The following is a 72,089-nucleotide window of genomic DNA, read 5'->3' on the forward strand; positions in this document are numbered from 1 at the left end:
CATAACATAAGGGCGCACTTTATATTAAGCTCCTATTATAGAGTGGATCATATCAACATAACAGCACATATCAGGGTCTTGGAAATGTGCAGCAGAAACAGTTCACATGACACTTTAGATGGGGAGAAATCCTAGTTTCTTTTGCTTAAATTACCATTGCAAAACAGAAAAAGGGAAAGAGAGGGAAAATGGGCAAAAGCAAAACAAAAAAATCAGAATGAACGGAGTAAATTAATTACTGTTCTAAAATGGAAGATAAAAGAAAAGAGCTTGCCAAATATAAGATAGGGTAAAGCCTTGCTTTTTAGATCAAAGTAAATTAAAATTAATTCCAGTGTTTTTTGCAAATTCTTTTAAATTTGCACTAGTCTAGGTGACAGATGGAATTAGTCAGGCTTTACAGCAGTTGCAGTGAGAGCAGAATTTGTCTCCGTAACACTTCAAGAGGGAGGGCTGTCTTTCAGTGCAAAGAATCCTTCTATTGATCCTACATTTCCCCCCTTTTTTTGTACTTAGCTCTTCATATTCATTTTAAATTTCCTTTATTCACTCTCTTTCCTTTGCTTCCCCAGTCTGTGTAAAAGATTCTGAAACATGCTTTATTACCAGTTTCCACTCCCGCATTTTAGATTTATTTTTACAATCCTCCTACCTCTGCAGTAATTCTTCTCAACACTGTTCTCACAATACCAGTATCTGCTGCTTCCTATCCCTCAGACACTCACACTGTCGTACCAAACACTGTTTGGCCTTTTACTTGAACAGAAATCCTAGCACACCACAACAAACTGAGGTGCACAAGTTCTTATCTTACAGTGATTTTACTGACTTTTTGATTCAGCTATAATCTCAGTTAACTCAACAAATATTTCTCAGGTCTTTCCATCATGAGGATATCTGTGCTGTCCTTCCAGGAGCATATAAAGTCACCATACTGTCTTTCAGTCACATTTTCAACAAGAGGTAATAGAACTAAGTGAAGCACCATTTTCTGTCAGAAAGTTCTCTTTAGCCAGCTGAGATGTCACAATATAAATTTATAAACCTTCTTAAACTTTATTCCCTATCTTCCTATCAACCCTGTCTTATCTAAACCACACAACAACTTAGTCATTTGTGAAGCACCACTCCACATTTGCACATGAAAACATAACATTAGTTGTGAAGGGGTTTACACACAGCATGTGCAAACCCATTCAAACAGAGCAGAAGACTACAAAGATTCCAATTTCAGGAAAGTGTCATGGTCTACTGCTCCAATCTATGCAGGGATCTAACACAAGGCTGTTTGCAATTGCAAACATTTATAGCCCTCTTCATTCCCTAAGAATGATCATTATTTCTAATTGGAAAGTATGGTTTTGTGATTACAGAGTTGAACAGAAATTAAAAAGTTATTCCTCTTATCTCCCAAATGGACAGTGAACAAACCATCTCTCATTCCTGTGCTTCAGTTTCTTTTCCTGTACAGTGCACTCTGAATACATTCATGCTTAGTCATCCATATTTATGGCATGAATGGCTTATGTACAGAGCTTGCAGTAAGTTTTAACCAGGTGTATGCATTAGCACACACAGAAAAGCGTACTTGTTCACCTTGAGAAAAAAAATATATTTTCTTATGCAGAGTATATTACTTTATTCAAGACATAAGTAGACACTATTGCAGCAACTATTCTGTCATTTCCGTTGACCGAAGTTTCCAGTCTATATCCATTGCAATCACACCAAAAAATAGAGAAGAAATTGCTACAATCTGCTTCTGACCTGACTTTGACTAGCCATAAATTGTATTTGCATCATCTAAGCTACTGTAACTTTCCATCTGCATGTGGTTTTGGCTGGTTTTTAGACTTCATATATATTAGACTTCATATAGGACTTGAATTTTAAAAAATAACTAACATAACTACATTAAAGAAGAAAAGGAAGGAGATGATGTGTCCAGTAAGGCAGAATTCTTTCTCGTGGTAAGCCTTGTTCCCACTGTGTCTGAAGCAGTCCTTTGCACACAGCAAATTAAAAATGTGCCAGCATTTGGATGTAATAATAAGAGTGAAGGTGAGGTGCACATCCTTCAGCATATGTTAAGCAGGCAAACTTTGTCCCCTGCTCCATTAAGTGTTTGAATGCTGCCTGTAGCTTTTCCAGGAGTTCACATAACATGCTTCAAGTGTTATTTGCATAACAGAATGCTCTGCAGGAAGGCCTTCAGCAACAGTCAAATGCAGATCTGAAGGGATACAGGATGAACATAGGAACACACAGGGAGTTTAGCACTTTATTATGTAGTCTGTTTAAAGAGATTTTCAGAGAGGAGTTCCTGCTTCATCGAGTTTCACCTTTTAGGTAACTGGATATGTAAGCAGGATTCTCGTTCTTCCATCTGAGGTGTGTTTTCACAGCGTGAGATGCTGGCACAGTGCTGTGGCATCTTGTTAACAGACAAGGTTACTGCCTCAGCAAACAACTGAGTTCCAGGAGCATCTTAGTTCAATGAAATCACACAAACCCATTGCCTGGGTCTTGTAATGAATGCACAGACATAAATTAAATCCCATAAACTTTGAAGTAAAGTCTTTAGCAATGATTGGATGATAAGATTGTTTCTCAATAGTTTGAGGTTTTAACAGTTTTTCTGATATAGGTTTCTTGGGGGTTTGGGATTTTGGGTTGTGTTCAGAGTTGCTAGTTTTCTTCTTGTCACAGGGGGTTTGTGGCTTTTTGTTTAGAGGAGTATTTTTTGTGTTCGCTTTGTGGTATTTTGGTTGTTTGGAATGAGTTGAGTTTTTGGTTGGTTGGTTGGCTGATTGAATGGTTGATTGGTTGGTTGTTTGGTTGGTTGGTTGGTTGGATGGTTGGTTTTTTTTTTTGCTTGTTTGGTTAGGTCTGTATTTAGATTTGTCAGCAAAACAGATTATTCTCATAGTAGCTTTGTCCTGACTGACTGACTGTAAGGACCACTGGAAAGATAACAGGACCATTTATGTGAATTTTAAAATAAACTCTTAATCTGAAACAGATAACCCTGTTTTGAAAAGCTGTCTAATCCAAAGAAGCAAACTCAGGGGAGAATCTATCAACATGACTGAGAATATCTATAATTCCTGTAGGAGTCAAGACAGACATGCACACTTCTATCCAAGGAAAATCTCACTGTATTTAACCACTTCAGGAGATATTAATGTATTTGCAGCTAAAAGCATGGAGTTGTAGGAAGCTCTGTCCCCTAGGATTTGCCCTGGGCAAAAATTAATGTACATGGAAAAAGGTATTTACTGAGAAACAGGAAATCTCTTAGATATTTGATTAAGACAAATTTTCCACACAGTAAGCATTTAATAAGCATGTTCATAATAGAAAAGGCTGTGGAAGAAACTATGTAGCTTCTAAAAGCCCTCACCAATATATGGAAAACACAAGCAGGGCAGAGAAAATATGAGAAGCCCTGATAACAGTACTTTCTAGAAATACCTTGACTCTAAAGAACATGAGCAGCCAAAATTGCTTCAGATAACTGTATCAGTGAGTGAAGCTTCAGTGCATGCTAACACTCTCCGAGCTGGACAGTCAACCATCACAGCAGGAGCTTTCCAATTTTCCTGAAACACCTTTGTTACACACAGATCTGCTAGCACCTACCTTTTAATTCCCATTAAGAAACCCACAACATCTACAAGTTTTCTTGATGTCATTGTCAGAAGGGAGCCTTTTGCAAAGGATTCTTACCCTTCTATTCATTTCTTCATCTATATCCTATTAGCCATGTAGAAACAGAAAAGGCATTTAATTTTTCTCATATGCTTACTGGCCTTAATTCAGCTGAATCAATTAAAGCAGATTAGATCTTTGTAATAATTTTAAACATAAGGAAGGACACGTTATTTTTATTTTCTGTATGATATTATACAGATGCATATGACATAATACAGGTGTATCTATTGTTGCACTCCTATTTTAGTCAAAAACTCATCTACAACTCATAAGAACCATCTACGACTCAAAGCAGGTATGAATAACAAATTTTAGTAGCAGATAAAGAGCAATATCACCTCTGTTTTCTGGGACCACACAAACATTTGCTGTGTGTGTTCAACAGCAAGTAGAGAAATTCTCTCATAGATTGGTTCTGGGCCTCAGTTTTGATCTGGATCACATTGGATTATGATTTCTCTTACTATTCAGGAGGCAACCACACTTAATTATCTGCCTCCTTTTACAATAAGATGGAAGTTGCAGGACTGTCTGATTACCTCAATGACATTCCTATTTGAAGACCTGCACTTTTATGAAATTGAACCTCATTAAATCAAAGGTCCTTTTCTATGTTACACTGTTATATATCAACTCCCTTCACTGCAGGCACTTTCATTTGATGTTACTTTTATCCCATTTTAATGCACTGTGAGTGTCAGAGCAGTCCTGGCATCTGACATTATTTTTGACAATGTTCCATTTTATCATTTGCAAATTCTTGGCATGTTAAAAACTCCAGTTGATTGACTATCCCAAAGGGGAGGAGGCAGGTAAAAGTGAAAAGAGTGAGAAGATGAGATATGAAAATCCTGACACTCATGTTTATTTCACAGATTAATTATTGCAAGTAATTTGATTTCCAAGGATTTATGAGGTCAGCTATATTTACTGTAATTTATTTGGAACATAATTTCCAGATTTCAAATAGGCATCAGTCTTTCCAGTCTCATTTTTTTTCCATTTCACATGATAAATATTTTGATGGAAAATTCTCTAGCTAATTTAAAGTGATTGTTTTACAGAAGACATTGTAGCTTGTTTTATCTGGCACTATTGCCCAAACGCATCTTAAGGAGATGTCAAAATAATTAGGTTGAAAAGAATTAATTTTTTAAGTATCACTAAGTTGTTGTGAGGTACCTCAAGAGATTATCTAGTCTAAACTTAATGTTCAAACAGTGGATTGCTGAGGGCTATGTCCTGTTGGATTTTTCTAATCTCCAAGCATGTAGACTCCACATTCTCTAGACAAACTGTCTCACAAACAAGTCTTGCAGTGGGAAAAAAAGAAACATCCTACCCGTTCCCCCCAGACTCCCCCTAAAAAAACCAACCCACCTTTCCCTTATGTTTAAATGGAATTTCTTGGTTTTTTCCCTATATCCATTACCTTACTTCTGTCTTACTTCTGTCACTTTTTCATCTTTGAGGCTCTTTTCTGGACCTGCTTTGGTGTCTTACTTGTACTGGGGAGCCCAGCCTAGAGCCCAGTACTCCAGATGAGTACAGGGAGAGTATCAGCTCCCTCTACCTGCAAGCAGTGCTCTTAATGCTTTCGACCTTTTTGTTTTCCACAAAAGCACATTGCTGACTCATGGCAAGTTTGGTGTACACCAGTCAAGTAATTTTCTGCCATACTGATTTCCAGCTGATCAACCCCCAGCCTCTCCTGCTGAGTGAGATTAATCTTGTCCAAATGAAGAATTTTTCACTTACCTTTCCTGAGATTCATGAGGTTGCTGCTAGTCCATTTCTTCTCCAGGCACCTCCAAGTTGCAACACACCCATCTGCTCCATCAGCCACTCTTCTCACACTTTTTGAGGAAACACTCTGTCCCTTCATCCAAGTCACTAAAAAGGATTTAAAATATTATTTGCCCCAGTTTTGATCTCCAGCGTACTTCATTAGTGACTAGCCTCAATCAGAAACAATTCTGTCAAAACCATGAAAGACAGTTTTCAACCTACTTCAATGTCCATATATTTAGCCCACATTTCATCAGTTTATCAGGGAGAATGTTATAGGGAATGGAGTTGAAAACCCTACTAGAAGTAAGATGAACAGCATCCAATGCTTTCCCCTCATCCACCATGGCAGTCACCTCATCATAGATGTCTATGAAGTTGGTCAGGCATGACTTCCCCTTTATAAATCCCTGCTAATGACTTCAAATTACTTTCTTGTCCTTCATGTGTTGGGAAATGTTTTTGAAGAGGATGCAGTCCATTGCTTCCATCAAATAAAAAAGAGACTGACTGGCCTGTGTTGCACCGGATCCTCCTTCTTTTCTTTCAGGAAGGCAGAACTGGCAATTGCTTTCTTCCAGTACACAGGAAACTCCCTTACTTGCCACAGACTTTCAAAGCTGATCAAGATTGTTCTTGCACTGAAATGGATCAACTCCCTCAGCACTCAGAGGTGCATCAGATTCCAGGGGCTAATATATGTCCACTTTTGTTTGAATGTGCTTGAGTAGGTTCCTATTGCCCTGGAATTCCAGAAGACAGGTCTTACCAGTAAAGACCAAGGTGAGAGTAGCAAAGGCTCCTTCTGCCTTTTCAATGTTCTTTGGCATGAGATCCCCTTTCCCATTCAGCAACACTCCCATACTTTTTTTTCCACTTTCTTCTGCTGTTTATGCATCTGTAGAAGCTTTCTTTCTTGCACTTCACCCTTGTTTCATCAGGTTTAACTCCAGAAGGGCTTTGGCTTTGCTAATCAAACAGCTTCTTGTTAGTCCAGTGTTTATTTGTCCTTGGATACTTTTTTTCTGCTTCCACCTTTTACACTTTCCTATGTGTTTGAGTTCAGCCAGAAGCTCCTTGATCATCCATGAAGTCCTTCCATTTGTCAAAATGGACCTTTCTTGATCTTGAAGGAGGCAAACCTTGAAAATCTACCAGTTGTTCTGGGCACCTCTTCTCTCTAGGACTGCAACGCATAGGATTCTTCTAAGCAGATTTCTGAAGAATCTGAAGAACCTCTCCAAAAGTAGAAGCTGTGACCCTACCTGTTTTTTTTGTTTCCATCTTTCAGATTCCTTAACACCTCATGGACACTACAGCCCATTCCTGAGGTTTATATCCTGGCCAATTCTTCTTTGTTTGTTAGATGTCCAATGGAGCATCTTCTCTCATTGGCTCCCTGATCATCTCTGTCAAGAAGGCACCTTCAATGCTCTCCCAAAATGGCTTGGATTTCCCATGTACTGCTGCAGTCTCTTTGTGACATATATTGGCTTCAAATCTCTCATAAAACACAGGGCCTGTGAACATAGGGACTCTTCCAGTTGTGTAAAGAAACCTCATGTACATTTTCTTCCTAGTAAGGCAGTCTGTGGCACTCACCACATTGTTATCCATGTGTTTTGTCAACTAATCCTGGCCCATTGGCTCTCCCCAGCTCATTATTAATCTGCAGACAGGCATCTCATTGCAGTCTCATGTACAGGCTGGCCCCCTCATGCTGTCCCAGCCTGTCCTTCCTTTGTACCCTGTATCCACCCACCACAGTGATCCAGTTGTGTGAGCTATCCCAACATGTCTCCATGATTCCAGTGACATTATGACCCTGTAACAGCACACAGACCTTCAAGTCTTACAGTCTGTCCCCTTCAGAGAGGCAGTATATCATCTTGATTTCCCAAGAAGGTGAATAGGGAACCTTCCCTACAGTTCTTTCAGGTAGGCACTTCCTTATTTATGTGGATATAATTGGAGCTACTTTCTGCCCTGATCTGTTGATTATGACATCCCTTGTGTTTTTTATCAACCTAACACCCCATCACTTCCCATTGTTCATTGCTTCCTCATATTACTGCTTATCTTTTTCCCCTGTTTCTAATTCAAATGTTTCCTCACCAGGCTGGCCAGCCAGCTGGCAAAATGCTTTTTGTTCTGCCTGATCAGATGGATCTCAGCCCTCACAAGCAATCCTCAATCCTCACAGGGGGTCCTTCCTTGTATAAAGCAAAAGCGTGTTGTCATCAATGTTTAATAGCTGCAAAACCAATTTTTGACCCACATGTATATTTGCTGTAAAAATATATACTGGATGCTAAAGACTAAAGTTTTGCCAAAGCTCTCTGTTTTGTTCTCTATGAATGCAGGTTTCCAATGACAGCATGTCATTTGTTACTATTTATCATGAGATTGTGAGTCACATAAGACTGCTCTTGTTCTTTAGTTCCCTGCATGTTGCCCTGTGTAGCGTTTCACATTGCTTGCATTCACTTTCTAATCTGTGCATTGGGAAAAAAAAGGGTCCCTTCTGACACTGAGAATCAACCTAGTGAAACTACAGATACAAGTAATTGTAACTGAGAGAATAGTTTAATTTCAAGCTAATTTGAAGAACACAGAGACTTCACCAGTTTTAAGCAGCTGTGTATTACAGAAGGGATGCATATTCTCTTAGTGCATACTGCACAAAGTAAGCTATGGCACTAGAAAACTAGCCATGGAGAACCCATGAATTCAAAATGCTTCATATCACTACTATATGTGCAGTCAGAAAGCAAAATTGTAGTATTCCTTTGAGATATGATTCTAACCCATCATTCAGACTAAGTTATGGACGAGAGATTATATTCTATCTAGTTCTGTGAATATTTGATATTACATATAATAATTTAGATAGCATTTGAAAAATAATGGGCAAAGTCTGAGAAAGGAAGTCATAAAGTAAACAAGAAAGTCAGATTTGTAAAGAAAAATTGTGATTCCATTTAAAGTAAACCTTAAAAAAATGCTCTTTACCCTACCATGATCTAAACTTACTAACTTTTGGAGATTCTACACAGCTGCAGAACTCTGTATATCAAAAATATTTCTCTGCACCAGGCCAACACTTCCAGTTGACCATACAAAAGTTGTTTTCACCAAAGATATTCTTATTATTTTTCTCCCTAATTCAGCAAGCACTTTTAGAGCTCACAGAGGCCATTTTAAAGAGCAGTAGTAATGGGCCTTACAAAAGTTCTAGAAGATTGAAGGATATCCGTCAGAAAAGTCTCCCAGGAAGGTGCAATCTCTTGTCTAGGAGAATATATGCAGAACCAAGTGCAGCACCTTCCTCAAAGGACTGTGTGCCCCCTATGGCAGCTTTGGGTCCATGTGCTCTCCAGCACATGCAGAAGCAAGGCAGATGAGCTGCAGTGAGAGCTGGCATGTCTCAGCCATGCACTCTGCTCATACCAGTCCCACTGTCTCTCAGGTATGCAAAAGCTGTAAGTACCTAAACCCAGCTCTGCTGGCCTTGAATCCACATGCAGAGAGAGGTAGAGTAAGGTCAGATAGGGTTATTTTCTGAAGCCCTGGGGATCTGCTCATGTTTGCAGTTTCTGAGGAAGGAGGGGTGCAGCGAATTAAGCACATTGCCCCTATGGCACTTCATCACAGAGCAGGAAGGCTTTTCAGCCCTTAGCAGAAAAAGAGAAATAAGGAAATAAAAACCTAGGGATGGAATGAGAAGATGAGGGCAATGAAAGCAGCTGCCAAAATTGAGCCCAAAGGCAGAAGGTCTGCTAGTGACAGACGGTAGTGACCAAAACTCTGCTGGAAGCAGAGACCATATGCAATATTTATTTATTTGAGGTTTATCAGTTCCTATGTGTGCTCCTTACAAACTGCTTATAACCAAGGTTTCTTTGGCTAAGGTTTTAATGATACTTACCCATCTGCACAGTTTCACTAGTATATGATGTGTCTGTAAAAGAAAGTTTTCCTTTGTTAAAACCCTCAAAATGTATCTTGTGCGCATAGTATAAAGAATGGAAGCGAAATCATTGCTGCCAGGATCATCTTTAGCTCTGGAATAGAAATGTCCTAAGCTCTAATACTCTCATAAGTGGTCAATTAATAAACGGAATAATGTGAATGCAGCTTCTTTTCCTGGGCTGTTTAAATTATACCTCTGGCACAAATGCAAAAAATGATGCTTTTCTTGGTCAGTTTATAATATATTAAGTGCCATTTTTAATTTAAATCCACACAGACTCTTCTTGTTTCATAGATCCCTGAGGAGGATGGAGATATCACACAGGTTCTATTGAATACTTCATTTCAATTCAGACCCTGCAGTTATAGAGCTGTAACAAAAAAAAACCAAAACAACCTCTATAATTGTTAGATGGGATGATTTCAATACAGCTACATCATCTGTTTCATTGTTTCAATTTCTTAAAATTTTTAGTGAAAAAAACAACTCAAAACATGAAATTTCTTAGGCAGTATCCATCCTCCTTCAGAGACTGTGTGTTTTCAGAGACCAAGTACTGTAACCACTAACCTTTTCATTTAGCCTTAACAAGACTTCCTGCTTTTTTGAATCCATCTTTCAATTAGCTCTTTTCCTGTAAGGAGTCTAAAATCAACATCACTAAGAAAAAAAAATAAAAATTAACTGGTGGCTTGATGGAGTTTGAGAGAATAATTGCATTACCATATAGAAAATAAGGACGACATTCTGCCTTTAATTTATTCCTTTGCTTTGAATGTGTTTTGGAAGCAGACTTAGTCAGAGGTCCCAGAAATGCTGTGCCTAAGTAGTGGACCTGTCAGCCATTTAAAGTATTCAAAACTGAACAGGAGTTCTCTGTGGGATTTCACAATAGTTTTGCTGTTGAGATGACTGGTATATTTCATATTGGCAGAATGTGATTTTACTGTCTGGAATTTGACCAAGTTATCAGGCCTCTTATTCTTACAAAGAGAGTCTTGAGATTTTTAATGATCTCAAGCAGTTGGGAGCTTGGTTTTATTTCTGAATTAAATTTAAACACTTCTCTCAGGACCCTGAGACAATGCTGAAGCACCTGTTCAGTACAGGTTCAGGCAAAAAGGCATGTTGCGTGATTCTAATATTTACCCTCACTTGCTGAATTTTCATGCCTAGAGCCATTTACCATCCAAGAAATTTCCACGGTCTATATATGAGTTCTCATGACAACTGCCTAGCAGAGGAAGCACATGCTGGTGATGTTTTCTCTGCCTTCCACAAATAATTAAACCTTTTTTTCAGACTGAGAAATTGTTATTAGCAAGTGTCTCAAAAAAAACCTTCTTCGAATTTGACTAACCAGTATTAGCATAAACAAAGTAGTAGTGCAGCCAGGCACAGCAGAATCACGAAAGCACATGCTTTAGTGCTGACAAATAACACAAATGTTTTAGGGCAAAGACAAAATAAGGAAATATTTGTCAAATGAAGAGGATTCAGCTTACTGAACAGAAGCCCTTTTTGCAATATCTTGAGGAAAAGCCCTCTAGTAATCAGCACAATTTGCAGCTGTAAAAATGGAAACAGAAGGGTGGGTTGTACTGCTGGAGGAATACATTATCAATCAAAGCAAGGGCAAACCCAGGACACCTTCTGGGAAATGAAAAGTACAGAGAAAATGCTCCTCCCTCAAGTTTGCCATCTCCTTCACTCATGAAATCTTAAGTTAAAACTTTATTTTTGTTCGATCCATCCCATCTGGATGGAAGTTTGCAAGATTGAAGATCAGCTCATAGGTAACACTTAGCAGCATGAGAAATATGAATTTTGGGGTGTCCATTGATCAGCCTGCAAAGTATTGGGGAAGGGGGAGGAAAATGTTCAAAATTTAAAAATTTAAATTGAAATACAAATTTAAAAATCTATGGAATTAAACCAGTTTCAAAATCAGCCTACTTCCATGCCACATAGAAAAACTCTGAAGAATCTTGGAGTCTTGTGGGAGATGGAAAGAAAAGTGATTCCTGGTACTTTGTAACTTAGATATAGACCTACTTCAGTGATTGAAGAGCAGTCTGCCTTCATTTGCAGTACAGAACAGGAAACTCTTTGTTTGATTGTAACTTGAAGGAAATACAAATGCATGGGATGGGGGAATGGTTGAACAGATTTTTATCAGGAGCCAGGAGGTAATGATTTCACTTATTGAAGAAGGGCAAGAGAGAATAAATCAAATTGTCTTAGTAAGAATATTTTGCTTGATGTATCAGAAGAAGCTACCTCCTTGCTAGTACATGTTAGATTTCTAAAGGTGGGTGCCTGAATATTCAGCTCTCTGGAATCCCCTTATCCTCCTGACAGCTAGGAGGGCGAGGAGATGGATTAGTGAAGTTTGATTGCAAAGAGTATTGAAGAGTAAATATATGTATGCTGATGAGCTAAACCCATTAAGAAACTCCCACAAGGTAAAGAACAGGGTTGAACTGAGGAAAAGAGAAGAGTAACAACAAGAAAAAGAATATATTGTACAGTAATTTTAGAACCATGGCCTATGTCTCTGGCATCTAATACACTGCAGCCTGTCATATGGCATATGCTGTTTGGTTCAGTCTCAAAGACTGTTGGGCAAAACATGAAGCAAATAGCTAGACAGAAGGAAATTCATAGAGATTAAGGGCCAATAGATCTTTATTGCAGTGACCTTGTACTATAATTGGGTACAAAAAACATTTACAGAGTGATCTCTACTGTGTGTATAACATTACATCATACACATGCATTCAAAATTATCAAGGCTGGGAAAACTAATTACTGTTTCCAGAACTGTTTTTTCAAAACTCTTCTCTTCTGAAAAAAAACATCGAACTATTCTTGCATAATAACACCAAGATCCTCTACCCACTGGCTAAAATGACACTCATGGGAAGCTTGACCAGCTGTGGGTCACTCAATATATCTTACTATGCCAGTGATAGGATCACACAATTTTTTGGGTTCAAAAAAAGCTGAGGTATCATCTAGTCTATCTGCCCTATCAGTTGCAGAGACTGTCATAACTTTTGTAGCATGATGGAGGGTGGGTTGGCGCCTGTGACTATTCCAACCAACAAAACAAACTGTCCGTATTATCAGAGGTCTGTAAGTCCTAGCATTAATTTTTAATTAATTTTTAGATAATCAGTTAATGAGTTCCAAATAGTGGTACTGGCAATATTTGTATTTTCTGGTTCTACCAACATCTTTTTGGAAGTAATTTCTGGCAGTGATGATGAAAAGGTTAAGATTTCTGGCTTGCCTAAAGTGTACCTAATTTGCTTTAGATGAACAACCTCTGTTCCAAACAGATAAAGCCAAATAAATTGGATGATGGGTTTTCCAGTCCTAATCTGGGCTCTGGAGTGCTTGCAGAAGGGGTTGATGTTTGGGCAGTCCTCATGAGCCTGCAGTGGTCTGGGGATGGTTTCTGTCTACTGTAGTAGACAGAGTCACCATAGTGGCTTCCTTAGATTGTGTGTGCTCCTTCAACAGGACCTTCTCTGACAGCCAGAGAGCAAATGCAGTGCCAGGTCATGAAGGTATAGACCCTCACAGTGTGGGAGACCTTGCTTAGGAGATTAATCCCTACTTATTTCTTCAATTTTTAAACAGGTGTGCCAAATAGTATGACCTTGAACATCTGGAACTGCAATGTAATGGAGCTACTAGCTTTCACAGAATAAACAGTTTCAGCAGTTCTTTTCTGCAATGCTTAAGGGAATATAAGAAATATATTTCATTTTCTAATTTTGACCAACTTTCTTAAAAGGTCTTTAAATAGTTGTGAGTCCATACTACTAGTTAGTACAAGTGGTCAGTTACTGTAATATCAATTATCATGAAAAATTCACTTTATGTTACAACTTTGTATAAAATTCTCTAGGACATGCTCCTTTGTTTTCTTGATTGACATCACTGAAATTCTCAGTACCATGCATTTTCCATATGTTACGACTGTTCTGGATATAGACTTCTCTATCAGAAACAAAAACACCAATAGGCATATCCCACCCACACCCAAGCACAAAAAGAAACATGTGCACACACATGCGCACACACACACACGTGGAAGGAAAAAAGTAGGAATGATCATATTTCTTTTTTGTCATTTATACCATTGATTGTTTTGTGCTGTCAGATGCAATAATGGACTAAACTGCTGCCCATTTCTCCATAACCCTTCATGAATCAAAGGAAGTAAGCAGACGATACAAAAACACCACAGTCCATTGGCATCCTTTGGTACTTAGCAGCCTTTTTGTCAGAGAAAGACAGTTTGCCCAGGAATGTACTGATGAGCACCTTCACAAGCCTCTTTTTGAGCACCTTCACAAACCCTTTTCAATCTATAACATCAAACCTGAGTGATCTGTCTTCACTCTCAGTACTTCTCGTAGTTTAATACCACCCTATTGATGTGAGACATGCAGTTAGGTAGATCATATTTCATCCAGGTTGGTCCATTATGCATCCATACCTCATAGCTGCTACATTTTCCAATAAACATTTTCCTGCTTTTTCTCCATACTGCTCATTACATGAGGCCAAAACTTTCCATAAACCCTCATAATAGCACTTCCCTATCATCCTTAGTTTGTGCCCTGCATCACATATTTGAAATTTTGGGTTTTTTCCTACCCATTAGAAAAAATAAATCCACAAAACACAGTGCTGCAGATGCACTGCCACTGTTGCTGTTCATCCTTATTGTGTCATTGCTTTCTGGTATTCATTCATTCATCTGCCTATATCCATTCAGGGTATTTTAAGTCCTTTAAGGCAAGAATCAGCATTTTGCTGCCTGTTTGGAAAATGTCTGAAGCAGTAAATCGTCAGTCTCTAACAAGAGGGTAATATAAATAAGCAAATAAAAAATGACAATTTAAGAGATGTGAAGATTCCTTTTTCAAGTTGGCATACCTTTTGTATGGGTAAGACGTGAGTAATGACTGTAACAAAGAGAAAAATGTCAGCAAAATAATGTTTCTTTTTTCTTCTACCTTTTTCTTGCAGCAAACACTTTATATTTGGCTGGTCTGCTTTTCTGAGGTGTTCTTTGCAGCCCCAGGAGGGTGACTGTACAGTGGGAAGATGATTTGAAATACATGGAGACATCTGATATTTTTTCTTAGGAAAGTGCTGCTTTAACTTTTTAGAAGAGAACTGAAGTAGACAGAAAACACTATTTTTATATTTTGTCCTAATCACCTCCTTCAGGATATCAGAGATATACAAATAATTGCTGAGTGTGGAAGTAGGAAAGAGCAATTTCTGCTACCAGGATTATAAGGAGCTTTAAGAATTCATTTCCTTTCACAATTTTCTAACCATGAATTAATTAGCTATATATGGTAATTTCACTTTCTTAATCATTGTCAATATTTGGAAGCTTCTTTTATAGATTTGTGATTAACTTTAATTGTAAACTAATTACACTGTTCATAGTAATAGAGGATCTTGTGGGTTGACAGAGAATCTATAAATGATGCCCAGGAGACAGCAACAGATTGAATACATTCCAGTCTTGTCATCTCCATTTACTAACCAAGAAAGCCTCAGGACACCTAGTGCTCGATCTTGGGAGCTATTTTTGCTTCCATTAAAAAACTGAGAAAGAATTTCAGCTGCCAGCTGAAGTGACACAGGTGAACTTTCCGTTTTCTTCAAGTTTAAGCAAGGTGATAAGAAAGGAAAAATGGAACACAATGACAGACAGCAGTAGCTCAAATGAATTGCTTTTTTATGTGATGGAGAATGGATTCAGTGCAGCTGTCTGAAAAAAAGTCTTCATTCCTCATGACTATTTCTTAAGAAAATAAAGCTGAAGATTCAGTAGGACTGGGGGATAACAAAGCACCAAGCACCCACCCTAACAGAAGTAGAATTCAATCATACTTTCTGTATTATTTTCTATTTTTTTCTTTGTTTCATCACTTATTGTACCTGCTCATGCATTTCCTTTTTTTTTTCTTTTTTTTTGGCAAATATTTCCATCTACTGATGATCACTCTTCATTTCCCCAGAAAGTTTTGATATCACTAAAACTTATATTCTGCTTTGTGTTTCAATTATATTAACTGTAAGTATTGGAGTATTTTCCTGCTTTCATTGCATCAGAATACAAAATCACTGCTCTGCAGCAGAGTACAGCTTGCTATTTTTCCAAAATACCTGTGTGAGTACAGTTCCCCACAGGGTGAAACTAGTCAGTAGATAGTAGAAGAGCAGAGCAAGCAAGAGCAGTTCAATAAATCCTCATTGGTAGGGGATGATCCAAAATATGTCCAATATGCTGCTAAGAAGCTCACAGGAAGCCTTGTAGTGACTAGAGAACAGGAATGGAACAGGTATAAGAACAGCTTTGAAGGACTAGCATGAATTGACACTTGTGCACTGATAGAGAATGTAAGGAAACTGAAGAACTAGAAGTTATGTCCAGAATTCTGGGGAAAAAAAGAGGACAGAAAGTCAGAAAGAAACAAATGAGCAGTAACATGCAGATTTCTAATCTCCGGAGCCAGCTCTATAGATCACATGATTCCCACAAGACATACCGTCAATGTGCAGTGGCAGAGCTGGTAATTAAAATAAAAACAGCAAGTTAAAAGCACTTAGAGTGTTTCTGATACCGCTGACCTTTTCGGTCCAGAGACATAGCTGGATTCCATCCCTGTGCATCTTGCTTGCCCTGGTTAGATTAGGGCTGTGGCTTGGAAAACAAAGGGTACACCTATTGTGGAGCCTGGCACTTCATATACGAGATCTGAGAGAATCCCACTTGCCTAATGACTGATCACACTGAAACTTTGACACTTGGTTCATTGCTATGGTACAAAGAACAAATGTTTTTCTTTTACTTGAGAGGAAAAAAATTGTAAAGTCTTTTATTGGCTAATACATTGACAGTTCTGTTTACATTCGAGTCAGCACAGATACATCTGATTCACGTTATTCTTTTTTCTGTACTTTGGCCACAAACAAAACAGGTTTTGTGTCTGAAGTTTATTGTTATGACCTCTTGAAAAAAGCAAACAGATACTGCTTATTAGTTACATTTAATTCAGATTACCTCTTCTTTCTCTTCTCCAGATGTCAAGATGAGCAGATATATGTATTTTAAGGACAAGACAAAAAGTTGTAGTGTCAGAAGGCTGCAATTCAAGCATGGGGAAATTACTGAATGAGTCTGGGGGAAAGGGTAGACTTTAAACTATTTAAGTTCAAATTATTCAGTTCTTTTAGTGTGTCTAACAGTTATATTTGTTAAGACCGTGGAGTTGCACCCTCCCGGAAGATCACTGGACATCTTAGTCCAACTGATGTACTCCCTTCATCTCACTTCAGTGTTTCATCTGCTGAGGAGACAGACAACAAGATAGGGTCACTGTGAACTTCTCACCCATGTGTGGCCTAGGGCAGACTTGAACAGGAGACTCTCCCTTTACACTCTGCCAGGCAGATTTCTCTGTTGTAATTATATCCTATCAGTAGGTGTATCAGCAGGTGCTTTGGATTCCATAGCTATAAGTAGGCTATTATCACTATCATATCTGTCTGAAAGTAAAACCACTATTGACCACTCAGGAAAGTACTCAAATGTAACCAGAGTAGAAAGACCTGGATGAAAGGAAGCAGAGAAAAAAAGACAAGATTTATCTGAAAAAAGAACTCAATGTATATTTCCTTTGGCAAAAGAGAGAGTACAGTGGAAATAAAAAATAATTCTGAAGAGAGCACTCCTGGATTTTTTATCTGTCTCTTCAATGGCCTTCTGACGCCTAAAATAGATAACTTTTAAAAAGTTGTTATTGATACAGATATAACAGATTTTACCACAGAGGAACTGGGGCTAGAGAACCTGCAATGTCTCAGGGGCATAAAATCTAAAATTTAATCTCTTAGTGGAATTAGAATTTTTTATAATGTCCTATTGAGACACACAGACATGCATAGAGTCATAGAATAAATTGCAGTGGAGATTACCTCTAAGATCATCAACCCAGATATTATCCTAACACAACCAAGATTAACAAATCAGATCCCTAAGTACCCTATTCATGGGTCTCTTAGACACCCCTACAGAAGGTGACTCAATCACTTCCCTGCACAGACTGATTCAATGCCTAAACACCATTTTGGTGAAGAAATTTTTCCTAATATTCAATCTGAACCTCTCCTGATGCAACTTGAAGCCATTTCCTTTTTTTCTGAAGCTGGGTGCTTGGGAGGAAGCCAACTCAGTTTACTACAACCTCCTTTCAGGTGGCTGCACAGAATTAAAAAGTCCCTTATCAGTTTCCTTTGCCCTGGTCTGAACAAGCCCAGCTGCTCCTCTTGGGACTTGTCACCCAGACCCTTCAACAACTTTGTTGAATTTCTCAGGACTTGCTCCAGGACCCCAATATTTTTCCTTTAGTGAAAGTCCCAGTACTTATCACAGGATTCAAGGTATGGCCTAACCAGTTCCCAGTACAGTGGACAATCCCTGCTCCTGCTGCCCACACTATTGCTGGGACAGGCCAGGATGCCATTGGCCTTCTTGGCCTCCTGGGCACTGCTGGCTCATGTTCAGCTGCTCTCAGCAGCACCCCCAGGTCCTTTTCCTGTGGCAGCTTTGCAGCCACTCTGCCCCAGCCTGTGGCACTGCCTGGGGTTGCTGTGACCCAAGGGCACAAGCAAATATTTTCTTTTATCAGACCATTGTCCTCAACCTATTCCTCCATCCTGTCCAGGTCCCTCTACAGGGCAGGCTGTTCTGCCGCAGATCATCAGGCCTGTCCAATGTGGTGTCATCTGTGAATTGACTGAGGATGCACTTGATCCACACATCCAGATCATCAGTAGCAATATTAAACAGAACTGGCCCCAGTACTGAGCCCTGGGGAACACCACTGGTGCCTTGCTACCAGCTGGATGTAATTCCATGCACCACTAAACTCTGGGCCCAGCCATACAAACAGTTTTCTACCCTGTGAACAGCGTGCCTGTCTGAGCCAAGAGCAGTTTCTCCAGGGGGATGTTGTGGGAAAGTGTCAAAGGCTTTAATGAGTTAAAGGCACACAAAATCCACAACCTTTCTCTCATCCACTAAATGTGCCACCATACCATAGAAAGGGTTCAGGTTGATCAAGCAGGGCTTGCCTTTCACAAACGAGAGCCTGGTTGGCTCTGATACTCCTGGGCTGGCTCTGACACTCCTGGGTTGTCCTGCACTTGCTGTGTGATAGTACTCAGGATGATCTGCTTCACGACCTTCCTCAGCACAAAGAAACACATCTGCAGTTTCCCAATCCTCCTTCTGGCCCTTCTTGTAGATTGGTGTCACATTTGCCAACTTCCAGTCACCTGAAACCTCCCTGGTTAGCCAGGACTGCTTCTAAAATATGCAATTTGGTTCAGCAAGTACTTCCACCAGCTCCCTCCGTAACCTTAGATGAATCCCACTCAGCCCTGTAGACTTGTGTGTATCTAAGTGGTGTAACAGGCTGCTGACTGTTAATTTCCCCTTGCCTTCTGGGGGCTTCTTTCTGTTCCCCATTCCTGTCTTCCACCTTAGAGGGCCAGGTCCTCACAAAACAACTGGTCTGACCCAAAAGATTGAGACAACTGACTGAGGGAAAGAAGGCATTAAGTACCTCAACCCCTCAGCCTTCTCCTCACCTTTTGTTATTCTGTTTTCCCTCATATTCAGGAATGAAAATGTGCTTTATGTACTTATAGATGCATTTTTTAATTGTCTTTTTCTACATTAGCTGGATTAAGTTCTACTCTGGTTTAGGTGTTTCTAATTTTCTCCCTGTTTAACCTCCTGACATGCTTTAGTCCTCCTGAGTTTCTGTTTCCAAAGGTCAAAAGTGTTCATAGAATTTTAGAACCAGAAAATATCCTAATTTGGAAGGGGCTCACAAGGTTCATTGAGTCCAAATCCTGGCCCTGCACAGGACCATCCCCTGATGAACCAGAATCTCACCTTGTGCTTGAAAGTATTGTCCAAATGTTTCTTGCACTCAGTCAAGTTGGTGCTGTGACCATTTCCCTGGGGAGCCTGTTCTAATGTTCAAACACCTTCTGGGTGGAGAACCTCCTCCTGATATCCATCCTAAAACTCCTGTGACACTGCTTCAGGTCATTGCCTCGGGTCCTGTCACTGGCTACCAGGAAGAAAAGATCAGTGCCCGGCCCTATGCTTTCCCTCATGAAGAAGCTGTGGACTGTGATGTAATCTCCTCTCAGGCTCCTCTTCTCCAAAACAAGTGATGTCAGCCACTCCCCCACATGGCTTCCTCACCAGGCCCTTCACCATCTTCAGAGTCATCTTTTGGATGCTTTTTAATAAATCTGTTTTTTCTTATCTCATGGCACCCAGAGCTGCCCCCAGCACTGAAGGTGAGGCTGCCCCAGTGCAGAGCAGAGCAGGACAATCCCCTCCCTTGCCTGGCTGGTGATTCTGTGCCTGTTCCCCCCATAGACACAGGTGGCCCTCTTGGCTGATGCATATTCAAATTGCCATGGAGCAGGACTCCCAGATTTCTTCTTATATTCCTCACTTCCAGCCAAAGTTAACTGTCCAGTCAAGTTTGTTTACTGTCCCCGTTCATCTTTTAGCACATCTAGGATTTCCTTCTTTATGAATGGACCTTCATGGACTACTTTGCTCTCCATAACTCCCTCCCAAGGGAATCTCTCAGCCAGTCTCCTAAATAGGCCCGAGCTTGCCATCTGGAAGGCCAAAGTAGCACTTTTGCTGAATCTGCTCCCTATTTCTCTGAGAATAAAAAAAATATAATTTCATTTCAAAATGACCTTCATATCAATCGCATGTCCATTCTGTTCACAAATAATATGTCCCAGTTGGATCCCTCACCAGCTGTGCCAGGAAGTTACTTGCACACTCCAGAAACCTTTCATCTGTGTTGTATTTCCAGAGAATATCTGCTAATCTGAAGTCTCCCCTGGAAATAATGATCATGAGACTTCTTTCAGCTACTCATGAAATATTTTGCATGTGTCCTTCCTTTTTGGTTGGATGGTCCATAGCAGAATAAAAATACTACATAGGATGTCTGCTCTGTCCTCCTTCTCCCTGATTCCCTGACCTATGGGATCTTAAACCTACTGTCACTTTCATTAAGCTCTGGACTGTCAAAGCACTGCCTAGCACACAGGCCTACTCCACCTCCTCTCTTTACTTGCTTATCCCTTCTGTAGAGTTCATAGCCTCCTGTTGCAGCTCTTCAGTTGCCTGAATCATCCCACCATGATTCTGCGATGTTGACTATCATAGTATCCCTGCTGCACACTGGCTTCCAGCTCCTCCATTTCCTGGCCATGCTGTGTGCATTGGTGTAGAAGCAGTCATTTGGTATATTGACCTTGCTGCCTTTTCAGGGAGAGAAGCTTTACTGCTTGTCTCCATTCTCATGCACATCTGTGGTTTCTAATGCATCAATAGCCCTCATGTCTTTGCTGTTGCATGGTCTTCACCCTTGACCCTGAGATAGTCTCACAAGTGACCACCCTTCAGTGTCATGCTATCCCCAGGCTTGTTTCTACCAGGCTGGTTTTATCCCTTTCCCCTAGACTTTCTTAATAAGTCCTCTTGGCTCCTGTGCAAGTTCCTTCTCCTCCTTTGTTACAAGTGTACTCCATCTGCTAGGAGGCCTGGTGTCATGTAAACCAACCCATGATCAAAGAACCCACAATTTTGCAGTGACACTAGGAGCAGAGTCAGGTGGCTCTTCTTGGTTCTCTTGCATCATTCCACATTCTGTACAGAGCCTGTTCACAAGTAGTCATGACCAGCTCTAGGGACTTCAGGAAGTCAGGCCCTGCCCTCAATTGCAGAGTACTCCAAGCCCTGTCTGACAGACCAGGTTCCTCATGCTTCAGCCTTCTGAATGTTCAGACACACACAGATTTGTTACACTGAAGCAACACCGTCTTCACTTATTTTTTTCTTTCTAATTTAGATGTCTGTATGTGCCAGCACAGACCTCATTGTTACACCATCTCAGAAAACTCTCTTTGACTTTCTGCATTACTAAAGTGAAATAGTGGTTGCTGAATTTATTTTTGTCTTTCTTCAAATACGTCACCTGTTGCAGAAATATAAAGCTGTTAATATTCAGCTGCATTCTCCCCTTATCATACCTAACCATTGCAAAAGGGCAACTGTAGTCCAGAATTTTAGTACTTCCTTCCCCATAACAGTTGCCTGCACCTTGCTTTGTGTTCCCTGTACATACCAAAATCAGATAATGTTAGAACTGGGCAGATGCCATCAAAATATGACTTCTCTATACAAGACTTATATGTAGGCTTTGTCCTAGGGTCAGATATGTACAGCCTGTAAAAAACTCTCATCATGTCCATCTATAAATGTTTCATATTGCTGGCTTCTCATCCTCTGAGATTATTTCAGCATCTCTACAGTAATGCAAATTATTCAGTATTTAGAGGGGTGATGAACTAGCAGTAGGCACTTGCCCATAGAACATTGGCTCAGAGTCAGTTTGCCAAAGCCAAAAGAGACGAGATGGGATCGGATTCAAACTACAGACAATCAGTCAAGATTGAGTGCTGTACCTGTGACACAAGGTAATGTGTAAGGGCAAACCTGGAGAGTAATTAAAACATAAATCCATCTAAGAGGTGTCTCTAAAGCTAGACAGATTGCCAGTTTGAAATAACAAAGCACCGAAGAGATCAAGCGCTAGTTGGTGCAGTGCATGTATGCGCTGCAAGCGCCATTTCAACTCTCTGAATTATTATTATTTAAAAGTTTGAAAAAATATCTATACTGTTTCTATCAAAATGTTTAGTTTATCCCTACTGATCCTCCAAAGAAGCAGAACCTCAGTTTTCAGTCTCCACCAGTATTATGAGATTAGCTCAGTTAGTTACAGCATGGTGTTAGTAGTGCCAAGATTGTGGGTATGATCCCCAGGAGCCATTCACTTAGGAGTTAGACTTAAATGGTCCTTGTGGGTGTATTCCAGCTCACAATATTCTGTGTTTCTGTAAATTATATTTGAAGTATTGCTGCATGCTTCCTTAGGGACCAGCTTCCTAGGTCCTAAGGAATCTGGCATTATTCTCCATCCTTTCTTCTTTCTCTCTAGGCTGAGATACTATCATTTTAGAAATCCAACAGATAGGACTGTTCCCTGCGATCATGAAAGACACAAGAAGATATTTGCACACCTGATAACTTCCTTTCTTTGACTGTTTGCTCTTGTAATCGGATCTGCTTAGGAGGTTTCATTGCAATGTTTAAACACAGCTCTCACTGACAGCTATTTGAAGATCATTTATAAAAATGGATCATAATGCACTTGACAACATACAACCACTAGGGAAGAAGTGAAACTTAATTTTTGAATATTTGGCTCTGGGATCTGCTCATGCCAAGGATAAGATTAAGCCTCAGGCACATGGGATAGCTCTATTTTCTGATATATTACGTAGGGAAATAGACAGTCACAAGTCACTGAAGTGAAAAAAATCCCAGTACACAGTCATATTTTTCTTCTCTAATCACAAATGTATTCAAATTTGTTTCTCTTATTTATGTACTTCTAAACTGAAAAAGTTGGAAAATATTTCAGAGTCTGTTCAACAGCAGTCCATTTGCTTATGATGTGATTGTGCATGTGTTTACATTAAAATTAATACTAATATATTAGCTGCAAATCAATGGCATAAAAATGCCCACATTAACAAAATATACAAGTGGGATAATGAAGAAGAAATTTTACTGTGTGATGTGAGATCTTTATATCCTGTTTGGCTGTAAACAGTGGGAATACCATGTCTAAAAGTATAAATATACGGGCTCAATATCTCAGAGAACTTCAAAATAAAGAGATCTGCTTTAGAGATCTCTTAGACTGACAGGATGAGAAAAGACAACAATTTTTTTCTTCTGAGGAAATATGAAAGAAATTATAGAGTGGGAAAATCCATGCTCAGCAGATACAGTCTTGATTTACCAATTTGTCAATCATATATTTCCACTGGTTATTAAGAGTTCCTGAGACAAACTTAGCTAATATATAAATGTGTAAGTGTGCCCTGATTTATTTTCTGTTATATTTGAAAGTAAAGGAAGGCTTCAACCAATGGGAAGAATTTATAATTTCATTTCATCCACATGACTATGAAAATCAACTTTTAATTTCCCTTTTTCCATGTTGTATAGTATTTGTCCATGTAAATAGTGCTAATGAATGTGCTTAAACAGTCTTTCATTATTCAGTTCACATATATTCTATTTGAGGAATGCAAAATAGAATTCATTTCTGTATTACCATTATTAGCATCAATATGGAGTGGATATCTTAAAACTGGGCTAATCATCTCTGTTATGGCTTGCATTAGTTGTTTTCCAATGGACAAATTTAATCTGTTGATTTTAGAAACTGCTCCTTACACTGAGTAGATAAGCATGCATACAAATTCAGTACTCAATACAGCACAGTGAAATCCTTATCCTATTCCTGAATGGTCCAGTCAGATGTTACCACTAGATCACAGATAAGGTTCCTGTGGACATACAAAAGAATTCAAAACTGGGCACAGTAAAGCTGTGAGTCCCCAAGAAATTATCTGGAAAATAAAATAGGGTTATTCCTTTTAAATGGAAAGAATCTGTAACTTAGCAAAATTGCAGTGTATTTTTAATCATGAAATATCTCAACAAAAATTTTTCAAGTCATATTCCTTGAATGAAGAGTTCAAATTGGATTAAATAATGGTTCCATTGCTTAGATGATCTCCTCTTCAGCAACTTGAAAAATGCTACCAGAAAGAAGCTTTGGTGGGATAACCCTGTAAGATACCAAAGACATTTACATTTCACCAGCTTTAGGTCTTAGAACCAAGACCATGTAATACAAGTCTCAATTTAATTTTAATAAAATAGATTTTTTTATATTTTGAGAGAAAAATAATCACCTCTGTAATTTCAGACACTTATGATCCTGTTGTATGAATACTAGGGGGTGTTTGGGGGTGTTCTTGGTGATATCCAAATTCTAAAAAATAATTAATCTGGAGTTTATGCTGTGCTCTGGTTAAATTCCTTTGCATTCCATTCCCTTTGAAGCTTATTGTGGTTTTACAGGAAGTAAATGTGTGGAAAGTATTCAAATGGTATAGCAGTAAAACTTCTGCTCTGATACAAATATGCTTCCAATGCTATTGCTTGGCAGTGCACTGTTAAAAGCTAGAAAATCTACCCGGGGGAAGAGGAAGTTATAATTGAGATACTGAGGAAAAATATTTATTTCTTTAATCCTGTAAATGTGCATGCTTTAAAAAGCCTTTAAATTCAAGTTCTCTGGGCTGCGGCCTTCAAAAACCTTCAGGTTTGTTTCCCATTTTATGGCATGATGCTGGGCATTGATCCATCTCTAGCTATGACAACAAAACTCAGATGACATTGATGTAAATGACAGAATGTCATTGACATATGCCCAGACATAGCAAACGGATGGGAAAACAGCCTAACACCTCAGTGAGCAGCAAAGGTGAGTTCTGCAGTGCACACTGGATTTTATCCACTTGTTCAAAATCACATTAGTTCTTTGCAATGTTAAGCACCAATTAATATTTTTTTGCAAGGTATAATTGCTATTTAAGCTACAAAATCAATGGGATTTGTATATCTGTTGCTATTGTGATTCTGTTGCTCTTTTGAGTCACATGTTTCCTCAGCTGTAAGTACAGAATATCTCCTAATCTATATGTTCAGGCTGCCTAATGCTTAGTTCTTCTTTTACCATATACACACCCAGCAAAGGCTGACTTTGTTTCAGCTAAAACAGAAATTTGCCATGGCTTTGTGGTAGGTTTTTCTTTCTGGGTTTCTTTTATAGAGAGCTCTGACAGGATTTTTGGCTTTATTATTTTGGTGTAGCACTGAGACATACATGGCAGTTTCTTTGATTAACTTAAAAATGACAGTTTGTAGTCAAATCAAATACATTCTCATATTCATATTAATGCATAAACAGCACTATTATACCATATATTAAAACTTAAAGGGTCTGAAAGAAAATTCTACCGTATTTGCTTGCCTTGTAACTATTTTGGCAGACTTTTTCAGCATATCCAAAAGGAGCGTGTTTTCTCAAACTTGTGCTAAAACTAGGCCTATTACCTACAATTTGTTCAGTGGTCCAAGGACCTCAAAGACATTAATAAAGATAAGTTTATTTGCCATTTATTAACTAAAAAAAAAAATAGGAAAACACTTCTGTCTGAGAAATCTGCAATGATATCTATCTATCTATCTATCTATCTATCTATCTATCTATCTATCTATCTACTTATCTGTCTTCTCTCTCATCATTTCAAATAGTTTCAGATTTACTTTTCTCAACTGGGTACATGTTTTGCCACTTATGAAAAGTCTGATAAAGTGAAAATCGTATTTGAAAATTTAGAATTTAAAATGTTTCTATATATTTGAAATTCTGTGATATTTCTTTCCAAAACTCCTGCACTAAGCATGAGAAATTTTGAATATTGAAATTTAAACCTGTTCCTAGTCCAAGATGAAATTTTGTCCAAGCTGGGTGCCAATCTGCACACCAGTGAATTTTGACGCAGGAAAGAAAACATTCCTCTGGGAATTTTATTAAAGAGAGACATCTGTTTGAGTACACTTAGGAGCTCAGAATGCCAAAATTAATCCTAAGAAAGTTGGATTAGTGAACACAGGGCAGGTTAGGAAGTCCAAGGTGTGTGATGAATGCATGATTTCCCGTGGCCCTGGAATTTCTTACATGGTCTTTACATCTGGATATATGTTGTCTACTTGTTGGCACACATGTAGGATATAGTTTTTGGCGTTAACTTTCATTCTGTCTTTTGTCTTTCATATGTTTTTCATCAGCAAGTTATGTTACTCTCCTCTAGCTGTGAATACATCTAAAGTCACATTTTTTGGTACTATTTTTGTATTCACAATAATGGCAAGCATCTGTGACATTCCTACTGAATTAATTTGTTCTAATAACCCAATTAATAGGAAACCATTGCACAGGCTAATATATTGTTGAATTAATCTTTTAATATATGCCATTCAAATTTTTATGCAGTTTTATACACATATCAGTACTTTGGAAAATGAATAAGGAAGATGGAGACACAAAGTAATAGTCAATATTCCATCACTGCAAATCTGTATTGAATCTTTTAAAACTGTAGAATCACTATCTTATTTTTAATGTACAATTTTAATGAATTAACCCTGTGAAATTCAAGAGAAGTGTATTCTGCAAATGTATGATACCTCTGTGACATGTGAGCTAGACCTATCAGAATTCACAGAGTAAAAAATGAGATCATTAAGAAATATTAATTAATTTTACTATACATATTTAGTAAAATTTAGTAAAATGTTTAGTAAAAACCAGAATTTTGTGAATGGCATGAGTGTACTGTAATAATAAAGAGATATCCACTGTGTCTGGTCACTGGGAGCCCAAGAGCAGCTTTACCACCCCGCACTTTACCAGTTCAGAGGCAGAAAAATATGAATGGCACACATAAAAAATGAAGGGCACATAGATTGAGATAAGACAGATAATTTGTCAATTATGGTCACAGACACAACAGATTTGGAAAAATTAATTTAATATATTATCAATCAAGTCAGAATAGGGTAATGAGAAATGAAAGCAAATCTTAATACCTCTGCCCCCCACCCCATCCTTCTTCATGGGCTCAACATGATTTGTGAATTCTCTGCCTTCTACCCCTGAGTAGCACAAGGGGACGGGGAATGGAAGTTATAGGTCAGTTCATCACTATTGTCTCATTGCTTCTTTATTTCTCCTGCTCCAGCATCCCTCCCATGAAGACAGCCCTCCAGGAACTTCTCCAACACGAGTCCTTCCCACAGGCTGCAATTCTTTCCAAACTATGCCAGTGTGGGTCCATCCCATGGAACTCATTCCTTCAGGAACAGCCTATCCCAGTGTGGGCTCTCCATTGGGTCACAAGTCCTGCCAGAAGAGTTGCTCCATTGTGTGCTACTTTCTTCACGGGGTCCCAGCACCTGGCAGGAGCCTGCTCCAGCACAGGTTTCTCCATGGGACCACAGCTTCCTTCAGGCACCTCTCTCTGCTCCTCTGTGGACCTCCACAGGCTGCAGGGTGACAGCCTTCCTCATCATGGTTTTCACTACAAGCTTCAGGGAAAACTCTGCTTTGGCACCTGGAACACTTCCCTCTTCCTCACTGATTTTGGCATCTGCAGAGCTCTTACATATTCTCACTTGTCTCTTCTCTGGCCACAGTTGCTCCTGCACAACTTTTCCCTGCTTCTTAAATATATTATCCCAGAGTCTGGTATGGTCTCAGCCATCAATGAGACTCTCTTGGACATGTCTGGCATGGGGGAAGCTTCTATCAGCTTCTTACAGAAGCCATCCCTCTAGCCCTTCTACAAATTCACAGGTAACTGTACAGGTATAGTGGAGAATACAATTTAAAATAAACCTAAAGAATTTATTGGTGTTCCTGAAAGCCTGTCTGGAAAAGTAAAATCTGGTGCATTAAGCTATCCATAATTAATTAATGAAAAGTAACTTCATGAGTTGCACAAGCTTGATGATTCATTAAGTTAGCTACCTGGCACATACTTAAGCAGGATGGGCAATAACTGCTTAGAAAATATGGAGAAAACAATTTCCAAAGAGTTGATAATGAGTCAGTCCTCTTGTATATAAGAAAGTCCTGTCAAAGTGGTTCAGGAAAAGCATATATTACCCTGGGATGCTTTAGCAAGAATATAGGTCGCTGTGTAAAGTATCACCTCCAGTGTAGTCAGCAAAGCCACTGCTGGCACTTTGCTATTCATGCTTGAAAGGTGCTGAAGACTACATGACATGGCTGCAGGATAGGCAGGTAGATATAAAAGGGCTAGAGAAACCATGCAAGAGAACATAAGCACAGTTTCAAGTAAAGCAAGGAAGCATCCTATATCTGCAGAAACAGTGAATTACTGGTGCAGGTTGTCCTGGGATGTCATGAAGTCTGGCACTAGGAATTTTTAAAAACAGCTTGGACAAATGACTGTTGGAGAAATTACACAGAACAAGTTTCATTCAGAGAGGTTAGGCAAGTGAAATAGATGTCCTTCCTGAGGTCCTCCTCCATACTCAATTCTCTGACACCTTCAGGATGTCCTCTGAGAGCAGAAGCAGATTGATGTGAGTGTGAAAATAAGGAGAAAGATCTCAAAAGTTGTAGCTGTAGTTGGACTTAAATATTTATAATACCATTCCTCTGTCACCGTCTGTGCTTGTCTGTAAATTGCATAAACATCCACTTTAAAATATTATATAAGGGTGGCAGGATGAAAAAAATCCACTTATATAAATTCTATAATATTAGGGGGGAAAAGGAAAACAAAACAAACAAAAAACAAACCCAAAAACAAACAAAAAAATCATCAAACAAAAAATTCAGTGACAATTAAATACTCCTCACATGTGGTTGTGGATGTTGCATACCTTTTGTAAAGGTTTGCTTCCTAGTTTAAATCAGCTACAGGCAACTTGAGTAATTTCATTGAAGACTTTTCACACGTGATAAATAACCAAAATGAAATGCTCAAGTGTCATTTAGAATAAACATCCTAAATTTTGAAAAATAAAAATGTATTCAGAGGCAACTTGTGAAAGACTAGAAACCCTTGAGACTGAATTTTGTCTACAAATGAGAAGTCCTTTTTCCCAAACTCCATTTGAAAGCACAGAGCTCATCACAAAACATACCTTTTTGATTATGATAATGAGAAATAACTGTGAGGCAGATCTTGAAATCTCTTCTGCAGTCAATACAGCACCTGATTGAGTGTAATTGGTAAAAGATTCAAGATAATTGCAAGGTACGAAGGAGTAGCAGAATCAACTACTACATTTACATTTTCAGAAAGAACTTAATATAAACCTGGATATCACAGAAGTTTAAAGAGGGTTTAAAATTATAATTCTGATAGAATGCTCATTGTATATTCTGCAAATGTGAGCCAAGCACCAATCAGAAATTCATTTCAACCAACACCTTGTTCAGCTTATCAGATCAAACTGAAGTTGTATTGAATTTCAATGTGCTTAACAGTTGCATTAATGCAATTATTAGAAGGTGTTATTAAAATTTAAAAAAAAAAAACAGTCTATTTCATTTCAGGGTGTTATAAAATCATTGGCACCAATTGCTAGAGTTGTTAGGTTTATGACTCTGATCAGCCATTTCAAAGTAGATCAAAGATTAATAGTAAAGTTCATCAGAAGTCTGGATTCAGCCATGAAAATGGTAACTAGGTGATGGCAATGATTTGCATAGACATAGGGCATCAGGTCTATCAGCTGTGATGAAGCAGGACTTTTTATGAACACTGTTACTGCTCAGGTAGTTTGCTTGGGAAGCTGGATGAATCAGTGGACATTTCCAAAGCCTTTTAAAGATAACCTTATTTCAGAAAAACCTCATAATCTAATCTACACTTTCAGTTCCTCTCTGGAACTCTCATGTTTCCACAAAATGTGCAGAGTAAATACAAAAGGAATGCATATGCTCATAGTTTACTATGCACTGCCCTATAAATGTACTTTCTTGTTTAAATTAAACAGCTCAATGATTCAGAAAGCATTTCAGCAGACTTTGTGTTGTATATTAGCCAGTGAGGTTTGACACCTAAAAAGGAAGAACATGAACTGTTTTTTACAAGGATGGCACTATTTCCAGTCCTGTCGGCAGAGGAGAAAAATACCTATTTCCTTTTAGAATTTTATAAAAAGCTAGAAAATGGATATTGTGTCTTGATTAGGATGGCAATAGCCTTTGCTATTATTTAATATAAATGAACATATTACAATAAACTATAATGAACTGATTCAGTATTTTCTTCTTTCTGATGAACAGGTTAAAATCCAAGCAACAGGAACAACAGACCAACTTTGTTCTCTCTCTTTGCCCAATGATCTCTGGAGAGTTTTACCTCAATAATATGTGCACATGTACCCAGGCAGGCTTATGCACCCATTCTCACACATGCATCAGATTCACAGCTAAATTCTGTTTCCTGAGACAAGCACTCGTAAATCACAATTAGATCCATCTGTTTAAGGACAATTTGGCTCACAAGATCGAAAATACTGCAGTACACAGTTTACACTGGATAGAACTAGCAGGACTCATTGACAGAGCTTTAAACTAGATGTGAAAGGACAGAGAGACCATATCAGGCTTGCCATGGGCAAGCTGTGGGATGACAAGTCAAGATTAGATGTATAGGATGCTATCAAGGGCCCACTGTCAGTGGCTTGAACTGTGCTAGCCATACTGGACCACACTTCCAGTGTTACATAGCCAGAGGCTTCTGAGATGACAGAAAATGACAGGGATAAAAACCAGAAAATATATCAAAGGATTTAAGGGGTGTTCCTCCAGAAAGGCAATATGTCCACCAGTCTACCTGAAGCGGAGCCATACACACAGCAGGGCAACAAACTAGAGGAGCTGGAAGCCACTCTGCTGCTAGAAAGTTATGACCTTGTTGCCCATACTGAAACTTTGGTGGGAGAAATTATCAGTGATGGCTATCAATGGCTACAGAAGAAACTGGGAAGGAAGAAGATACGGGGAGTTTGATCTCTACAGCAGGAGGTGGATTAAGTGTGAAGGACTGTCTCTGCAGAAGATCCGTGGGCAGGTCAAAAATCTGTGAGTACGAATCAGAGACAAAAGCAACAAAGGGATCCCTGTGGGTGGTGTCTACTGCAGATCAAGGGGACTGTATTCACAAAAACTTCATGCTCCAGCTACGAGAGGCATCACACTCACAGGTTTTTGTCTGCTCTGATATCTCCTGAAAAAATAATACTGCAACCTGCAGGCAACTCAGAGAACGCAGAAAATCCATGAAGGATAATTTCTTGAGCAGGGCTTAGACAGCAGCCCTACCAGAAGGGATGCAAAACTGAATCAGATGGGCATCAATATAGGCAAGCTAAACTTGAACATCAAAACTGGGAGGAGATGGGCTACAAGGGATTATGCATTGGTGCAGTTTGGGAGATACAAGTCAGGTAAGGAAAAAATTATGCCCCTGAATTTTAGGAAAGCAAACTTCCAGCTCTTCAGGGAGACAGTCAACAGGATTCCCTGGGAATCTTCCCTCAGAGTCAAGGAAGTAGAACAAATCAGACAGATTTTCTGAGGTGACTTCCATGCAAAACCAGCACAACAGGGAAGTGGTTCCAATGATCTTAAAAGCTGGTAATCCCCAGGAGTAAGAACTCAAGAATAAAAAGCAGGAGGACAGAATGGCTGAGCAAACTCAGTCAGAAAACTGCTGGTCTGACTAAAGGGAAAGAAGTAAAAGCACACGTAGTGGAAACAAGCACAGATAACCAGAGAAAAACATGGAGATGATGTACAATTTTGTAAGGATGTGGTAAGAAAGTCTAAGATGAAGCTGCAACTGACCCTGGCAAGGGACTCAAAAATGGTTTTTCACAGGCATGTTAACCAGAGAAGGAAGGTCAAAGAAGGTGACCACCTCTGATAAAAAAAGGGTGGAAAACTGGAAGCAGCAGATGGGGAGAAAGCTGAAGTATTCAAAAAATTTTTGCCTCGATGTTAAATGGCAAACCCTGTTTCCAACCTCTCAAGTGGATGGCAGGATAAGGAACAGGGGAGCAGAGTCCCTCCCACTCACCATGATATTTGAAAAGTCCTGGCAGTCAGGTGAAGTCTCAGATGACTGAAAATATGGAAAATTTGTGCCTGTCTTTAAAAAGGTGGAAAGGAGAACCCTGGGAACCACTGGAAACAGATCCTCCTAGAAACTATGTCAAGGCATCTATAAGACAGCTAGCATGGCTTCATCAACAAGTCCTGCTTGACCAGTCAAGCGGCCTGCTATGATGGAGTGATTGCAACAGCAGGAAAGGGAATGGCTACAGGTGTAATTTATTCAGACTTCTGTAGAGCCTTTGACACACTACGCCACAACACCCTTCTCTCTAAAATTGGAGAGAGGAGGATTTGATGAGTGGACTGTTAGATGGATGAGAACGGATGGTGACATCCAGGAAGCAGTGGTCAATGGGTCAGAGCCACAATGGTCATCAAGCAAAATTTTCCCCTGTGATGGTGGTAAGGCAAAAGTAGAGTTTTCCCAGAGACATTGTGAACACTTCACCCCTGGAAGGCAACCCTGTCCATAGTAGGGCATAAACGATCTTTACAGTTCTTTCCAACCCAAATCATTCTGTGATTCTATGATTTGTTTTAAATTTTCTATGTGTACTTTGTGTAATCCTGGGAAACTGCTGAAGATAAAGCTGAAAAACAATTTATATTTCATATCATTATTTCCACCTCTTCATTACTTGGGAAATTAAGTAAGAATACCCATCTCTTCCCACCCTAAATAAACACGTATTTTGAGTCAGAGTTTCTCATTTTTGTGCAGAGGAAATAAAATGTTGGCTAAAATTAGATACAATTTTTTCAGCACCCCGGTCCATGTTATATGGATCCTAGGTGTTTCTCTGGAAAGGCACTGATCTTCTGCAGACCATGTTATGCGTCTGTCCATGCAGAAATAGGCAGAGTCTGATTTTAAAAGTACACTGACTGTTAATTCCCAGAGAGGGCAAAAGCATTTAACAGGCTGAAAACACTAAATACAGTTACAGTTTCTCTTCACTTGCCCATCCAAAATTGGTGGTGACTTCCTTCAAAACTCTGTGAAGAAAAAAGAATCAGAGAATCTCATTATCTTTTGAATAGGCTATTTTGATTTCTCCTGTTTCCCAGTGAGATTTGAAGCAATGTTGTACTACACACTCCACAAATCATTCTCATACCAAGTCTACTCTCCTGAGAATATCACTTTTTTGATGGTGTGTTGTTCTTAGACATGAACACAAATAGTCACAATGGTTTAATTTATTGAGAAAAAAACATATTAACTTGTATCATAGAGTTAAGCCATGAAAGAATTGCTAAGACCTATGGAAAATGACATTGGATTTTGTCTTTTAATCAAGATATATTTATTTTTCTGACAATTAGCTCAGTAGCCTGAACTGTCAATCATCTCACCATAACAAGAATACAGTAGGATATTTCCACAGTTATGCATGAAATAGCAAAACACACTTTAATTTGAAACATCTCTGATTCAAAACAGCCAGCATGGCTTCATGAAGAGCAAGTTCTTTCTGACCAACTCAGTGGCCTTCTATGATGGGGTGACTGCATCAGTGGACAAGGGAAGGATTATAGATGTCATTTATCTGGACTTCTGTAAAACCTTTAACACAGGCCCCCACAACATCCTTCTCTCTTAAACTGGAGAGAGATGAATTCAACGTGTGGACTGTTAGATGGATAAGAAATTGGTTGGACAGTGGCATCCAGAGGGTAGTAGTCAATGGCTCAGGATCCCAGTAGACATCAGGAACAAGTGGTGTCCCTCAATGGTGCATACTGTTATTCAATATCTTCATTGATGGCATGGACAGAGGGATCATGTGCACTCTCAGCAAGTTTGCAGATGACACCAAGCTGAGTGGTACAGCTGACACACCTGAAGGATGGGATGGCCAGAGGACAAGCTTGAGTAGTTGGTCCACGGAAATATTATGAGGTTTAATATGATCAAGTGCAAGGTGCTCCTGCACTGGAATTTGTTGTTGCTGGTACCTCCAGTCTCAGCACAGTCTGGGAATGGACACATCAGAGCAGCCCTGCTGAGAAGTGTTTGGGGGTGCTGGTGGGTGAGAGGCTGGACATGACCCAGCCATGGGCACTGCCAACCCAGAGAATCCTGGGCTGCATCCAAAGCAGCAGGGCCAGCAGGGCCAGAGAGGGAATTCTGCCCCTCTGCTCTGCTCTGGTGAGACCTCACCTGCAGTGCTGAATCCAGCTCTGGGGTCCCAGCACAATGGTCCCAGTCAATGTTGACTGTTGGAGTGAATACAGAGGTCTCCAAGACCATTAGAGGGCTGGAGTATCTCTCCTGTAAAGAATGGCTGAGAGAAATGGAATTGTTCAGTCTGGACAACAGAAGTCTTTCAGGTGACCTGATGACAGCCTTCCAGTACCTGAAGAGATCTTTCAAGGAAGCCAGAAAGAGATTTTTTTACACATGTAGTGATAGGAAGGTGGAATGGCTTCAAACTCAAGGTTTGAAAAAAATGTAGATTTATAGTTATTAGGAAAAATTCTACCCTGTGAGAGAGGGAAGTAGAGGAAGAGGTTGCCCAGGGAAGTTCTGGATGCCCATCCCTGGAAACGTTCAAGGTTAGGTTTGAATGGGACTCAGAATAACCTGTGCTATGAAAGGTGTCCTTGCCTTTGCAAGGGGTTTGGATCCAGACGATTTTTTAAATCCTTTCCAAACCAGGCCATGTTATGATTCTATGTTTTTTTAAGAACTGAAAGGTGCTATAAGCCTTGAAAGATCAGTATAATATCTTTAAACACACATTATGTATGTGTTACATTATTCATAAACACCATGCATAATGGTAATTTCTTAGAAATAAGCAATTAAACATCTCTTGCAAAACTTTTGATGAGTTGAATTGACAATTAAATTATTATCAACAATCTCCAGTTTTTAATACATTTTTAAAAGCAGTAATAGACCACAGACATGATGAATTTGGAGGCTAAGGTCTACAGAAAGTGTCTTTTTTCAGAAAACTATATGGCTCTTAAAAACTAAATGCAAAAAAGTATACAACCGTGCAAACAAAACAGCTTGCCAAATTGCTCAAAGAGAATAGAAGGCTTTAAAAACTTTTCTCCCGAGTGCCATTATCTGGATTTCTAATGTAACTTCTGTCATCACTGCTTCATTTCCTTGCTTCCCAACCCTCCCTTCCTTCATCTTCCTACCCTAAGCTGAGGTTTTAAATCACAAAAGAGTTTCCACAAAATGCCAGATAATCTCTGTCCTGCCAAAAGAGTGATTAAAAATGGTCTATATTTATGCATGCTTGTTTTTCTGAGAAAGAAAGTTTTGCCTATATATATAAATGAATGGAAAGACCAACTGAATAATAGTAATATAGGAAATATTAGTCTTCTGCTGCTGTATACGCTTAAAACCAGATGACTTTTCCATTATTTCATGCTGTATCTGAACTTTTCCTTGTCACCCATGTCTTCAATATTCATTCAGAATTTTTTATGTTTCCACCAAAAAAGAGAAAAGCAGAAACCACATGTAAGTGTGTTGCTGGGAAACAATTCTGCCACTTTCACATCAAGCATTTGCACAGTCACAGTATAGTCAATGAAACTGTGCAACAATTACACAAATCTCCCTCCTCTGGATGGCAAACAATGATTGTAAGACAATCAATCTACACTGATTTTTGAATTGTAAGACAATAACCTTGGTATTTATGTAACAGGCAGAGTGCAGAGAAATATATAACAGGGGAAAAAATGTGCCATTATATATCATTATGCTAACAGTAGAGCAATCTGGAGATTACAATTCCATTTCAATATGACATCCATTGAGCACTTAGTTTCATCATAGACTATAAAGTATATTTTTCCACCCCAAATTATATGATTTTTGGCAGAAAAAGAGACATTAGCTTCCACCTCAAGCTGTCAGAATTTGTTTTTTAAAAAATCAAATCATTTTGCTCTGTTGTAAGACACAAGGGACAAATCTGGAAACATACAAGGCCAAGTCTGAGTTAACTTACACCCTTTTCAACTCCATTAACTTCAGTGATATTGGCCATGGTTGTGAGTAGAGTTGGAATTTGGCCCATGGAAATAACTCTGTTTCCAACAAGGTTTTTTTTTTTATTATTTTACCATGCATTTTACAATCTTTTTAGACCATATTTCTTTATCTGAGAAATATTTTTTAAGATACAATGTAATTAAGGGCATAATTAGAAATGACCCAATTCACTTCATGCAAATCCTGGCATTCAAAATAATATGCATATCACTAAACTTGAAGCAACATTCTCTTTCAAAAATGGCTTTATTATATTACACTGCATTAACATAATGCTGTAATTAGCAGAAATTTTCTCAGACACAGAATCACTGTTGCTCAGATATGACTTGTTGAGACACTCTCAAATACAAGCAGAAGGTTTTCTCTCCGTGGGAACCACATACAGTGAATCCAGCTCCTGATTCAGTGCAGGCAGTACTGTGGAAAGCACATATCCAAAACATCCTGAGTTTACTCTCTGCCTGCCCAAGATATTCATCTTTGCTGTTTCCATAGAATTCTCCAGGAACTGGAATACATGTCATTTTAAGCACCTTGGATCCTGTCTTATCCATCAATCTTTTTTCTGTACCCCAAAGCTGAGAAAGCATCAGCAACCACCTGACAGAGAAAATGCTGATCCCAGTGTAACAAAACTTTATATTTGGGACAGGGTTTGGATTTTGTCATAACTATATAGAGCATTTTTAAAAAATTGTGAGCTTTTATGATTTTATCTCAACTTTCAAGACTGTTTCAAGAATCTCTTTCTTTCTTTTTCCATGTGATTTTTCTTACTAAAGCAAACCTACTATATAAACCTAGACTGAAATTCCAGAACTCACTTTGTCTTTCAATTTCTGCTCTTCAGAATTTAACTGAGCTTCAGACATATATTGTTAAAATAATCCTTCACAAACTTCAGGGATCAAGAAGGTTTTAACAGATTTGTTTAGCCATTTGCTTTTCAATTTATTAGCAGTGTAAGAGACCTGTAAACCTACTACTGCCTGTTCTTAACATTTGCAGAAAGAGACTTTTTCTAATCCATTGTGGCAGTGAATGTTTGTATTTCTTCTCCTGTGTCTTGGAACTCAGCCCACTATAAGTATAGTAAAGAGTCCCTTTTCCTGAGGGTTTATCTGCATTTACAATCCTATTGTGTTCTTTACTCAGCACACTTCTTGGTTTAAATAATCTTTCTACTTCCACCACTGTTTTGAAGGTGATGGGGAGAATTTAATTAATCATATATCCTCTAACAAGTACCTGCACAAATGTCTTTATAATATCATTGAAATTAACTGATGGCTAGTAGCAAAAATAGAACAAATGGGGGATTAACTGAAAATATATTTGAGACCTTGGTTTTAGAACTGTTGAAATCTTGTTTGCCCAGGAAGCATATTTTTAAGCATTCTATTCTTTATAATGTAAGTATGCACATTTAATATTTCTGTTTTTCACAGGTCAAAGATTCTTGGTCATAATTGTATACATTTTGAGGAATAGGAATTAAATTCTGTTCCTGGAAATCACCCAGATTTTAAAAACAAACTCAAACCAATAAGTACACAAAATCTCTTTCAATGCTTAAAAATATGGCAAGGAGTGCCCTCTCTTAATTTCAGAGTTACTAGGTGTATGGACACAGACTATATTAAAGAATTACTTTTTTACTTCATCAAAGCATCTCAATATTTTTCAAATATTGTAGAAATTCTAATAGAGTCGACTGTTTCCTAAAGTTTAACCTACCTAAAAATAGTTGGTTGTAGAACTAGAAAATACTACAGGTGTTTGGGGTGTTTTACTTTTCCCTTTTATATGTTGTACATGATTAAAGGAAATGCAGATGCTTGACTTTGTGACATAATTTTCCCAAGAAAATTTTACCAAGTTAGAAAATTGTGCAAAATAGTGTTTAAATACACTTTTAGCAGTTACCGAAAAAGTGACAAAGCTTGGTGGGAAAATAAATTGTTGATTTTATAGCTTTTTGGTTTACATTGGAGAATAGGGGTCGAGTTGCCCAAAAATTACTTGAGCAAAAGGCAGACAGGTGCATTTTCTTCACGTATTATACACATGAGCATTTTAAAAGAAAGCTGAATCTTTACCATGAAGTGGATCTATGCCTTTTCTTTAAAATGTTCAAACAAAAAAGTAATCCAAACTGAAGACCCATATCATGAAGCTCACTGTTAATTTTGCTGCTGCTCAATACTGTGGGAAGGCAATCCATTGCATCTCAGATTAGACACCTTGACTGCAGCAACATAGGATTTTCCAGTGGTGTTCAATTTGTAGTCCGTCAGGAGTCACCTGTCAGCAAGTCCTTTATGGTAATGAATGAGAGAAACACCATTGTGCCAATAAAAGAAGTAGTGGATTAGAGATGCAAAGACTTGTGGAGAGAGGAAAGAAAATAAATACAGATAAAACCATTCATAGAGTGTACTCACTTGAAAAACCTCACTTGAAAAATGTTTTAGTATGCATCCCCTGTGCATTCAGGGCAGTAACACATCTGTTACGGTCAAAGGAGAAGTCTACATGCTACAAAAATGGTCTATAGAAAGGGAATGAAAATAAAATGAAAGAAAATCACATTTTTTTGAGGCTGTTTAGAAGCATCTTTCTTTCTCCCTAGATGCTTTAAAAAACAATAAAAAATATGGTTTAATCTAAAGACACAGAGAGAGAAGTTACTTAGCAGGAAAAAATATTACATAACATATCTATGTTCAACGAGTAACTTTCATTAATTTTTTTCATACCAGCAGGTAAGAAATCCCATGAATAAAGGTGAAGTAACTTTGCCAGAATACCTACTCACCACTTATCATCTTAATGAATAGTAATAAAAGATATCTCAAGCTACATAAGATAAATACAGATGACCTGCAAGAGGTGTCCAAAATGACTATCGAATTTCCTTAGATATTTTTTGACAGTACAGGGTCCTGAGCAATCTGAACATGCCTTAAATTGAAGAGAGACAAGGCTAGATGAACTTCAGTGATCCTTTCCAACCCCTAGTATTTTATAATCTTGAACACCTAAAAGGGTCAGACTCAGACAATTGTAGTAAATGGGGCAACATCTGACTAGCTACTAGACACTAATGTGTCCCCCAGGGCTCAATTTTAGGATCTGTTACCTTCACTGTTTTCATCATTGCCCTGGACACAGCCATGGAATGCTCAATAAGTAAGTTTGCCAACAATATTGAATTAGGAGAAGACATTCATTACCTTCAGGGCAGAGAGGTCTTGAAGAGACCTTTAGAGAGATTGGAACACTGGGCAATCACCACTTATATGAAGTCTAACAAGGACAAAATGTCAAATTCTACATCTGGAATGGTGTAATCCTGGATGTCATATAGATCGAGGGATGAAAGGCTGGAACACAGCTCTGCATAAAGGCATCTGGGAGTTTTGGATGATGCTAAACTCAGTGGGAGACAACAGTACATCCTGGCAGGCAAAAAGGTCAACCACATTCTAGCAGCATGCAATAACCATCAAGAGGAGTCATTGTCTCATTATTCTCAGTATTGGGCTCAGCAACAGAAGCAGGATAGGGAAACATGAGAATGTATCCAAAGGATGGCCAAAGTATGGCAACAAAGATGGTGAAAAGCTAGAGGGTTTGACTTAGGAGCAGCAGCTGAGGGTAATAAGTTTGTTCAACTTACAGCAGAGGCATAGGGGTGATGTGATCCTGTTGTCCACAAGATCTGCCATGAGGAGAAGGAGAGAGAGAGATGCTGGTCTCTTCTTTCTGGTGTCTAGTGCTGGGACAGGATAAATAATAAGTTAAATAATATATTAAATAATAAATTAAATAATAAATTTAAGCTATGTCAAGGAAAAATTTGGAACAGATATTGGAAGAAAAAGTTATTTATTGAGAGAGTGGTCAAGCACTGAAACAGACTCAGCTGAAAATGCTTATGGTGCCAAGTCCGTTGATGTTCAAAAAATGTTTGAACAATGTTTTCAGTAAATGATTCATCTTTGTGGTTGACCTGTGTGCAGTCATAAGTTGGACTCAATTCTCCTCATGAGTCCCTTCCAGCTCAGGGTTTACAGTGATTCTACAGTTCTATGATACTATTTTGCTTTCAAGCTGCTACTTCACAATTTTTCTCATTAAAAATTTTGATTAATCTCTGTCTCCCACCTGCAATTCTACTTACTTTAACAAAAAGTAAATTAGCTAAAGCAACAGAACCACTCAAATTCCTTCCTATCTTATTCTATCTCCAGTGGTTATCAAATAATATCCCTTATGTAATGTAATACTAAATGGAAAACTGAGATCTATCTGGAAAATGCTGGTGTTAAATGACAGCTCTACAGTTTGAAAAGGGAATATGGAGTGTTGCTCCTTATTAAAATAAATTTAACTCAGTCAATCTTGCACACAAATGGAAAGCATTCTCCTCCATTGTTACATCTCCACCTCCTTCCTTTGCTGCAGGAAGGAGGTTTACCCTGAAGGACAGTTGTGGATCTCAGCTCTCACCCATTCTGCTGATACACTGATTCAGGAACATTATCTAAATCAGCACTGATCTGCAGCTAAATCTGAAGTTGGACCCCACTATCTCCATTCTTCCTCCTCATTTGGAAGCTTTTGCTTTCAGCAGCAAAACAGAGTTTCTCCTATATGCTACTTTCGGGATGAAGTTGAGATCCTGCCCTAGGACTCAGGTAAGGAAATGCCAATCTCTGCATAGCTCAGCCTCTCCTCTTTCCTAAGGCTTTCTCAGTGATATCTCTGGGGAGTTCAGCTAATTTTAGTCTCTGTTTCTTGGGGACAAATTGGATTTTTGTTAGAATAGGAAAGATAAAAATAACCTGATGTTCACTCTTGAGAGTTGAGCTGCACACCTCGTCTCACTGATGTATAAGTACAATACACACACCAGAGTTCAAGCCAGGACTGCTATCATGGTTCACCTAGGGATGTAAGAGCCATGAACTTTTATTACTACCACAAGTTTAAGGTACTCTGAATTGTACTGTCTCTTGTCCCTTTCTACAGCATCAGAGCTCCAGGAGCAGGAATAGCAGTGCCATTTGCTTAGCACAATCCACAGGCTTTACTGGAACAGTGAGGTGTGTAAGGTAGTTTTCTCATGCTGAGATTCACACAGAATTCAGATACCTCGTGTCCTGAGTATCTCAGTAAATTGTAACTTAATGAAAAATAATACTTTATTAAATGCTAGCATCAATCTTGAAATATTACACTAGCAGAAGCATAGAAACATTTCATACATGACAACTATGATCACCTTTTGTCTTAGATAAGAAAGTGATGAGTTCCAGAGTTCGACTACAAATATTAGCATGTTACATTGTTTTATTAAACTGTTCCATCAAGGATTAGATAATTAAATCCACTTACAAATACCTCTAGAAATTTTTATCTATCACAGCATTTCTAAGATCAAAATTAATTAATTAACTAAGATAATTTTTCTAAAGTGCAGTGTATATCAACACAACATAGAAGATCAGGAAACATAAAAATGCAAGGTTTGGATTTCTAAATTCTTTGCCCTTCAACTTCCCTCCTTCCCCAATACTTTTATGTATATTTTTGCAAGACCATCTGATTCTTGGAAGAGGCATCAGTATCAGTATGTTGGTGCCAGTACTCAGGCCAGGGCCTCATTAGTGAACCCATCGTTTTCCTAGCATCCATGGCAATTGACTCTGTCTTCCATAAGACATGCTCATGTCATGCATAAGATATGCACTTCTTCAGCATGTTTTTTCCTTCTGTTTCTCACAGATGAGACTGTCCTGCAAAGATGTCTTTCACTGAGGAAATTCCAGATGAAAACAAGAGTGAAAGTTCTTTGAAGATCATGTCAAGTGGATTCAATCAGTCTAAATGTGCTGCTCCCATCTGCATAAATACACACTGGGAGTGTGCAGCTTGCACAGAAGGATGAGTTTGACACACCCTGGATGTGCAGGCCTCACTGGGACTATGCAGAGGAAGTGGGTCCCTCCCATGACACCCATCTGTCACGCTGATGTGATTGTCATGCTCCCACAGTGAACTCTATGACACTGACATTGTAATAGGAAGCAATTTCACAGGCCATCTTTGTATTTCTAGTAGCCATTTGCACAGGCTTCCTAAATTCACAGCAGGCAGTTTGATTGGCATTCGCTGAGATGAAATCCAAAAATTCTGGAAAACATCTTCCTTTTTTGATGAGAAACAATTTTTATTGTCATCTAAAACACAGTTGCTTACCACAGTCTTAGTGTATGTAGGGCATTTATACTGTTAGAATAACATCTCATCAATCTTTGAAAGCAGCTTTTCATCTATTTTTATTTTCACTGTTTTTACTCTAATGAAAATAAATGGAGTATAACGCTTTTTCTTTGCCTTTTTCCACATCTTCCCAAAGCAAAATCCAAGTTTTAAATTTAATTTTTCTCACTCAGTATGAACTTTCACTCCTGCAACATTTGAATGAGCTTAAACTGAGAGTATGTACTGTCTTAAACACAACATGCACAGTCATACACATATACATAAAGTTTTGTACACTTGCAGGGAGAGGCTGCTTGGTGAAATGAACAACAGATCACAATAGGTCAAAGAACATATGGTACCCAAGTACGTGTTCTTTAATAATGTATGTATTTTCAAGAAATAATGTGCTGAAGCTCACCCACAAGAGTTCCTTTTTTGAGTTCCTTGAGTTCTGTGAGTTTCATTAATTCCTTGTATGCTTGTAATACAACTCTGTTCCTAAGGACTGAAAAATCTAATTTTTTAATAAGCTGAAGCTCATTTCTTTAAATGATGCTTTCTTAAACCCCTAATGTTTCAGGTACCACTGTTGGCAAAATAGATATGGTCATTATAAAGGACTGCCATAGAACTTCAAGTTTTTATTGCCATCTGGAAGAAATTTTGTGGTAACTTTACATACAGCATTCCAATGGTGTTTAGGAGGTCCCTCTCCTTTCTAACAACACCCTAGGGTGCGTAATCCATGCTTTATAAACTCACAACAGATGTCAAATTATCTGAAGCAGCTTTAGGGAGTCAATTAGATATTTGTGACCAGTTCTAGGTCCTCTGCTTAAAAAGAAAAATGTATGTGAAGCTACCTTTGAATAGACAGACAAATTTGCCAATATATTCACACATTCACAGAGTCATATAATAACACCAAGGTCACTGATTCAATCTCCTTATGGGCCACTGACTTAAGAGTTGGACTTGATGATTCTTGTGGGTTCCTTCCAACTCATACTATTCTGTGAAACCCTGTGAAGCTCTGTATATAAGTATTATTATTACATATACATTACTTCTGTTTATGTATGTATTTATCCTTCATGAAAACTTAACAGAGTGGAGAAAGAACAGAAAACAGCTTCTATTTTTCTCATTTAAATCTTGAAAACTGAAAAAACTCTACTGAGAAATATTCTTACAGTAAAAATAACACAGAAGACGTTGCAAGTAATGTCCGTATAATCTCCACTATTCTGTATCTTCTAGAAACACTGGACAAAAATCTCCAAGGAAAGATAAACATCACACTGATCTCCCTCGAGCTTGGACTAGATTCTCCCTTGAAAATGAACTAGAGCTTAATCTTCAAAATTAATGGCAAAAGTGTTAAAGGCAACTGCTCCACCAAGAAGATGGAAGTCTCTGAAGTTATTTTTAATTATTTTATTTACTCTGATATAGGTCTTTAGAAATTATATATTTTGCTTACCTGCTCACTTAGTTAAAAAAAAAAAAAAAACAACAAATCAACGTGGTCTCATCCTCTGGAGTCTTTGCAAGAGAAAATTGCATGAATATGCTGGCTGCTACTCCTTTCCTTTAAAAAAAAGAAAAATAAAATAACCCTCTGTTTCTGCAGAACACCTCTGTTTTGCCACTACTTTGAACCACTAGTACTTCACACAAAGTATGTCGTTCTTAGTACCACCTCTTTTTTTTCTGCATTAGTGATATTGCCAAATCCTTGTTTGAAGTATAAGAGAAAAAACATAGTTTTTCCAACATACATTATTATGAATTTATCATCACCTGAGCAGTCTTACCTATTGCTAATGCGCTGTAGTACTGAAGATCTGAGCAAAATCCTAGAGTCTGAAGGAGTTTGGATTTTTTCCTTCTGTTATTCAGTTGTTTCCACTGAGAATTTGTGATTTCATGCTGTGCTGGTTTCAGCTCGGGTAGAGTTAATTTCTTCTCAGTAGCTGTTCCACTGATGTGTGTTGGGTAGACTGAGAATAGTGGTCACACATTGATATTTGGGGTTTTGATAAGTTGTGTTTATCCTAAATCAAGGATTTTTGTTCTTTGTCTTGTGCTCCACCAGTGAGGAGGTGAGCAAAAGGAAACCACAAGGGAGCACAGCTGAGACAAGTGACTGGAACTGACCAAAAGGATATTCCACACCACAGAACACCATGTCCAGTATATAAACTGGGGGGAGTTACCTGGAAGGGACTGATCTGAGTCCAGGAAGGGAGATCTGGCATTGGTCGGTAAGTGGTGAGCAGCTGTACTGTGGATCACTTGGTTTTCTCCTTTTATTATCATTATTTTAATTGTTTACCATTATTTTACTCTATTTTCAATTGCTAAACTTTCCTTATCTCAATTTTTTGTTTCAATTTTCCTCTCCATTCCAGTGGGGTGAGGGTGGAAGAGGGGCAGAGTTGAGCAAGTGTCATCTCCAGATAGGTTAAAACCATGAGACACGTTCACCGAGATGTTCCAGTTCCTCTCTGCTTATCTCCTTCTCTCAAGCAACGTTAAAAAACGTATGCATATTTTATCATATGATCTCACTAATCAGAAACAGACCTTCAAAGGGTTTCTTTCCCTTTTTGTTTTCCTCATGAAAATTGGAAGTCTGTAACTACAGAATTTAATTCCATGCAGCATAAGGAGAATGCCATTTGGCTAGGTTTTTACCAGATATAATGCATGTATTTACCAGTTTCCTATCTTTCGGACTTTACTGAATGCAAGGAAGACATCCAAATGACAGCAATTTCAATTTTCTTTTTAACAATACTAGAGTTTCTAGAGCAATAGTGTCTCACAGTCAGGTTATCTTCCAGTTACATTGAATAGTTCTGAATTTAGTATCTCCTCAAAATACTGAAAGGTATCATATGTTTATTTATTTTATAAAACCAAGGATCCTAATTATAACTAACCCTTTTGGAGCTATTTTCATATAAGCTTCCATGAAGTCTTATAGAGATAGTTATTTCTTTCTTAATAACTTTCTGAATTAGTTTCTTTATTTGGCAGACAAATCTTTAATTTGCATCTATAAAATGCAAATGTCCTTCTCCTCAGTAGTTTTTACACCAGAGTACTTTCACTTTCCTAAAACAGTAGGTTTTGTTGAATACTCACCTAGCAGTACTGCAGTATGCCTAATAAACCCTTGCTACTCATACAAGCATCCCCTATATTTCAGGAGAACACGAAAATACAATAGCCATCCTGAGGGTTTTCTGTGGGTTTTCACATTTGAGAATAACAGTGTGGTACTAAGGGCATGGCATAGGAGGGTACATGGAAGAGTATATGAGCAGACAGTTTTTTACAGGATAATTCACAACACCAGTATGTTTGTTGCTGCTGTTGGTTGATCCCTCACTGTGTCAACTATTTTTGCCAAAGAATTCCCAGTTTCTTTCAAAAATATTTCACTATCCCCTCATCCTGATGCTCTTTTTCTGAAGAGTACTCAGGAGTTTAACAGAAGTAATTTTAAATGAATGTGCCTTTAGGTTTTTCCTGAAGAGCATTTTAGATAGCCATGCTTTCTTCTCCTGCAATTCAGTTCCTTCTATCAGAGCAACTGGGCACTTTTTTATTAGCTCCTTGATGGACATGCTTTTAATGTGCTCTAAAGCTTTGCTCGTGGTGAGTTTGTCATCATTAAGAGAAGCGAGTAAAATTTCTGAGAGAAACAGGAACAATGTTATTCATATTGCAGTAAAAGGATGATCAAGAAAATCTAGTTAGAAATACAGAGATAATTACTCTTTCCAGTGCTTGCTTCCCCGAAGGTAATCAGCAGAAGCAACCATCAAGGAAAGTGCCAGCAGATCTTCCTGTCTTGCATTCAGTGACTAATTCCTTGGCTGCTGATATTTTCCTGGAATGGTTAGCAGAGACACAAGCATTTTCCCTTCCTTTTTATCCAAACTACAGCTTTTCATGAAAAGAAAATACTGTACAGGAGCACGCATTACACATGACAGCAACATGTACTCCCTTGCTCCCATGAGCTTAGTACATAAATATATAGAATCTAGTGTCTGGCAGCGAACCTGCCATCTCCCAAACAGAGCTTCTCAGCCCTGTCTAGTCCAGTAAAAAAACTTACTCATAGAGCATGTTGGATCTGGAACCTTGTCTGGTTTGACTGACGTTTGAGCATGCGGCAGTAAACCTATCTGTGTTACTCAAGTTCTGAGTCCTGACCTCTGCGCAATCCCCAATTCATCTGCCAGATATATTATTAAGTACAGCACACTAATTTTTTCTCCACTAGTTCTGCCACCAATTTAAACTCAATGACACTTAGCAGCCCCAGAGTTCATCCAGGGGACCAATCATGATTATAGTCCTAGCCCTAACTCAGTAAGAGAATTTGGATGAGACAAAAAATCCAGTTCACTAGCTGCTGCTGGACCAGACTCCTAACAAAAGCCCAACCTCAATAAGAGCTCTAAGGATACCTGCCAGGACTGATTATAACAGGACAAGACTCATCAGGTTCAGCTCTAATGTGAGTCTAGCTGCCCTTTCTTGATAGGCAGTATTTCTAGCACTTAGCACTTCCTAGCCTGAGGTTTAAAGCTCCTAATAATGCCGCATTAGATGCGAGAGTATCTCAACTTTTCTCACCTCACCAAAATTTAAAAATCCTGTCTATACCCAATATACTTCTCTTTGTCTTTGCTCCTCTACTAGCCTTACAATGATACCTCTACTTGAGTGAACTCTATGGCCTTTGTTAGATTTCCCAGTGCTAGACTCAAACACAGGAAATTCTCTCTATCTTTAATTGAAATTTAGGCACCTGATTTCTCTCCACACAGTCAATTACTGCCAATTTTATGGAAGATACATACTTCTTTCTCCTCCTTTTCTACTTGTAGCTTTGTGATTCAATTTTGCCAGCAGAAAAAGGAATGTTGAAAGGAGGGAGATACAGGCAAGTCAGGAGTGAAGAACAAAAGATTTCTTCTCCGTTCAGCTGCTATGTGTGTAAATCATAGCTTTTAGTACAACCCTATATCTGTCTTACACCTCTGAACAGATAATGTTACCAAAATATGACCAGAAAAGTCCAAAGCAAAATAAACCATCATGTTTTAACTCTGGTAGAAAATGCCAAAATTCTGCAATTTAGTGTGATCCCTTTATCTAAACTCTAGAAAAACTCAATCCTTATCCTTAATACACTGCTGTAACATGAAAATACACTGCCAAACATGAAAATGAATCTGCTGTTCTAAACTCTCTTTGAGATTTGATTGTTACTGGAAGTCTTAGAATAGATTAACTTCAAATTTATGAAGTCTTAGGTCTAGGTTAGTCAACATGCAGTAAAGCCCTACGAAAGCCCAACTCACAGTCTCATTTAGAACCTGTCCTGGTTTTAAGGACAGATGTCTGCCAACAAAGGTAGAAGCTTCTCTTTGAAATACAGAATGTAAACTCCTTCCCTCCAAATTATTATAATGTTTGAATTAGAGATTTTCAAGCCGAGATGTGGGGGTAGGAATAACAGCTCTTTAATAATACATCTAACCGGGCAAACACAAAAAACAGCAGCTATGAAAATTGACAACAACCAGAACAAATAACTCATTCCGGTCCCTTTCCAGCCGCAGACGCTCGGCCCGCGCTCGGTCCCGGTGGTGAAAGGTGGGGCAGGGCCCGCGCAGCTGCCGAGAGCCGGAGGGAGCGGGGGCGAAGCGGCAGCGCCGTGCCCCAGGAGGGAGAAGGGTGGAGGAAAGCTCCCCGCTCACTGCGTGGGTCCTGGTTGTTGGGGGTTGGGGTTTGTTCCCTTACTGTCCCAGTTTGAAGAGTTTTTTTTCCCCATTATTATGCTAAGGAAGCCTTCCGGATTACACCCAGGCTCTTTCAGGGGCACGTGGGAGGCTGGCTTCCCGGGCTTGACACTCGCCAGCGAGGTCTGAGGGAAGTCTGGACTCCCTGTCTCCAGCCCATGCGGTCCGAACGCCAGGGAGCCAGGCTCTCTGCTGTGGGACACTGCTCTGCATCTGCTCGGCTCCAGCCTCCTACATCTGAGACCACAGCTGACCACCAAAAATCCAAATACTGAGCAGAGAGCCCTTCCTCCATCCTTTTCTACTACTTCCACTGCCGCCTTCCCCCTTCCCGTCTGCCACCTCCGCAGCAGCACGGACCCTGCCCCGCCTTCCACCACTGGCACCGAGTGCAGGGATAGTGTGCCCGCAGCTGGGAGAAGGACCGGAACTAAGTTATTTGTTCTGTTTTGTTGTTGATTTTCACAGCTGCTGTTGTTTCTGTTTGTCTGGTTAGATATATTAGTAAAGAGCTGTTATTCCTACTCCCTTATCTCTGCCTTAGAGTTCCTGATTCAAAAATTATAGCATTTGGGATGGAGGGAGCCTACATTCTCTATTTCAAAGAGGAGCTTCTTCCTTCATTGGCAGACACCTGTCCTTCAAACCAGGAGACTGGTGCTCAGCTGTGTTCTTGGAGGTAGGAGGCTGGAGCAGAGCAGACAGCCAGGCAGTGTCCAACCAAAGAGAGCCTCACTTCCCAGCGTTCAGATGGCGTGGGCTGGAAAGAAGCAGTCCCCGGACTCTTCCTCAGACCTGCCAGTGAGCAAAAAGCAGGGAGACAGCCCCCACCCATCCCTTTGTCTTGAACCATGAAGAGCTTGGGTGTAACCTGGCAGGCTTCCTTAGCATACTGATGGGAAAAATTCTCCAAAAGAGGAGGAACAGTAAGGGAACAAACCCCCAAACCCCACCAGAGCCTTAAGGGCTAATATTCTTCGTAACTTTGGTAATGAGGCTAAATTTTGTTCTACATAATCTGTTTTGTGAAGCCCTAAATACAATGTCATCTTTTACCCTATTATCACATCTGCTGTTGGCTGGCAGATACAACCTACAACCCAGATTTGAAAGAAAATCTGCTGTTTTGGAGAGATAGAAGGAGGCCAAGAAGGAGGATATCAAGTATCTCAGGTGAAAATGGTTCCCTTTGTTTACCCAGCTGACTGAGCTGACAGTGTTTGTGACAGTTTTATCATCTACTACAGTAAAGGTGAACCATGATTTTTAACAATATTCAATAGTAATAGGGTGTAATATTTCCTATTTCAACCATAAAAACACTGTCTGGTATTGTGCTGTTCTTCCTTTTGGGTTCTGGTTTAATCTGTCATTTTTACAGGCATTTAGAGAGTCTACTAACTCCCAACAATAGTCCCAAAATTAAATTAGGTGCGTTAGTATTATGTGGAATATCTCTTCTAATTTTTACACTGAGAAACCAAGTGGTTCCTGTTCTAAATTTATTTTGTGGCATGCATTTTAATTGTGCTCATACTGTCACACTGAAGAATACACATCTCCAAAATCTAGCACTAGGTAAAGGCTTGATTAGATCAATATACTCAGAGTGGTGACACTCTTAATTTTTCCCCTGGGAAGCCTAATGACCAATGGCACACTTACTGTCACTCCAGAGCTTCTCAATTACCAGCCCTTAATCTAGGCTCACACACCTAGGCTCACAGTTCAATCATATGAATTACATGCCAAGATGGAAATTTAATCACTCCCATCTTAAACCTAATTTGAAATCTAATTTCAGATGCTGCATTTGTCTTTCTCAGAGTTTCGTGCTTACTAAAATGTAACAAAAGTCTGAGACTGTGCTCACTGATGCCCTGTGAAACACCTAGAATCACTTGGTCATGCAGGCTAAAGTAGATCATGAGAGGTCTCTATCCAAATTCCCACCCAAGGCAGAGTCAACACTGCATTCAGGCCAAGTTTCTCAGAGCTTTATAGAGTCCGGAAACCACCAGGGAAATAGATTTCAGTCTCTCTAGGATGTATAATTTTCCTCATTGCGAAGGCTTTTTCCTTATGTCCAGCCTGAGCCTTCTATGTTTCAACTACCACCTTTTCCTCTTTCCCTCGCAGATGTACCACTGTGAAAGACCTACTTGTGCCTGCCTGATGGTCTCCTGTCAGTGACAGAGTTGCTAGTAGCTGCCACTGTTGAACGAGCCCTAGTACTACAGCTCTCTCCACAGGGCATGAGTTCCCGAGCCCAACACTTTAGAAGCCTACTCTTTGATTAGACGTCGTATCCCATTTCTAGTATAACCCAATTGCCAACTGACGAGGCATATTCACTTTCTTTGACTTACTGCATATATTCCATTTGAGGTAGCCCAGGGTGCTGTTTGCTGTTTGCTTATTGCCAGGATTCACTGCAGGCTAAGTTCATTCAGTTTCTTCATCAGGATGTGCAGATGTGGCACTTGTAGAAATATCTTAAGGGTAGACTTGACAGTGTTAGTTTTGCTGCAAAAACATAACATATCCAACCATGAGTGCAAGAATACTAACTATGGGTCCAGTTTCATTCAAAAGAGCCAGTCAGGTAAACCAATAGTGTGTTTATTAAATGCAACATTTAGGGAATGCTACTTTTGGAATGTTGTCAATATACACATCAACTGCAGAATGGCTGTCTTGGTTTGAAAGATAGGTGTCTGCTAAGAAAGGCAGGAGTCTCCCTCTTCCCTCTTCCCTCTTCCCTCCTCAGGCAAAGATATCAGAATAGGAGTAACTAGTGTGTGTAATGAAGCAAACAAACAAGAACAAGTACAGCATTAGTCACAACCAGAACAGGAGCCCAGGGACCCTTCTGGGCCACGGGCACTTTCCCCGTGGTGCAGTTCTGGGCACGGCCAGCAGGGACACTGTTGGCTCCTGGCCGGGCAGGGCGGGTGCAGTGATTCCCCCGCGGCTGCAGGGGGCACTGTGGGGCAGCTCGGGCAGCACAAGGGAATGGCAGCTGGGCCCGGACAAGAAGGGATGGGAGAGAGGCTTTGGGTCACAAACACTGGGGCAGCCAAAACCCACTGCCCTGATGGGAAGGGATGGGAGAGAGACTTTGGTTCACAAACCCTGGGGCAGGCGATCCCAGTGCCCGGATGCGAAGGGATGGGATAGAGGCTTTGGTTTACAAACCCTGGGGCAGCCAAAACCCACTGCCCAGATGGGAAGGGATGGGAGAGAGGCTTTGGCTCACAAACCCTGGGGCAGCCGATCCCAGTGCCCCTGCAGGACTCTGAGGAGCACCAGGCTAGAACAGCAGGATGTATCGGCAGGCAGGGGGTGCAGGGCTACAGTGCAGGGAAAGCTCAGAGCAGCGCCAGAGAAGCAGCAGGAGAGGGACAGCGGTGGCCTGGCTCTGAGCAGGGCAGGGAGAGGTGAGCTCAGGATCCTGAGCACATGAGCAGATGGGGATAGGTTCCTCTCTTAGTGAGGTAGGTGACTATAAGGTCCCAGTTGCCCTCTCAGGCAGAGGCTCACCCCACGGCAGAAGAAGCAGCTCTGAGCTGGGCTCTGGGGGCAGCAGCAGCGAATTCTCTTCCCCACGCAGAAGCTCTGACCACCCTCCTCTGAAGCCAAGAATTAGAGAGAGCCCAGCCCTGTCTTTTACCTGTCCAATTCTCACAGTGTCTTCACCCCTCAGACAGAAACTCCCATATTAGTGAAATGCAACCTCCCTGAGGTTGGCCACTACTTTTGTGGGTTTTTTAAGTACCCAGTCATTAGTGTTTCCTAGAAACTTATGGGGAAAAAAAATCCCCAAGTAAAAAGGAACCAAAAAAAAAAAAGAAAACCCCCAACAATGGCTAAATCTGTCACTAACAATATTATTGCAATCACAAAATTAATTTCCCAGATGAAAACTCTTGGTGTAGATGAGGATTAAAGACTTAGCAAAATACGTCCCTGCTCAGGAGGGAAAGTAGGACAAACCCATAAATATGTCCCTACAAATTCCATGTTGAGTTCTCATCCCCCAGTTATGTACTGTGGACAAAGTTTTCGTTCTTCATGGTCACATAGTACAGAATATGTAGGATGTCTATTTTGGTAGCAGTTGTACAGAACAATCCTTGATATCAACAGAAATAACAAGATCACACAGCTTTCACCCCACTTCATGCTCCTCTCTGATGCCATGGCACGACAAATTGCTAATCTTCATCTGGTTTCAGCATCCATTCAGATCATCATGATCCCCATCATGTTTGAGCTTTTATTTTCTTCCCAGATTCATGCTTCTGACAGTTGGATGGATCTTAAAGATCTTTTTCAACTGAAAAGAAAATTATTGTAGGACCCAAAGGATCTATCCTGCAGAGTTACTGCAAGGTCTGACAGTGATGCAGTACTCTATATTTTTTCATTTCATGGGACAATCAGTTTAGTCCTCCCACATGTGCTGTTCTGTTTTTGTACTTTATGGACTGTACCTCTATCCCCCTCTTGTTCAAAACTTGATGAAGTGTATTTCACTTTGTCATCTAGACCATTAATAAGGATGCTAAACAGAACAGGTTCCAGGATAGATCCAGAGATCTTGCTTTCAACATCAACAAGGTTTGTGACTCATTAACCTCTATACTGATTAAGATCGTAGGCCAGCCTCCTGTATTTAAACATGCCATCCTGCTTAGAAGGATTCTACAGGAGACTTGATCAAAACACCTGCAAAAGTCAAGATAGACCTCCTACAAGGTAGAAAGCAGCTCCCTCTCATCCACTTATATTACTTATCCCTGATATATTCACTCCAGCCTATTTGCTAAAGCCTTCTCTTCATGCATCCAGAAGTGGCTTCCAAGACAACTTACTCTATAATTTTCTGAGGTACAAGAGTGAAGCTGTCCAACCTGTAGATCCCTGGAATGTATCTCTTGCACGTTTTGAAGTTGGTTGCTACACTTTCCTCTCTCCAGCCATAACAGATTTTATAGGTTTATCCAAGATGGCCAAGAGCAGCAAGTTCTCTTAGCATTCTCAGATGCATCCTGTTTGATCTACTCTTGTATGAGGTAAGGTTTATTGAAAGTTCCTTGACTTGAATTACAGTCTGTCCTTGCTTCTGGCTTTTGCATAGACCTTTCTGCAATGAATCTAAATCATAAGATCTCTGTTTATCCACACTGGTCTCTTGATATGCCCAGGTGTTGCTCTGAATGTTGGTATAGGCCTGTCTTGAAGGTGGAGGATGTTGTCATAACTGAATTTCTATGTCCTTCACAGCTCTATCCCAGTTTCCTGAAGAGCTGTTTTTAATTCTTCCTGGTGTTCAGAGATCTGCTCTTCTACTTGACTTCTTTGCTCCTGTCAGGACCATGAAATCCATTATTCTTGATTTTTGACTTTGGCAACAGCCAAAGTTGCCACTGATCATAATTTTCACTACCTGTTCCCTCATTCCTCAGTCACAGCATTCACAAGCATCACGACAAACTGTCCCATCTAGAATCTGAATTAAGAAGTACACATCATAACTAAGTGTATCCCTTAAAAATATTTGGGCAGTGTCTTAAAAATACTTTTTTTGTTTACCATAATGATAAATCTACTTTGAACATTTTTGTTTGTTTGACACAGCTTGGTTTTTGGTAGCAGGAGGTCTACAGGGGTAGCTTCTATGAGAAAATGCTAGGAGCTTCCATCATGTCCAACAGAGCCAATCTGTGGTGGCTCTAAGGATGATCATGCTGCTGGCCCAATCTGAGAGGTTGGTAACACCTCTGGGATAACGTATTTAAGAAGAAAATCAAAGGAGCATGTGCACAGTTTATTTCCAGTGGTGGTGATTAGCCGTGGCCACCGCCACCTCGATGCGGCCCAGGGCCTGCAGGGCCTCACTGGCCTGGGCTCCCCAAGCCCGCGGCGCTGCGGGCAGAGGGACAGAGCTGAGGCTGTGGTGGCTTCCCCTTCCTGCACCCCATGAACAGAGACATTAACAGTGCCAGCTTCCCCTTCCTGCACCCCATGGACAGAGACATTAACAGTGCCAGCTTCCCCTTCCTGCACCCCATGGACAGACATTAAACAGTGCCAGCTTCCCCTTCCTGCACCCCATGGACAGAGACATTAACAGTGCCAGCTTCCCCTTCCTGCACCCCATGGACAGACATTAAACAGTGCCAGCTTCCCCTTCCTGCACCCCATGGACAGACATTAAACAGTGCCAGCTTCCCCTTCCTGCACCCCATGGACAGAGACATTAAACAGTGCCAGCTTCCCCTTCCTGCACCCCATGAACAGAGACATTAAACACAGTGCCAGCTTCCCCTTCCTACACCCCATGAACAGAGACATTAAACACAGTGCCAGCTTCCCCTTCCTACACCCCATGGACAGAGACATTAACAGTGCCAGCTTCCCCTTCCTGCACCCCATGGACAGAGACATTAACAGTGCCAGCTTCCCCTTCCTACACCCCATGGACAGATATTAAACAGTGCCAGCTTCCCCTTCCTACACCCCATGGACAGAGACATTAAACAGTGCCAGCTTCCCCTTCCTGCACCCCATAGACATTAAACAGCCCCGGGGCAGCCACCACTGCCCTGCGATGGCGCTGGGGTTGCCTAAATACGCCGAGAGATTCCCCAACTTGGAACCCAGATGAGATCAACCTGTCAGCACTGTGGGATCCTGAAGGGATCTTTGGCTTGGTAGAACTTGTTGACGATGGTACTGCAAGGAGCAGTTTTTCTCCTAATCACAGAAGAGGCGGAAGTGAGAACATATGAGGGAAAGCACCATAGGGGCACCATGGTCAGTGCGAAAAAGGAGAGGGAGGAGGTGTTCCAAGTGTCAGAACTGAGATGAGGACTATGGTGAAACAAACTGTCCCCCCGTAATGCATGAAGTCCATGGGGGATGCAGAGATCCACTCACAGCCCATGGGAAAAGTGCTCGTGCCAGAGGGGATGGATGCCTGAGAAAGTTGTGATCCAGTGGGAGACATGAATAAAGAGAGAGGGCTCCTGCTTCCAAAAATGGAGAGAGGATTCTTGCTTCTAAACTGTAGCAGTCTATCTTTAAAAGACTGTATCCCATGCACGCCACAAAAGTTTTGGGAAGACTGTTTTCCCTTGGGAGGGACCTCATGGCATAGCAGAAAAAATACACCTCTCCTTGAGTGAACAGAAAAAATCTCAAGTGACAAACTGACCAAAATCCCCGTGCCCTGTCTCCCTGTGCTGTCAGTGGGAGAGAGGGAGGAGCTAGGGGCAAAAGAGTGTTTCAAAATCTTATTGTACTTTTCATTATCCTGCTCTGACTCTGTCAATAATTAATTTTCCTTACAGCTTTATATTTGAACCTCTTTTGTTCTTAGAATATTTTTTTCTCCCAGTCCTTATCTCAACTCATGAATCCTTTATTACTTTTTTCCCCTCTCCTCTACCCAGCTGTAGCAGGAGAGAGTAAACAAACTACTTTCATGATTGCCTGATATTTTGGCCAATGTCAAATCACAACAAACTTTCATCAGTTTCTCATGGAAAAAGACAAATAGCTTACTCTTCAGTTTTTCTTCAGCATATTCACAAGTGTCCCAAACTTCTCATTCATATCTCATTGCATTTAATTTCAAGCTGTCCCTTATCTCATTTACTTTTTGTGTAGTAAACTACATCTTTACCTAGCCTTTTACTTAGACTCATACTCTACCCTTGCTTCATCATACACTGCTCCTCGGATTGTCATTTCTTTTTCTTCTTTTTCTTCTGAGAAACTTCATGAAAATTTTCCACATTCTTTTTAGAATACCTATAAGATGCCACTCCTAATCTTGTCCTAGTTGTTCTCCTGGATCAGACTTCTGTGGGCATGTGGTTTTGTTGCTCCAGGAGCTCCTTATCTTCTTACAGCATTGATATTCTAAAGTCTCCTTTTAGATGCAGACTTGCAGTGTCTCAAAATCTGGGCTTAGCTCATGCTCAGAAATATTTCATACCATTTTTTCATTGTTAACCTCAACAACTCAAATATTGTATTCTCTGGTGTAATATTTTCAAAGACTTTATTACTCTTGCACTTTAATTTCCAAATTCAATCAACTTAAGCCCTAACTGAACTCTAATTCTAAATTTCCACAAGATTCTAGAAACATTTAAATTATTTTCAGTGAATTTTTTTTTTTTTTTTTTTTTTGTCTAGATTTCTTCTGGTTTTGCTTCAACTGGGCATTTATTTTTAGTCCAAGGATTGGGTCACTTTATTGTCAAGATGTCCAACACCAGATTTGTCAATACATTTTGTTATCTTTTTTTTCTGTGACTTTATTATTGCACAGTCACAATTTCTAGTTTATCAAACCTTAAACTGACTACAAGCAGTGATAAATTTTCACTAAAGTTTCAGTATTCTGAACTCATTTCTGGTCCTGTCTAAAATTTGTTGAACTTGCTTTTTTGTAGTTCTGGTTTACATATATGAATGTGGATTCTTGGTTTAGACTAAACTTTGTAACTCCCTAGATGATTCTATTCCTCAGTTTATCTTTGGAAAACTCAGTAAACATGGTTCTAAATATACCTTGGGATGATCTACCAGTATGATCTCAATCCATTCCCACAGCTTCAGTGTATCTAAGTCATAATTCTAACCATATCCCTAGACAAAATGACAATCAAGTAGCATTCCTTATGTGGAAAGAAAAGAACTGAACCCTCAGTGTTGTAACTCCTGAAGTCCACCTCTTAAAAGTTAATTTTTAGTGTAAAAAAACTTCTAAATACTGAGGGTAAATCATAAACTTGGTTACAGTGAACCTCAGTAATACCACCTAGGACATTATTAATCTTTTTCTGACAAGGAGTTTCTTTCTGTAAACTGCTTTCTTACATCATTTTTCTGTCAGTTCCCACCTTTCACTTTATTAAACCCTAATTCCAACCATAGGCTTCCGCTAACTTCAGTGGTGTTCGCCAAGGTCACTGTTAATTTTCACAGGTAAGAAAGCGAACAGCTTGTTTTCTAAATTTAATTGAGATTTCTTTTAAGGTAACTTTGGAATCAGATTTCAAACAACTCTCATTATTGCTATGTAATTTACTAATATCTATTTTCATGCTACTTGATGGAAAGATGCACCTGTGTCTGTCCTTAGGTAGGTTGAATTTGCTGTCTTAGAATAACTTCATGTCTCAACATCAAAGGGCACTTTTACATCCTAACAGATAGGAAGATTGTTCAGTCCCAAAACTGAATATGAGTCAGCAGTGCCCTGGCAGCCAGGAGGATCAAGCATGTCCAGGAGGGTTCATCAAGAGCAGCATCACCAGCTGGGCAAGGAAGGGGATTGTCCTGCTCTGCTCTGAGCTGGGATGGCCTCACCTCACGTTCTGGGGGCAGTTCTGAGTGCCACCATATAAAGAAGATATTAAACTGTCAGAAGGAGTCCAAAGAAGAGATAAAAAAAGGGCCTTGAGGGGAAGCTGTATGAGGAGCTGCTGAGGTCTCTTGGTCTGTTCAGGCCAAGGAGGAGGAGACTAAGGCAAGACCTTGTTCCAGTTACAACTTCCTCATGAGAGAAAGACAACTGGCAGAGCAGACACTGATCTCTTCTCTGTGGTGACCAGTGACAGAATGCAAGAGAATGGCCTGAAGTTGTGTCAGGGGAAGTTTAGGCTGGACATCAGGAAAAGGCTTTTTACCCAGAGGGTATTTGAGCACTAGAACAGGCTCCCCAGGGAAATGGTCACAACACCAATCTGACAGAATTCAAGAAGCATTTGGACAATGTTCTGAGGAAGCTGATATATCTCTTTGGGCTGTCCTGTGCAGGGCCAGGTGTTGGACATGATGAGCCTTGTGAGTGCCTTCCATCTCAGAATGATTCCATGATTGTATGTATTCTACAGCACAGACTTGAAATAGCATTAATAAAATGCTATTAAGTTCCTAATTTTTTCACTGAAAACCTGGCTGCCACTGCCTGAAGATAATATTACTTATTTATTTACTTAGTTAATTATTTACTTTAATCTACCAGCTTTATACTCAATCAAATCCAGGAATTGCAAATTCAGGAGAGGAAACCTGCCCAGACAGATAGAAAGATGAAACTACCTGATCAGCACCTTTAGGACTAAACTCTCACATAAGCTTTCTAGTTCATAGAATCTCACAGCTGCAAGACCTAAATGCTCTTGAACTATCCGTAGTCCCAAGATTGCAGCCAAAAGTGAATGCATAAAAAGGCTAAAGCAATCATTTGATCAAACTATTGTCTTGAATATCGGCACCAAATGTAGTGTAGAAACCACTGCAGCTTAAGCTCTAAATTAATGAAGGTGGCTTATTAAAAGAACAGAATAATGTCAGTAGATTACTAGGAATTCTGTACATTTTGTTCTACACCAGCAACAAATCTACAGCTTTTTGTGAATGGTTTAGGATTGCCTAAAGATGACAGAAGTAAAAAACTGAAGCAGACATATAGGTTTTAAAATAGAAGTAATAGGTTTCTGACAGTAAAATTCATACTGTAGGATTCTACAATCACTTTCAGCTTATTCTTTTCTCAGATGAGCTGTGGCACAGCTAAACCAAACCTTCACTGACACAGGGATCACCATATCTGACTTCAGTGTCCTTGAAAGCGAGTTAGAAGTACAACATGATAAACAGTTTCAGTCTTAGAAAGTTAGCACTTACATTTTATTTCTGTTTTAGTCTTTTTGAGTACAAAGGTGAGAAATCATTTCCTAGTAGATTTAAGTTTATGATTCCATATCTTTATCTTGAGCTACCCTGTCTTACTCTCTTCAGTTTCTCCTTCTATGGATTAAAACCATTCTAATGAGTGACTGATTAAGGTGATCTAGCAGTTAGAATTAAGGCTCAAAAGAAAATATGCAGCATATTTCATCAATTAATTCTACAATTTAGGACTATAAGACCATGTTTAAACATTAAACATTAAAAAGTTTTCAAACTAATTACTTTCCATAATTTAATACATGTGAGCATTCAAAAAAAAAAGAAAAGGATGATTTAACACATCTACCTAGTTTTCAAATAAATTGTTTATTACAATCTGTTCTCCCTTCTCCATTTCACCTTCAGTTTGCAAGAATCAGTATTCCTGTGCTACTGTGATGTCACTGTGAGATTCCTTTATGCATTCAAAAAGCATGACTATACGTCTTATAAGCACTCATTATATACATTTAATGATAAGTATTCAAAAGGCATACTCTCATATGACTGCAAGCAGTATGAAGTCATCACACGAATGATTGCATTTAATTTTTGTATCTATCCATGCTGTTAAGCAATATTCTGAAAAGCAAATTTGAATTTCACAAAACAAAATTATTGCACAGCACACAACTGATGGAAGAACCCAGAGATCACAGTGAGAAAAAGATAGATAATATTTAAGAAAGTTTAATGTACTACACCAGTGGAATTTGAGATGGGATAAGAATGATTAGTCTTGTCCCATGAAACTTCAGAAGTTTTAAGTTACTTCAAGTTTTACTTTGTAAATTGCCAATTTTTCTATTTCTAGATGATCTGTTGTGATATGGCCATTGTTGATTTTTTGTTTCTACTTATTTATCTGCCTTTATACAAATTTTTGGTATTTGCAAACAGAGTTGGTACTCTGAGCCACCTGAATAGAGAAAAAGGAAACATAACTCTGTGGGTTGGTGCAAGAAGAAATGAGAGATGGGAATAAGGTTTCTGAACCACAAAAAGCATTCACATTTGAAAGTCAAGGAAATCAAATATTTCATCATGTTGTATTATATATAAAAGGTGGATCTGAATACACAGTAACCCTGCACTCAAAATTCTGTTCAGTAGAAAAAGGAAAAAGGATGGAGATAGTTTTCTGGCTGTTAGCCATATTGCATTGATATTCTGAGAGAAGATCTGTGATGCGCCTAGAAATAGCATGCAAGGAATTCAAAGTATTCTATTCTATGAAGAAAGGGCTAGAATGTGTTCTTACAGTGCATAGTGGTTTTCCTTAATTTCTTTTTTTGTTGGTTTTTTTTTTTTTTTTCCTCACTCTCTAGAATGGAAAGATCATGTATCTTCATCAAGCAAAAAATAAGGAAGCTTCATTCAAAGACTTATATTGCAAATTTGGAACAAATCCAAGTGTGGTTAATTGTCTGTATTACACTTTGACGTAGATAATTCTGAAATTAAGTTGTGGTTTCTGAAGCCTATGCCAAGTTAAGTTATTGGCTTTCTTGCATGCAGAGCCTCTGTCAAGGAAAGAGTCAGTTGATACAAAGTAGAAGAAAAAACTCTGAAAGTTACTTGTTACTTTCCTATTATGTATCTGAACTTCTGTCATGCTGTTAAAAATAAACCTTTATTTTTCATTACTGTGATGCTGGGGCGACTCCTGTAATGACATACAGAATTCTTCCTCTCTGTTTCTGCCATTCAGTCAAACTCCTCTTGTCTGTATCTTAGTGATCTGCTGCCGTGAACAAGAAAGGCAGCCTCCAGTCTCAGTGAACTACTCTTTAGAGAGAAGCTTAGGGCCTTTTCCTAATAAGCAGCTCCTTACAGAGGGTTGAAATTGAGTTATCATCAATTTCTATTATTTTTTTTATGTATTTTGTGCTATTCTGGTTTTAAAAGTTTTTTCCTGCTTTCCCTTTGGCTCAGTCAGCTCCCTTTAAAATTCATTATAGAGAACAAAAGAGTGAAACTAAGCATAACTATGCTAAATCATCCTACCAGTAGAACATTCAGAGATGAATTGGTCTCAATTAGTGCCCTGCACATTTCTGTACTGCCCAAGTGCACTTGTCCTTTCTTTTCTTTCTAAGGAGAGGTGGAAAAAAGGCATCAGAGAGTACTATCACTAGCAATAATTGTTACTACTAATGCAAGCCATTCTCATTAAGTATTCAGCTTTGGCAGAACATGGCTCGCCTAGTCTCATATTCCAAAATAATAGAACTCAGAAGTAATTAAAAACGCATCTTTATATTTAGTCCCAATATTCCCATTAATCACTGTAGTTAAAGCAAAAAAAAAAAAAAAAATTTAAAAAAAAATCAACCAGGAAGAGGAAAGGACCAGATCAGAGAATATTTTAAGTACTCAGATATTTTGAAATAACTTCAAGAAGATAACTATAACCTTAGAATACTAAAAATGGTCTATTAAACTGATAGAATCACTAGAGAGTCACTCTGAGATCTCCTAGGGAATGAATGAGAATGGAAGAAAAGTGCAAATATGCTTTTTTTAAAAGGAGACAGAACTTAGATAATTAACTTAATTGGAATACCTGTATACATTTGAGAGTAAATTAGCTATTAGTAGGCAAATGAAACTACCAACACTATGAGTAACAGCAGAAGTAGTTTTAATTACCAAAAAAAGAAAGCCGTATGAAGGAAGTTTTCTTACACAATGAAAAAGAAATTTGGTGGTGTTTAGCCTGGAGAAGAGAAGTCTCAGAAGAATCTTAGACATGTATATAAGAACCTCATGAGGGTGGAGAGAGACTCTTCCCTGTGGTGCCCTCTGGCATGACAAGAGGCTACAGGCACAAGCGGAAATACAGCTGAAATGTGAAATTCCACTTACACAGGGGAAGACATATCTTTTCTGTGGAAGTGGTTAAACACTGACACAGGCTGCACAGAAAAGTCATGAAACTTCTGTCCCTGGACACAACCAGTGTCATCTGGACATGACCCTGCACAGCCTGCTGTGACTGGCCTGGGTAGGACTGACCTATCTCCACAGGCAGTGGCCCATTTCTGCCATGCTGTGGTCCTGTGTCCTGATAGGATAAGATGTTTTATGAATTTTAGTAAGACTTCTGAGTCTTATTTCATTTTTAAAAACAAATTAGAGAACAAGAACATAATAAAAATTATGAAAAATCCTATAACATTAGCCCAGATTCAGTATTTCCAGACCTTGTAAAAAGTCGGTAAGGTTTCACTGAATCAAAGAACAGGCTATTTAATGGGATTCTGTGGAGGCTTGGTTTGGGCCTGTACCTGCTTCCTATATCACCAATTAAATTAATATGAGACAAGCAGAGGTTTTTATTACATATTAAAACATACTGATATAGAAGTTAAATATATTTGCATGTAATATATTCTACACAAAAATAATTACATTCCATATTTAAAAGGAAAATAAGGATAGCTGAAAGATTAAGACTGCTCTCCAGCATTTCAAAAGATGTTGACAGTTTAGAGAAACAACAAAACCCAAAGATTTAATTCATTACATTTAGCCCCTTAGAGGAGAGCAAACTGGTAAGCAATTCTTCAGAAGAGAAACTAATAAAATATACATGGCTGTAAGATGGACTCTAGTCAACAGACCTGTTCTTAGGTAATGTAAGTATTAAGTAGGAATGGAAAATAGGAGGACAGAATGTAAGTTAAATTCATTAATTCTTCCACTCTGCTCCAAATTGGTAGGACTTAACCTAAAGCATTGCACTCATTGATTTGGAAGGAAAAAAATATCTTTTCCCTGTTAATTTCCATGTCACCTCGATTAACAGGGTCGCCAAAATTATTTGCTTTTCTTTGTTATGCAAATAAAAAAAACTATTAACTCAGCAGCAAGGAATTAGTATTCAAGCAATTCCTTCCTAGAATCTACAATGTGAAAATGTAAGCCTTCTAATACTGTCTTTAATGCCCATATTTTGAGCCTCCACAAGAATAATGGATTCTGTTTAATAAGATGTATGTCTTTGCTCTCAGAATGATGCTACATGGATAGGACTTCAGGGGGTTTATGTTCAATAATAATTTATCCTTAATATGTTTTGCATGAAAACATAATAAATTTATTAGGTAGAAAAGAAAAAAAGTGCTTTCTGGAATGTAGAAAAAAATAGATATTCTAATTGAAAAAATAAATATGTTTTAAAAATATTATATAATTCACTGAAAGGGGAGGTTAGGATTTTTTAATATCACTGACAGCATTGTTCAACTGTTAATAACAGTGGAAAAATTGAATCTTTTTGCACATTTTGTCTCAGTTTTCACAATCTAAGCTAAGAAATCAATAGTTTCTGATCACAAATTGAGAATTTCTGATAGTTTAAATTTTGCTACACTTCTTTTCCAAGAACAGTTACAGGGAATAATAAGCTACAAAACTGTAATTAGAGCTTACCCAATTCATGAGTATTTCCCATGCAGATATTTATCTTGACTACTTAAAATTAGGCAAAGCCTTTCCTTTAACAAATTATGCTTGCTGTTCTTTATGATTCCAACACTCAGAGAAATCAAAGATTTTTAATACATGGCATCCAAAAATCCCGACAAACCAACCAACCAGATAACTAACCCACCCCCCAAAAAACGAAAACAAAACATCAAAACTTGCTCTGCATTTTTTTTGTCTATTCTCATTTTTTAAAGGATTGTCATATATTAATTGAATTGCAAGAATATAGAATTCATGTAAAGAATAATTTACATATAAAATACAGTAATATAGTTTAGTCTCACAGATAAGTGAAGAAAGGATTGCTTTCACCTCTTTTTCTTCTCTGAAGTTTTACTTGTGGGAATTTAAAATCTGCTGATGCACTGTCAATAGAAATTAGAAATATCTAATAAAATGGTCTTTGTGAGTACAGACCAGCTGCTGGAACTGTGTAATATAATCAGAATCAGCAAGGATGTGGAATAAAACAGCTGTGCCTTTCAGTTGTTTTACTCAGCTATTGCTGTTAACATCTATAACAGAGGAAACAAGCATAGGCACCATTTGAATTTCTGCAACACAACTATTTGCTTTATTTTCTCTTCCCTTTCTCTGAAACTGCTCCATGTGTCTCATGGAAAGATGGGGGTAGGGCATGTTCTATTTTGTTGCTTTTATTCTATACTTATCTTTCTTTCCTGATCCACAAAAATGGAGGATACATCAATTCTTTTCTTCCTTATAGTAAGGGAAAACAGACTGATTTGTAATATTCAATCAGTCTGTGTGCATTTCTACATTGCACAGGGAGCTGTTTTGGATCCCAGAAGGCACAGTTCCATCTAAAATTTGAAATGAATTGCCAGAAAAAAGGAAGAATATTGTGATGTTTTTAACCTAAAAATCCAATCTACAGCTAAAGAACGAGAAACAAATGTTCCATAAACAATAACAGGAAATTTGTACTTGAGAAAAAAATCTGAAGAGCCTCTTTGTGAGGACACTAATCATTCCTAGTGATAAAAAGAGCCATCTGAGAACAAGCACTGGAAAGGCTGTCCATGCAATGATTCTGAATGCTAATGAGCATCACTTTACATAGAGGACAGTGCTAACTTCAGAAATGAAGCAAATGATTCCTCTCCATTGCTGCTGACAAATATTTCAGCCATAAGACCTGATTAAGTACTAATTGCTGCCTGGCAGTGAATGCTTTTTGTGGCATCTTGAAATGAAAATGAGGATGTGTAACCAAGCAAGAAATTCACTAGCTTGGCAATGACCTGTTCAGAGAATCTGATGGACATTTAGTGATACATTCAACTGTTTTCATGCTGCAGGCTTTTTTTTTTTTATTCTTGTCATTTAAAGAAAAGATTCTATAACAGAAAAACCATTCTCTGTTTGCTTAGAATTTTCATATAGTAAATTACTTTTTTATTTAGCTTATTATTTTAATCCATATTTTGACATATGTAGCATGATAAGGACCAATATGGCTTGAATAAAAAATATTAATAAAGCATTTTTTAACATGAACTTACTAAAAATGCTGTCAGACAAGTGAACACAAATAACATTTAATCTCAAAATATGAGACCTTTATGAGTAAATTAAATTACCTGCTTTAGATTATGCATCTGACAAGTGCAGTTCAGTTCTTTGTTCATAAATCATTCATGAATCCACCCCAATTATATATACATAAGTTGGGAAAGATTCATGAGTGATTATAAATAGATATTAACCATCCATGGGCATATCCCAGACAGATTATGCAAACAAATTTTGGCTGCTGAGTTGTTCACATAATGGTGCCTCCATCTGTTCCAGGCATTTCAGTTGGTTACATGGAACACGGGGCTATTGTTTCTGCTTTCCCACAAGAGGACAAGAAACCAATGCAAGCCAGTAAAAGAAAACAGAGAACAGCAAATATTTTTGTTCATTGCAAAATAATCTGCTTCCACCCACCCACTTTAGTGTAGGAAACTGTAGTTCTTTGAACATTTCAGTGTACACTCCTAAAATTAACCAAAAATAAAGTATTTATGTAAACATTGTAAAAGCATGAGAATTCTTACATAGAGAGTTATAAAAATCTGAACCTTTCTACAACACAAATAGATGTATAAACTGTACAAACCAGTAAATTGCTGTGCAATTAATTTTCATTACTTATTTTCAACCATCATAACAACTCTAAATTTCTTGTCCTGTTCATCCCTTTCCTTATATCTGTGAAGAAAAATATTTAATGACAATCTGTTATGTGTCATTTGGTTATAATCCTGCCTTTCAGCCTTGGGTTAAAAATGCATAGCAAAATGACCATGGCTAAAGCAGATGCATTGGTTTTTAATTTCTAAGGAATGTGTATAGGCAAGTGGATTTCTTACTTCTTTAAGGTATATTATTCTTTGGATCCTAACATTTTAATGTTAATCTGTTTCAGTTTGTAATTTCTATTTAAAGTGCTTCTGAAACTAAAACACCTTCCTAGGAAAGATCTGTGTATGTTGAACTGATGTGACAATATTTTTGCCCAACCGCAACACTGCTTTTCTAAGTACAATTTGGATCTCCATGAAAAATCAAGTAAAAACAAACCCCAAAACTACCTATTTGTCAAAATTACTCTGAAAAAAAGATAAAAAATAGGAAAATTTTCTAATTTTTATTTTTCAGAGAACCCTGACCATTCATTTCCCATCTCGTTCTGACATTACTGTTGGTCACTTTTATCTAAGATAAACTGGAGAGAATATACAGAGGGATTGAATTGGTTTTAAAACACATAAGCAGATACAGATGACTTGGGCACAAAAATTTTTCACAGATTACCATCATAACTGTAATTGTTTAAACACGTATAGCTTCACTGACATGTTATGATGGAGATAAATGTGTCTGAAACTAAATGGACAGCTCCATATTGTTGTAAAATTGTTGTAAAATCTTCTTTGAATGTTTTCCTGCCTTGACCAGACACGGTTGTTCCTGCCTTGATCTGGAATGGCCTCTTGTCCCACCCACAGAGGGTGACTGGAGAAGGTATATCCCAAAGTTTCTCCAGTTCCTTGATATTCACCACTGTTTGCTGTTACTACATTCCAGGAGTTAGTAACCAGGCTTTCAGCTGAGACAGTCAGTCATTGTGGAAGCACACTTCAGTAAAATAGACCCATGTAAAGTACAAAGTGAAATAATCCCATGTAAAGTGTAGCTGGGAGTAGTTTAAGCAAACCTGTTCCACTTTGCTGTAAAATGGACTTAGAAATGCTCATGTCATCAGATATCAGTCCCCACAGCTGAGGCTCCAACAATTTCAAACAACTGAAGGGTATTAATGACTAGCCATAGGGTAATGACATCTTAAACTGCTACATCTATTTCAACAATTAATGTATGACTGTGCCCTAAGGTTCTCAATTTCAAAAGGACAGATTACGAGAAATTAAGAGAACTGTCTGATAAAGGCAGCTGCACTGACAAAAGTAAAAAAAAAACCAATCTAAAATTTATACTCCAGACAAGTGAAAAAATTTCAGTGGAGCATTTTCAAACCTAATTAGCAAAATAAAAACTTTTAAAAGGATATTAAACGCAAGTGGAATTACTATAAAAGTTGACATAAAGGATTGGTTGGCAAAGAAACACTACATTTTAGTCATTGGAAAGCACTGAGAATTGCTAAAACTCAGGTTGACAGAGTCCAAAAAGGAAATCGTAACAGAAACAATTGTTTATAGAAAGGGCATGGAATCTATAAGAAAAAATTAAAATTAAGAGCAATTTCGGCAAAGCTTATAGCTAAGCAGCAGTTTGCCTCAGTTTCAGCCAGGATAAATGACTGTGTGTGGGGGAAGGAAAGGGAAGGGAAGGGAAGGGAAGGGAAGGGAAGGGAAGGGAAGGGAAGGGAAGGGAAGGGAAGGGAAGGGAAGGGAAGGGAAGGGAAGGGAAGGGAAGGGAAGGGAAGGGAAGGGAAGGGAAGGGAAGGGAAGGGAAGGGAAGGGAAGGGAAGGGAAGGGAAGGGAAGGGAAGGGAAGGGAAGGGAAGGGAAGGGAAGGGAAGGGAAGGGAAGGGAAGGGAAGGGAAGGGAAGGGAAGGGAAGGGAAGGGAAGGGAAGGGAAGGGAAGGGAAGGGAAGGGAAGGGAAGGGAAGGGAAGGGAAGGGAAGGGAAGGGAAGGGAATCTTACATTCTATGTATGTTCATTTTTTTTTAAGATGTGGCAGAACTCTTGCTATTTTCATTCTTAACTGTACTTTTGCACTTAATGTTGCTGACAATTTCTAGAAGATTAATTAATTGGTAAATGTTCCTATCACTTTGCAAGTGTACTAAGGAAATTAAAATAAAAACAGATTGTTATTTCTAAGGCAGATCTAAATATTAATGCATATTTGTAACTTAGATATCAGGAACCTAAAGCTGATGGAAACAGACGGTTGAAATGGCTGAAAACAAGCATATATCCCTTACTGTGGGTATTTTGTTCTTCAAATGTGACAATAACGATCAAAATGCTTTCTCATTTGAATATTATTCAGCGGAAAGTATAAAATGAGTCCATGTATCTCAGTCTGTTTTTAAAAGCCTTTATCACCACTGAAATTTTTTTTCAGAAACATAAGGAATGAATTGCCCTGAAAATTATATTATGCTGCAGGCATAAGAGGCAATGTTTCCACCATATCAGTAATTGAACTGATTTGTGTACATTGCAGGTCTGACTGTACAATTAGTACTTTTTATTATGACTAAATTTATCTTTATGTAAACAGATTCCATACCTGCTTCCCTAAACTCTTGGAGATGATACACTGATTTTGCACATTTAAAATGTTATCATAGCTCTTTCAAGCAGAGGTAATGCCCTTTTATTTCAGAAGTTGTGTTCATATTGAGAATGAAGTACTAATCAATATCAGTGTCCTCTGTTGCATTATTAATTCCTTTAACCAGCTATTCCACTAAAATCTAGCTGTCCCCTCAAGGAAAGGAGCCTCACATGATGCCAAAAAGCACTAGAAGTCTTCTATGGCAGCACATATAGGAAGAATTTGCTGAAAAAAGAGAACAGGGAACAACAGTTTCAAAACACCCTTCTAAACATGAAAAACCCCAACCAAAAAACAAAAACAAAACAAAACAAAACAAAAAACCCCAAACAACAACAACAAAAAAAACCAACCAACCAACCAAAAAAACAACTAAAAAAGAACCAGAAAACAGAAATAAACGAAACAAAAGCAAGCCATTAAAATTTTAAAAAATAGAAAAGAAAAAAAAAGCAGAGAGAGAAAAAATGGGATGAGTCAAAGTCAAGGTGAAACAAAAAGTCCCTTTTTGTCCTTTACATTTTTGTGCAATCATTAATTGCATAATGAATCTTAAATGGGAGCATATTTTTAATCAGATGTTTTTTGTCAGAATGGGGATTGAGCTGGGGCACAAGGTTGTGATTTCTAGAGACCAGTTGCTAAATGTCTGACTCAGGTCATATAAATGGAGATAAGTTTGTTGACCTCCATGCTAATGGCTGCTTGTGCATGTCAGGAAACCCATCCAACTGATAGAAATTACAGTCACTAGTCAAGGGAAAATTAGCAACTATAAGCCAGATCTGAATGGCATGTGAAAGAAGAGATGAAAACTTGCATATTATTAACTCGCATTATAGCAGAATATCACGAATGTCCCTTTCTATGGTGTTTAAATGCACAGCTATTTTTAAGGAAATTGTATAAGAGTGTTGTAGGTAGGGATAGATTCCTAATATTTCAGAGTAAATTTACATAAAACTGAAGTTTTATGCATGCATGTAATTTTCTGCCAGCAACATTTCAGCATGATATTGGGAAATCCACCACCTATAAGGAAATGTTAGTATCATACTATACCTCATATGATATTTATAATAGTTGACTCTTTCATCTGTATTAGGTTATTCAGACTTTTCAGAACAATGTTAGAAGTGTTTATATAGGTCTATACTACCTGAGCACCTGGTAACACCTGTAACACTAGGCCTACAATACAAATAAATGTTTAAACATAGCAATGTGCATCTTAACAATGATTCCAAAGTGGTTTGATACTATTCTAGAAGTTAAAATAGCTAGCTGTGTTATGCAGTCTGTGGTTGAAACACTCCCATAAAAACGGAGTTTGCAATGGCCTGTAAAATAATTAATTAAATATTTGTGACTAATGGATGCAATTAATTTTGTGAGACCTTTTATTTTATAAGCATTTTTATAAACATTTGATATTAACCACGATATTTTTGAACCCAGCATAAGTTCTATCTACAATGATAACCTCGTTGCTACCACTGTGAGGGTATGTTTCTGGTCTGAAAAATCATATCATATATTTTAGAGCTGCAGGCAAATGTTAGCCCTTTAACTAGAACCTGGCATGAGACTGCACTAAGAACACTGCAAACTAAAGATTCAACACAAGAAAATCCTGAACATAATAGGCAGCAGCTGATAAGCTGACATTTTACAAGCAATGCCATGAAGGATGGGAAAATCTCCCATGAAAATGAAAAGTCAATGTGCCAGACTTCAGAGGTATCTGAAGGGAACACTAGGGACTTCCTAATGAAGTCTTGAAAGACCAAAAATACAAATGTTACTATGTCAGAAATACATATAAAGCCAAGAATGCCTGGATAATGATAACAGAAATAGCAAATTTGGACAAAGATATGTCTGAACTATGACCATTTAAGAATAATTCAGTCTTTTTTACTAAGAACGTAACTAATGTGGAAAAGGAAGGTACAAAGAAGATGCAAGAAGACCAGAAAAAAAGGCAGAATAAGGTATACAAATCAGGAGTGCATCCTGATTTTACCTATTAGAAAGCCCTGAGCTTGGTCACTGCAGCTAGAGGAAGATATTAAACCAAACCCACTTCTCTGACTATACCCTGAGAATCAATCCATTTCCATGTTCAGCAGAACAAGAATGGTGGTCGTCAGGGTGATTTTCCTGGCCAGCAGGGAACACCCAGAAAAACAGATCAAGCATCTGATCTTGCCATGTTAATGTCCATTATAGGTCTCATAGAACAAAAAGTTCTCCTCCACACAATTATTTCCTAGTTGCTATTTAAAAGTCTTCAGTTCTCTGACAGGAAAGACCAAGTAAATGATATCAGACAAAGTTATTCAAGCATTTATTGTGTTGAAGAAACAGTAAACAGCTGAAGTTCAACATTCACAAAATTAATTTCAAAAATATTGCTCATTCCACACGCCCTAAAATAAAACAAATCTCCAGTAAACTGTGCTATTCTACATTGAACTCATTTTGAGACCAGCATAATTATTACAAGCAATACTCAACTCCAGTTGACTAACATTAGTGTAATATTTAGGACTAGCTGAAAAGCCTGTTGCATGAAGATTTGAACCAGCACCTGCAGAGATTTACTAAAATTCTTACATAAATGTAGCTACTTTGCTCCAGATGTATATGCCTCTAAAACAAGGCTATCTGAAACATAGTGGACAACTTTTATAAATCTTTCACCTCTCTACTTTGGTATTAAGAAGAATGCAAAAGACAAACTTCATGTGCTGCTATGGAATTGGGTTCTTACTGGAGAATGATAAAGCTAATGCTCCTTCTGATAAAGAAGGAACTGTACTCTTTCCAACTGTCAGCATACCTGAGGGAAGGCCAGTATCCACCCCAATTACAGCAGAAGCTCTTTTGAAGCAATGTTCCATGATTGCAATATATTTGTCTCTGTAAAAAAAGGGGATATGGAACTCCAGTTGACGATACCAGATAGGTCACTGGGGAAGTGGAAAGACTGGTAAATAACTTAGACTGGCAGTGAGAATTCAATGCTATTTAGAAGTGAGACAAGGCAATTGAGAAAGAAAGTGACTAGTATTTAAAGTGTGCATTCAAACAGCTGAGGGAGGTTTCACCACCCCACCTCCCTCTTTTCCTCTCAAATAATTCTAAAGGTTTGGATTTTTTCCACCCAAACATTGCCCTTTTCTTGGAAAGTTGAAGACAATATTATCAAGGAAACATGGGCCATAGCTAACCTTTACATATCTCTATGCAGATCTCAAGGGAATGAGCTGTAGCAACAATTGCAACAAACAGTAGCTATATTTATGACTCCAAAGAAAAAATGGAGGAAGAAGGATTGCCATGACTGGACTTTCTGTGCTTGGTAAAATTCATAAGAAGTAGGAATAAAAGGTGCAATGAAGCCCTATAAGCTTTTCAGGAAGATGATGACCTTTCGTGGCAAAAGCAATTGGAAAGTATGGAGAACTGTTTGACCCCACACGCATAATGCAGGTATTACTTAACAATTATATAGTAATCTCAGATACACAACTAAATCTCTTTTAAAATGTAGGGATCAATATCCTAATTTTGCATTTGTG

The sequence above is a fragment of the Erithacus rubecula genome, assembly GCF_903797595.1.
Source record: "Erithacus rubecula genome assembly, chromosome: Z".
NCBI classification, from domain to species: domain Eukaryota; kingdom Metazoa; phylum Chordata; class Aves; order Passeriformes; family Muscicapidae; genus Erithacus; species Erithacus rubecula.